The following is a 70,118-nucleotide window of genomic DNA, read 5'->3' as shown; positions in this document are numbered from 1 at the left end:
TCCACATACTGAATCAGAAAATTGTCTTGTATGCACTTAAGAAATTCCTCTCCATCTAAACCTTTAACACTATGGCAGTCCCAGTTGATGTTTGGAAAGTTAAAATCCCCTACCATAACCACCCTATTATTCTTACAGATAGCTGAGATCTCCTTACAAGTTTGTTTCTCAATTTTCCTCTGACTATTGGGAAATTGAGAAATATTTCCACAAATTATGTCCCATCTCCTAGAAATTTCAATTTGTCTGTTAGACATGTCAGATTAGTAGGAAAAGTAATGATTGACTTAATTTAGTTATAATCACTAAATTAAAATATAATCTACTGTGTAATTCTGCTTAACAGTAGCCAACACAGAGCTTGGTACCTTTTGATTTGACACTGCTTAGCTTCACTTGATAACATAGGATTTTGAACAGAGTGAAGACAATACACTAATGTTTTAGAGTTACAGATGCAAGGCTGAGGGCCCAGTTTATTCTATTTGTAGCTTGCATCCAGACTTCTAAGGTTGAATAAGGCTGGGCCTGTTGGCTCATTAAGAAATCATAACCTTCCGTGCTGCTGTTATTTTAATTTGTTTAGAAGTAAAACAATTGACTAAATGTAACCTTAGTACTGGAGTTAATATTGTAAAGTTTGCAATTGCATAATCATTTAGACTTTCATCACTCAAGAATATTGAAGAATATTTCACTCTTTTTATATGCTGGTTTACAATTTGTTGAAATATTTTGTACTTGTAATGGTACTTCGTGATCTTCTGTATTAGATATAAATGATTTTGAATATTTAAACAATTCTTTTTACACTAATTTTTTTAAAAACAAGAATAATTAAAAATTATTTAATTAAAAACACTATGCATAAAAAAAATGTAATTTGTCAGATGGCTGTAAGTAGAACAAATGGTCAGTGATAACTATACGTCTGATTTAACAGGAACTTCCCTGTTAAGTGAGAATTATGTTATGAGGTTAAGAATATCAATCACTGGACCCTGACAGCATATACAGGCTGTAGTTCCCTTTTCCCTAAAAAAAGTGGAAATAATATTTTAATAGGTAGACCATAGTGAAGAGGTGGGATCACTAACAAGTTAAGGAATCAGTCAGGAGATAGTAGGAGATAACATCAGTCAATCCACATTGTATTTAAGAGATTATTAGTGATTAATAACACAAGTTTTAATCAATTAGTCATAAGCTTGCATTAATGCTGACCAAGGAAAGAGAAACACTGCACTATGTTTGGTTACCTTATTGGTTAAAGTCTCAAATGAACATATCAACATTGGGATTTGAGTTTAAATTGTAAGCTAAAACTTACACATAGCACCTAACTTCATGAATCTCCCTTGGTTTGGATTTATTGGCACTGTTTCTAATGTTCTTGAATTGATTATTATGCTTACTTTCTCATTGCCCTCAATTATGTTCTTCTTGTGACCGCTGAGTCAGAGTCTGAAGCAGGTTGTTATCACAATTAATATTCTGTTCTAATCTGAGGTAACTTTGGCACTGCAACAATAAAGTAACTTCTGCATCAATAATATTGCCCATCTTGGCCAAGGCTCTCTGGTGTTGGTTCTCTTGGTCATGCATTTATCATGTCCAGAGTTGATAGTTTAAATGTTACATTCTCCCTTTCTGGCTTTCTATGTTTGACAAACATTAACTTTTTCAAATCTCTGTTACCTGTATTGTGTTCTGTACTGATCTGCTTGATTAATCCATTTGACTTCAATAGTGTCCATTGAAACTCTAGCACCTCTAAAATCAAAATGTGATGTTTGCGTTTAAACCCCTATTTAATGGGGAAGCACAGTGGCTCACAGTGCCAGGGTCCCAGGATTGATTCCAGCCTCGGGCGACTGTCTGTGTGAGGTTTACACATTCTCCTCGTGTCTGTGTGAGTTTCCTATGGGTGCTCTGGTTTCCTCCCACAGTTGGTATGGACTGGTTGGTCCAAAGGGCCTGTTTCCATACTTAGGGAATCTAATCAATTCAACAAGAGAACATTCTACTTGTGTAAAGAATAACAAGCTGCATTTATACATTGTCTTCAATTTAGAAAACTGTCCCAAGAGAAACTGGGCACTGGGGAGGGGGTGGTGGTGGTGCTAAGACAATGATTAGCACTGCTGCCTCACAGCGCTAGAACCTGAGTTCCGTTCCAGCTTTAGGTGAGTGTCTGTATGGAGTTTGTACATTTTCCCTGTGTCTGTGTGGGTTTCACCTGGGTGTTCCAGTTACCAAAGATGTGCAGCTTAGGTCCACTGGATATTGTAAATTGCTCTGTAGTGTCCAAGATTGTGCAGGCTGGATTAGATTACCTACAGTGTGGAAACAGTCCCTTCTGCCCAACCAGTCCACACTGACCCTCTGAAGAGTAACCCAGCTAGACCTATTTCCCTCTAACTAATGCACCTAACACTATGGGCAATTCACTTGAACTGCACATCTTTGGACTATAGGAAGAAACCGGAGCACCCAGAGGAAACCCACGCAGACACGGGGAGAATGTGCAATTTTTCCAAGGGTAAATGCGAGGTTACAGGGATAGGGTGATACTGGGGGATGGGATGCTGTTTGGAGGGTTGTTGCAGACTCGATGGCCAAATGGTGTATATCTGCACTGTAGAGTTTCTATGATTCTATGATTTGCTTGAAAAGTTAGGCTTTGAGAAGGTTTTCAGCTTTAGAGAAGGAAGACAAGCAGAAGAGAGTTTCAGAGAATGGAACCAAAATGTTTGAAAGCTCTGGCAATTAGAGTGGAATAAAAGGAAGGAGATAGCATCAAAGCTCTGTTAGAGAGCTGATGAGTGCAGGAGGATATGGAGAATTGGAAGAATTAGAAGCAATGATTTGGAAGGCTAAGATTATATTGATGCTCACTCTACCCATTCTGAACCTTCAATATTCATTCTAAATGTATTAATGTTAACTTGCATTACTGGCAAAGTGGGTACTGCAGATGCTGGAGATTAGAGTCAACAGTGTGGTGCTGGAAAAGTACAGCAGGTCAGGCAGCGTCCAAGGAGCAGGAGAATCGACATTTTGGGCAAAAGCCCTTCAACAGGAATAGATACTGTCAGCTGAGCTCACTGTTTGCTTAGCTTAACCATTATCCTACTATGTGCTTCTTTCTTATCACTGTCCACACAAGTCAGCATTGGTAAACCACTGGCAGCAACACATCACCATGATAATTTTTGGGCCAACTTAACACCACTTCAGGGCTTCAACACTGGATCATAACAACTTACAGATGTCTGCCATTTCATTCTGTGCACAAGGACACACATCTTGTGTTACTGTCCTAGATTCATCTTATGACTTTTAGTTTCATATGTTAAGACTCACTCATTTTGCATATAGTTGAAAGCTGTCCTTCTCTGTGGTTTTCTTTGCTTTTTAGCACACGGACTCCTCAATGCTCAGTTACAGATGGCCAGCTCAGAGTTTGTAGTGATTTTTTTTATAGAGGAAGAGGGAGTCACAGTTGGAGCAGTGAACAATCAAGTGGGTAGATTATTTTTTTAAAAAACTCATTCAGGGCATGTTGGTGTCACTAGTCAGCATTTATTTCTCATCCCTAATTGCCCTTGGAATTGGTTGTGAGCTCCCTTCTTGAATTACTGCAGTTCATTTAATGTATGTAGACCACAATGCTTTTAGGGAAGGAGTTCCAAGACTTTGACTCAGTGACAGTGAAGGAATATCAACATATGACCAATAAATGAAAGCATACCAAACACCTTCTTCACTATCCAATCTACCTGCGACTCCACTTTCAAGGAGCTATGAACCTGCACTCCAAGGTTTCTTTGTTCAGCAATACTCCCTGGGACCTTACCATTAAGTGTATAAATCCTGCTAAGATTTGCTTTCCCAAAATGCAGCACCTCACCTTTATCTAAATTAAACTCCATCTGCCACTCCTCGGCCCATTGGCCCATCTGATCAAGATCCTGTTGTAATCTGAGGTAACCTTCTTCGCCGTCCACTACACCTCCAATTTTGGTGTCATCTGCAAACTTACTAACTATACCTCCTAGGTTTACATCCAAATCATTTATATAAATAACAAAAAGTAGTTGACCCAGCACTGATCCTTGAGGCACTCCACTGGTCACAGGCCTCCAGTCTGAAAACCAACTCTCCACCACCACCCTCCATCTTCTACCTTCAAGAGTTGCGAGTGTGTTGCTGGGAAAGCACAGCAGGTCAGGCAGCATCTGAGGAGCAGGATAATCGACGTTTCAGCCTTAAGCCCTTCATCAGGCATGGCAACTATTGTTGAAGTTCACTTGAGAATGTAACTTTAATAAAGTTCTTGCATTTACATATTAAAGAACTGAAACCAATATGCCCACTCTAAAAGATGAAAGACTTAACAAATGATCCAGGTCTTTTTCAATACATGATTTCAGTTGCATCACACTGTAGACCCTTGCTATAAATTCTGTGTCCTACAATCTCATACTCCACAACCACCTGATGAAGGAGCAGCACTCCGAAATCTAGTGCTTCCAAATAAATGTGTTTGACTAAAACCTGGTGTTGTGTGATTTTTAACTTTGTACACCCCAGTCCAACACCGGCACCTCCAAATCATCCAATTTAGAACTTTAACTTTTAGATCTGGTTTATCCTTTTCCATCACTATTTTAAAACTAATAGAATTATGGTCACTGGCCACAAAGTGCTCCCCCAATGACACCTCAGTCACCTGCCCTGTCTTATTTCCCAAGCGTAGGTCAAGTTTTGCACCTTCTCTAGTAGGTACATCCACACACTGAATCAGAAAATTTTCTTGTACACACTTAACAAATTCTTCTCCATCTATACCTTTAACACTATGGCAGTCCCAGTCAATGTTTGGAAAGTTAAAATCCCCTACCGTAACCACCCTACTATTCTTACAGATAACTGAAATCTCCTTACAAATTTGTTTCTCAATTTCCTGCTATTCGGGGGTCGATAATACAATCCCAATAAGGTGATCATCCCTTTCTTATTTCTCAGTTCCACCCAAATAACTTCCCCGGATGTATTTCCAGGAATATCCTCCCTAAGTACAGCTGTAACACTATCCCTTATCAAAAACGCCAACTCCCCCTCCTCTCTTGCCTCTCTTTCTATCCTTCCTGTAGCATTTGTATCCTGGAACACTAATCTGCCAGTTCTGTCCATCCCTGAGCCACAGTTCTGAAATTACTATCCCAGTCCCATGTTCCTAACCATGCCCTGGGTTCATCTGTCTTCCCTGTTAGGTCTTTTGCATTGAAATAAATGCAGTTTAATTTATCAGTCCCACCTTGTTCTCTGCGTTGTCCCTGTCTGCCCTGACTGTTTGGCTCGCTTCTTTTCTCAACTGTAGTAGTCTCATATTGATCTCTTTCCTCATTATCTTCTTGTGTCCCACCGCCTAGCACACCCCTCCCCCACCATTCTAGTTTAAATCCTCCCGAGCAGCTCTAGCAAATCTCCCTGTCAATACATTAGTCCTCTTGCCATCCTTCCTGTACATCCTTCTATCCCAGAAGAGATTCTAATGATCCAAACTGTTCCTTGTACCTTTTCAGCCCAAGCCTGGATATTGACTGCTTTGAAATGAGAAGTCATGAATGGGGCTGAGCATTGTACAATTATCAGCAAACATCCTCACTACTGTCCTTCTGATTAAGGAAAGGTCATTTATAAAGCAGCTGAAGATGGGTGGGCCCAGGACACTACCCTGAAGAGCTCCTGTTGTCATCTCCAGCAACCTCAACCATTTTCCTATGTGCCCATTGTGACTTCAACAAGTGGAGAGATTTCCTCTAATCCCCATGGGCTTCAGTTTGGCTAGGAAACATTGACTCATTCAAATGCAGCCTTGATGTCAAGGGTAGTCATTCTCACCTCATCTCTGGAGTTCAGATGTTTTGCCTATGTTTGAACCATGTCTGTAATAAGGTGTGGAGCTGAGAGCTCCAAGTGAATCCACACAGCATGCCAGTGAGCAGGCTATCGCTAAGAAAGTGCTGCTTGATAGTACTGATGACTCCTTCCATCACTTTACTGATGATCAAGGGGAGGTACTTGGCTGAGTTTGATTTATTCCAGTATTAAAGCTGTGTTGGCTGTAATCAGAGGTATAAATGGAAACATGCAATGGCAGTGTAGTGGAGTTAATGGCAGAGAATGGTCCGATCAACTGTACTGAATAGTGCAGAGGTTTGAGGAGGGCCACAGTCACAGTATGCCATTTTGGCCAGGTAGGTTTGGTGCTGAATAGGGAATAGCAACTAGGCTCCAGAGATTCCATTTTTCAATTTTGGAAAAATGGTTGAAGAGTTGGGAAGCAGTGACATGTTTGAGGAACATAGAAATGAAGAGGAGATTAGAAAGGAATGAATATTTCATATCTTTGCTGGCTTTATGTATTCAAGATGAGATAAATGGTAATGGATGTAAGATTACAGCATAAAAGTATACCTTAATGAGCACTATCACTGAGAATGGATGAATATCAGACAGAGAAAAGAAACATCACATCAACACAGAAGACTCTGGTCCTTTGAGGTTCCGATTAAGACACATTATCAGAGAGCAATATTGGTCTAAACTTTCCAAAAGGCATTTTAATGCCAGCTTTAATCCATTTAAAGTAAAAAGATTGACAATGGTGAAAGAAAAATACCAATTAGAAAATCTGGATGATTGGATTTGGAATTAACCCATATTAACTAGACCCAGGAGTACTGACAGACATATGTGCTGGAAACAAACTTTCAGCAGTCATTTAAAAGCCACTTAACTTTCCACCATCCACTATAACCTGCAAATCTTCTTTCCTTTGTCTTTGAAGACCAATCAAAAATTATGCTGCTGATGTATTTCACAGCTGTTTGATTAAATTATTCATGTTAATATTGCCTTTTCTTAAACTATTTTTATATAACTGTCAACTCTTAAAAGCTTGTTGCTGAAAACTTTACAATTTTTCTTCTCCGAATATTTCTAATTTACTCCATACATCAGGCTGGATTTGCATCTCTCTGTCCGTGTCAGAAAGGAGGCAAGGGAATTAAAAATGGTGGTTTAAACATGAATGGTGGTTTAAACCTGGTGATTCCCACTACCACTCCTATTGTATGGAATTTTTAAGGTTCCAGGAGGGCATTATGGGTAGCAAGTCTGGTTGTAGCAATCCTACCTTTGCCTACTCCATTGCAGGGCTTCCTAGATTTCTATGGATTCAGGCCTTTTGTTTTATCAGAAATCATAATCATTGGCACAACCCTGTCTGGTGTCAGGAATGTTTTGATAGGTAAGTTCCACATTCAAATGTCATTATTAGATAAAGCCTGACAAGTGAAGTATGTTTCTAATGCCATCATTGATCATGGGGGTCTATCCTTAAATGGTCAGTGATCATTACATTAAGTAGTATTGGGCAAGTAAGTGCTCGTTTGCACTCAATCACATTGGGATTCAGATAACAGTGACTAATTCAGACTCTGTGCCTCGATTTTGACATTGATTGAAAGTCCAGATATCTATTGAGATTTTGAAATGATTGCACAGGTACCTGACCTCTTTGTTTGAAATAGTTAGACACATGCTTGACTTCTTCTTAACTTGAAAGGCCATCTATGAACATTTTTATAATGAAATTATGGCTACCTGGTCATTTAACTTGAAAGACACCATTGTAGTGAGCTCTGGAGGATCAGTTCTGGAATGGATTCTCATTATGAATGCTTGACTGTGCTCCAAGTATGACTGATAACCTTATCTCAGATTACACAACAGTGAATGGGATTGTGAGCTTTATCTGATAGATTTAGGAATAATTTGAAAAGGTTTTTGAATAGCTGTTTATTTATCCTAACAGCTTTATGAACAATGAAATTACCGTGATTTGTTTTCAAGGGGGAGTTTTAATGGATGTGAATCACATGTTCAGGAGCTTGCAAGAGGGATTTTGTTTTTCTCAAGAGGAGTTTGAATGAATAATTGTTTATTTATTCATTTCATGCACATTTCAAATGTTTTCTATTAAGATATGGCTCATACATTCTGACCATAGTGACTTGGGTTAGTCTGTTGGAAGAGGACATGGGAGATATAAAGGGGCTTGGGAGACATTAGCAAGTATGATGTGTACATGGGAATAAAATGAAAGGGGGAATAAGGTGGAGGAAGGAACTGTGGTGAGGACTTGGGTGGCAAGTCCTCTATGTAGAGTAGAGTTGATGTTCCAATGTACGGAGGTGGATCTTCTAGCCTGCCCACCTTGGCATTCTCTATTCTCCAGTTGAGTCTGCTTCCAGAGGTGTTGGACCTAATTCCTACCTGTACTGGCCCTCATAAATGAATTTAATTATGGGCAGGCACTGATGAGCAGAAGGAAGAACTGCAATGTTGGGAAATGGCTGAAGTTGTGATTCCTGTCTTGAGAATGAATATCCAGGCCATTAAATTAAAATTTGCATTAGTTGTAACTGGAGTGGTAAGCAACAGGGTAGCATGCAAGTTGTTGGAAAGACAACTGAGTGACTTTTAAGGGAATGTAATCCTCTATCCTGATCTTACTCTCTGCATTTCTAATCAATACTCTATATCAAAGTAGCAAAAGAGAAACGTACCATTAAATCTGTGACAATGGGTTTGGAGTTCAAACTGAATGAAAATCAGTTACAGTTTGCTATTATACCATTAACCATGATGCATTAAACTGCTTATAATTAACATTTATATCATTCAGTTTCAGGTACTAAAGCCAAGAAACACTGATGTTTTACAATCACCAGCAGGCTAAAAACAATAAATTAAGTAGAATAATGTTGCTTTGTATTAATTAGTTGTAATGGAGTTTGGAATTATAACTCCAAGATTAGTGTCCTTCATGATGGAAAGGATGTGTTCTTTGCCAACTATTCTTGTTCATCTTCCTTCTGCAACATTGTACTTGCACAATTCCAACAATCCTTTTCCTTGGTTCACAAAGACACTGTTTGACCCACATCCTTCTGTTCACAGACACCTTCTGAATTTTCTATTTTTATTGGCTAAGTGCCAGCTAAACGTTTTGGAGGGTTTTTCACTGGAAGGTCTAGTGGAATTTCTCACTAGCTTACCTAACTCACCTTACTAACTACCTATTCCATCCCTATCGTGTCCTCCTTGTCCAATTCTAGATCCATCTTACCATCTGCTGTTTCCAGAAGAACTCTGCACTCATCAGATAACCACTTATAGACTGACATCCCTTGTGCCTGTGTCATATTGAGAAGACCATTGTGCATCTAGGCAAGTGTTGGAAATCTAGTGCTGCCCTTCAGTGACACCAGTACAGGACACAAGGCCATGTTGCTCACAGCACATAGCTGGCATGGCCCACATTGCTTCATACATACAACTCCATTCTCTCACCCTAATCTCTGTGTAACTACCAGGTCACAAAGTTTATCTGTCTCTAGTTATGTCTCACCTGAGTCACTACTACTCTGTCCCCAGTATCTCTAGTAGACCCTGAGCTTGTTGTTGTCCAGTAGGGGAACATCACATATAGGCAAACAATCGGACTATTCCAAACAAAAGCTTTTATTGATAGCCAGCATAAGGAATACAAACAAAATTAGTGGATGCAGCAATTCACTCCCACAATGTGAACAAAATGCTGGCATCATGACTAACAATAACTATTTTACATTCCATGATGATTTTCTGCAAATCTACTGAAACAGGATGTCAGTTGGATACTATCCAATTTGTAGTGCCTTATGCAGCTGAGCTCTGTCTTCATGATAGCTTCCTCCTCACCACCTTCCTCCTCTGAAGACTGTTTCCAATCTCCAAGTTCCTCAACATATATCACATCCCTTGGTTGCCTGCTCCTATGTGTGGAGAACAGCATGCCAGGATGGTGCAGCATTCTCTGTCCAGACTACACTGGACAAAGTTAAAAATCACACAACACCAGGTTATAGTCCAACAGGTATATTTGGAAGTATTAGCTTTCGGAGTGCTACTCCTCCGTCAGACTAGTTACCTGATGAAGGAGCAGTGCTCCGAAAGCTTGTACTTCCAATTAAACCTGTTGGAATATAATTTGGTGTTGTATGATTTTTAACTTTGCCCACCAGTCCAACACTGGCACTTCCACATCAGAGTCGCCATGCTTCTCACACCCTGCATTTGAATTACATCAAAAGAGGAGCATCTGCTGCACTCTGTGTCAGATTCAAATCTGTTATTCAATTATTCACTGCATTCACGACAGTCCATTGTTGCAAATTCATGAAGTGACATTCCCCCTTCTCCCACAAAACCCTTAGAGGTTTCACCATGATGTGACACTTTTGGCCATCATTCCCTTTGTTTGAAGTTATTGCTGCTAATGTTTGCATCACTGAGATGGCAATGTTAAATTTGTAAGCACCAATGACGGTGCGATTCATGTTTGACCAGCATATGAAGCCTTAGCACACTCCCTCTGAATTCATTGCAAATGAGCAAAGATATTCATGCAATAAAATGTAGTTAGAGTTTACAAACACATGCCTCATGTAGTTGTCTCTTCAATGTCAGTAGATGTGATGCTGTGCTTTCACCCATCAAACTGACACTGATTCTGGGTATTGTCCAAGCCATTTTGCGCTTGCAAATAGCATCATGAATGACAACTGATGGGAGGGAATGCAATTCACAGTGGACACTCTCAGCACTGGGCTCTACCCGCTTGCCAGGTACATCCCCAAACCTCTACGTTCCCTTTACCTTGCACTACTTCAACAGCTCATTTCCACCTGTTTTCCTGACCTCTCCCCAGTTCTGCTACATTTCTCACCATAGCCCACATTGTGCTGGCTTCTATAAGAGGCTGCCCACGATTCTTTCTTTTCATCTCCTTGTTGCGAAGCATTTCTCTTTCTCTTCCCCAGGTCTTGCAGACACTTCTGTTGTCTCTAGATGTATTACATAATTTCTCTTAAACAATTTTCCATAGGAATAGCGGGGATAAATTGTTTATTAAGGAAACTTGTTTTATGCCATATATACATTTACACAAGCAGAAAATTTAATTCAATAATTACAGATTGATGATGTTTCACAGTTTTGTCAAGATTCTTGGTCCCTGTATCTTGAGTGGTTATCTGGGATAAATTCTCCTCAGCTTGTGAACATGGGAAAAAAAAATCAGAGAAGGCAAACTATATACATAGATCATTGAAGATGGCAGCAAGATGAAAAGAGCAGTAAGTAAAGTATACCTCATTCTTTGCTTTATTAATAGGAGCACAGAGTAAAAAAGCGAGGAGGTGATGTCAAATTTGTATAAGTCACTAGTTAGACCTCAGCTGGAGTATTGTGTGCAGTCGAGGATGTCATGTTGTAGGAAAGATGTGAATACATTGGAGGGTGTTCAGAAATGATTTATAAGAATGGCTATAGGGATGAGAAACTTTGGTTATGAGGATAGATTGAAGAAGTTGGGACTATTCTCCTTTGAGGAAAGGTGGCTAAAAGGAGATTGGATGGGATTTTCAAAATCATCAGCAGGCTGGATCGAATACATAGGGGGAATCTGTTCCTGTTTGTAAAAGAAACAAGAATGTGAGAGCATAGATTTAACATGATTTGCAAAGGAAGAAAGATTTTTTTTCCACTCGCCAAATAGTTCAGTTCCAGAATGCAGTATCTGGAAGTATGCTGGAGAAAGTTGAGGCATTGGATGATTATTTAGATAAAAATAACTTTCAAGGATATGGGGGAGCAATCAGAAGATTGGTAGGTAGCGCTAAGTAACGGTGCACATTTGAACAGCTGGTACAGGCACAATGGGCCAAATGGCCTTCTTCTGTGCTGTAAGACTTCAGTGATTCTGTTGCAATTAAGATTTTGCCAGGCACAAGAACAAAAAGACAAGAAACTGATATGGTATTGTTTCGGTTAAGCAATACAAAATTGAGTGATCCATCATAGTATGTAAACTAATGATTGAAAGAAATAAATTTGGCCATAGCTGTTACTCATATTATTCACCTACTGCAGAGTAAAATTTAACAATTTGCATCTCACTGAGTATTTTCTCAGTGCACACATTGTAAGGAATGAGTGAAATCCATGCTAATACAGTTTCCCCAATACCATGAGCTCCTATCGTGTGCAGTAACGTTTTGTGGCACCTTATCGCCTTCTGGAAATCTAAACAAACTACGTCTAAAAGGTTCCCCTTTAACCACACTGCGTGTTCCCCTTTAACCACAGCAAGTCAAAGAACCTGACCAAATTTGTCAGACATGATTTCCCTTTCACTAAACCATGTTAATTCTATTTGATTGCATTAAGCTTTTTTCAATGTCCTGTTATTTCTTCCTTAATGGACTCTAACATTTTCTCAATGGCAGATTCTGGGCTAACTAGCTTATTGTTGCCTTCTTTTGATTTTCCTCCCTCCTTTGAACAAGAGTGTCATATTAGTAGTTTGCCAATTTGCTGGGAATTCTCCTGGAAATTATTTTCCAATGAATTCTCGAATATTTCAGCCAGTGTCTCCACTATCTCTGCAGCATTGCCTTTAAACCATTGGATACAGGCTATCAGGCAACTTTGTCTGCCTTCAGTCCAATTAGTTTGTCAAATATTGTGTAAAGACCATTTGCAAAGCAGTGGTGACAGAAAGGAGCTGCAAATGACAAATAAGGAAATACAGAAGTTGATTAAGATCTTGGTAAACAAAAAGCACAGATTACACACCAGAATGATGGTTTCTGAGTTTGGCACACTCCTCTGGTCAATGTGTTATCCATCTCACACTGTTGATTAGAGTGGTGCTGGAAAAGCACAGCAGGTCAGGTAGCATCCAAGGACCAGGAAAATCTATGTTTAGGGCCAGAGCCCTCCATCAGGAATGAAGGGGGTCTCCTGAGGTGATGAGGTTGTGGGGTGGGAGATCTCCTGAGGTGATGAGATTGTGGGCTAGAGCCCTTCATTCCTGATGAAGGGCTCTGGCCTGAAATGAGGATTTTCCTGCTCCTCAGATGCTGCCTGACCTGCAGGGCTTCTCCAGCACCACTCTAATCTAGACTCTGATCTCCAGCATCTGCAGTCCTCACTTTCGCCTCACACTGTTGATTATCCTCTAAAATCATGCATCAGTTTACATCTTGTTCTAGTATTTCATAAATGACTGTGCAATCAAACTCATTTTCTCCTCCCTCTCGTTTCTTTGTTCTGTTAAACCTAGAACTTGTCTTTCCAATGTTTAGTTGTAATGATTTGTCTGGTCCTTTATGGAGATATAGATCCTGATGCCTATCCGTATTCTGTGTTATTTCGGATTTTCCATGCTTTAAATAATTTCCTTTATTTGTAAGAATATCCAGTTTTTCTTTTCCAAAGATGGTGCTTAAATTTATGAGGTGGAAATGCCAGTGTTGGCCTGGAGTGGACAAATTCAGAAGTAACATGACACCAGGTTATAGTCAAGAGTGTGGTGCTGGAAAAGCACAGCAGGTCAGGCAGCATTTGGGGAGCAGGAGAATCAATGTTTCAGGCATAAGCCCTTCATCAGGTTATAGTCCAACAGATTTATTTGAAATCACAAGCTTTCAGAATGTAGCCCACTTCGGCATGTGAAGTGAGAGGGAAGCACACAGAACATAGAAATTATGGGCAGAGAGATCAAAGGTGGAGAGATCAAAAGATCATACAAATGACGTGAGTGGAATATCAAACATAAGTCTCTGCAGGTGACCAAGAGTGTTAGACGGTGTGAGTAAAATGTCAATAGTTAAATAACAATTGAAGGGATGATCTATAATCCGATTAACTGAGCAGAGAAATGATAAAAAACTAAAAATAAGGTAGCGATGGAAACAAACCAAATGACTGGAATGACATTATATTCCAGTCAAATAAAAAACGAAAGAACTTGTGGATGATTTAAATCAGGAGCAAGGGCAGGGGTAGGTGGGGTGGGGGTAGGTGGCATCTGTGAAGAAAAGTCAAAGTTAAAGTTTCGGTCTGGTGATCTTTCCTCTGTTCTTTTTCATAGATGCTGCCAAACTAGCAGCTTCTGTTGTGCTCTATGTTATTCCTTTGATCTCTCTGCTCATAAGTTCTGTGTTCTGTGTGCTTCTCTCTCACTTCATCTGACCAAGGGGCTACATTCCAAAAGTTTGTGATTTCAAATAAACCTGTAACTATAATCTGGTGTTGTGTGATTTCTGACTAAATTCATTAGGGCAGCCTTTTCTAAAATGACTGCTCTTTCAAACTTACTTTCGCAAAGTCAATTGTTGTAGCAATGGAACACTGGAACCTACTAAATGTTTAAAAGCTGTCTCTTACCCAAAACAATAGTTCCAAATAGGCTTTACACCTCACCAGTTCTGTCCTAATGCAATTTTTTCATTTGTCTTTGCACAATAGAGTAATCAATTAATTTATTTTTACAACCCCTCTGAGGGAGAAATCCCTATTACAAAGGGAACACTAAAATGTCACTGATTTTGCAATAACCCATTTGGTGAATCATAAAGTCTTAAATGACTAAGACCTTAGGGGAACAGTTATGAATCCCTCGTGTTTTCTATGGACTAAGTGATTAGATTAATAGCTTTAAAAAGAGATTTGGACTGATTAACGATGATGGACTAAACAATAAGAGAAGTCTTTTATGCAAAAGTTTAAAGTAATCTACAGCATGTGTAAAAAATTGGAAGTGAATTCTGGAATGGATAAACAAAGGCCTCCATTTATAGCGAAAACAATTCTTCCTGGCCAAAGATTTTTCCCTTTAAATTGTGGACACCAAGAGTATTGGTCCCTTCAAGCAACTATCCCTTTAGTTAACTTTAAAAACAACCCCTGAAATCTTTGATGTTGCAACAGTTGCAGAAAATATCAGGCTTAAAAATTAATTATCTCTGAGTATAATGGGACCGTGATCAGATGGGCGGAGGAGCAGCACACTGAGTTTAATTTAGATAAATGTGAGGTGGTTGCATTTTGGAAAGGCAAACCAGGGCAGGACATAAGACAATTAATGGTAGGACCCTGGAGAATGTTTCAGAATAAAGAGACCAAGGGGTGCAAATGTACAGTTCCTTGAAAGTAGAATCACAGGTAGACTGGGTGGTGAAGAAGGTGTTTAGCATACTTGCATTCATTGGTCAGAATAATGAGTATAGAAGTTGGGATGTCATGCTGCAGCTGCACAGGACATTGGTGAGGCCAATTTTGGAAAACTGCATACAAGTCTGGTTGCCCTTTTACAGAAAGGATGTTGTTAAACTTGAGAGAGTGCATAAAAGATTTACAGGCATGTTGCCAGGATTGGAGGATTGAGCTACAGTGAGAGGCTGAAGAGGCTAGGGGCTGTTTTCCCTGGAACATCAGAGGCAGAGGGGTGACCTTCTAGATGTTTATAAAATCATGAGGGGCATGAATAGGGTGGATTGCCAAGGTCTATTTCTTGGAGTGGGGGAGTCCAAAACTAGAGGACATAGGTTTAAGATGAGAGGGGAAAGATTTATAAAGGATCTGAGCTATAACTTTTTCACACAGAAAGTGTTTTTTTTATTATTCATTTGTGAGATGTGGATGTTGTTGACTGGCCAGCATTTATTGTCCGCCCCTAGTTGCCCTTGAGAAGGTGGTGGTGAGCTGACTCTGAAACCACTGCCGAACACCTGCTCTTGTCCTCCAGATGGAAGTGGTCATGGGCTTGGAAGATGCTGACTGGGGTTCTTTGGTGAATTTTGGAGTGGGTCTTGTCGATAGTACACACTGCTGCTGCTGAGCGTCGGTGGTGGAGGGAGTGGGTGCTTGTGGATGCAGTGCCAATCAAGTGGGCTGCTTTGTCCTGAATGGTGTCAAGCTTCTTGAGTGTTGTTGGAGCTGCACTCATCCAGGAGAGAGAAAGTGAGAACTGCAGATGCTGGAGATCAGAGTCGAGAATGTGGTTCTGGAAAAGCATAGCCGGTCAGGCAGCACCCAAGGAGCAGCAAAATCAACTTTTCAGGCATAAGCCCTTCATCAGGAATGGTCGCCTGCACTCATCCAGGCAAGTGGGGAAAATATTCCACCACAATCCTGGACGTAATTGGAGAGGTCATGAGATCTCCAGGGAGCAGCAGGGCCTGTCAGGATACGGTTTAAATTTCTTTTAGTTCCAGTTTTTCTTCAGTTCCTGGATGCAGTCTGAGAGGTACATATTTGGGTGGTTGCTTTACCTGAAACGCTACTCAGGTAGTGTCTCCCACCCATCCTCCTCCTCTAACCAAAAAAAAAAGTTCTGTACGCTGGTTAGAAGGTACAAGTGTTTTCTTTCGTGTTTCATTTGTTTTTTTTCTGGCAGTTTATTTGGGAATTTAGGATAGTGGGAATGGAGGTTAGGGCAGTTGAATTTTCCTCCTGCAGTAGTTGGGAGGTAAGAGTCACCTCTAGTGTCCCTGCTGACTTCATTTGTGGTAAGTGCACCCAACTCCAGCTCCACAAGCACCACGTTAGGGATCTGGAGCTGGAGCTGGATGAACTTCGGATCATTCAGAGGTGGAGGGTGTTGTTGAGAGAAGTTACAGGGAGGTAGTTACTCCACACCCCTGTGAAGAAGGTAGATGCGTTACCATCACGAATAGGAAAGGTAACCGGGAGCATTTGCAGGGATCTCCTGTAGTGGTTCCCCTCAACAACAACCATACTGTTTTGGATACTGTTTGGGGGACAAATTACCAGGGGTAAGCAATGGGGCACAGGTCTGTGGCGCAGAGTCTGTCCTTGTTGCTCAGAAGGGAAGGGGGAAGAGAAGCAGAGTTTTAGTCATTGGGGACTCCATAGTTAGGGGACAGATAGGAGGTTTTGTGGGAACAAGAGAGACTCATGATTGGTGTGTTACCTCCCAGGTTCATGATGTCTCTGATCATGTTTTCTGGACCCTTGAGGTGAAGGGGGAGCAGCCCTAAGTCATGGTCCACATAGGCACCAATGACATAGGTAGGAAGAAAGGTAGGGATCTAAGGCAGAAATTCAGGGAGCTAGAGTGGAAGCTTAGAGCTAGAACAAACAGAGTTGTTATCTCTGGTTTGTTGCCCTTGCCTTGTGCTAGTGAAGTGAGGAACAGAGAGAGACCGGAGCTGATGATGTGACTGCAGGGATGGCGTAGGAGGAAGGGTTTTGGGTTCTTGGATAACTGGAGCTCTTTCTGGGGTGGGTGGGACCTTTACAAACAGGATGGTCTTCACTTGAACCAGAGGGGTACCAATATCCTGGGGGGAGGGAAATGTGTTAATGCTCTTCGGGGACATTTAAACTAATGCAGCAGGGGACGGAAACCTGAAGTGTAGTTCCAGTGTACAGGAGGTTGAGGGTAGTGAGGTCAGGGATAGGTTTACAAGGTTGCGAGAGGGCACTGGAAATCAGGATGTTGGTTTGAAATGTGTGTACTTCAATTCCAGGAGCATCCGGAATAAGGTGGGTGAACTTGCAGCATAGGTTGGTACCTGGGATTTAAATGGTGTGGCCATTTCAGACACATGGCTAGAGGAGGGGCAGGAATGGTGGTTGCAGATTCCGGGATTTAGATGTTTCAGCAAGAACAGAGAAGATGATAAGAGGCGGGGATGTGTCATTGTTAATCAAGGGTAGTATTACAGCAGCTGAGAAAATGTTTGAGGATTCATCCACTGAGGTAGTTTGGGCTGAGGTTAGAAACAGGAAAGGAGAGGTCACCTTGTGGGGAGTTTTCTGTAGGCCTCCGAATTGTTCCAGGGATGTAGAGGAAAGGATAGCAAAGATGATTCTCAATTGGAGCGAGAGTAACAGGGCAGTTGTTATGGGGGACTTTAACTTCCCCAATATTGACTGGAAATACTATAGCTCTTTAGATGGGTCAGTTTTTGTTCAATGTGTGCAGGAGGGTATTCTGACACAGTATGTAGACAGGCCAACAAGGGGTGAGGACATATTGTATTTTCTACTGGGGAATGAATCCGGCCAGGTGTTAGATTTGGAGGTAGGTGAACACTTTGGTGATAGTAACCGTAATTCAGTTATGTTTATAATAGCAATGGGCAGGGATAGATATATATTGTAGGGAAGGAGGTATAACTGGGTGAAAGGGAATTATGGTGCGATTAGGCAAGATTTAGGATGGAGGAGGAAACTGCAGGGGATGGACATTCTTGAAATGTGCAGCTTATTCAAGGAACAGCTACTGCGGGTCATTGATAAGTAAATACCTATCAGACAGGGAGGTAGTTGTGGAGAGAGGGAGCCATGGTTTACTGAAGAAGTTGAAGCTCTTGTCAAGAGGAAAAGGAAGGCGTATGTGAGGATGAGGCATGAAGGCTCAGTTAGGGGGTTTGAGAGCTGTACATTAGCCAGAAAAGATCTAAAGAGAGGGTTAAGAAGAGCCAGGAGGGGACAGAAGAAATTGTTGGAAGATAGGATCAAGGACAACTCTAAGGCCTTTTATAGGTATATTAGGAATAAAAGAATGACCAGAGTAAGATTAGGGACAATCAAAGATAGTAGTGGAGAGTTGTGTGTGGAATCTGAGGAGATAGATGAAGTACTTAATGAATACTTTTCATCAGTATTCACATTGGAAAAGGGCAATGTTAGTGAGAATATGGAGATACAGGCTACTAGATTAGATGGGATTGAGGAGAAAGTGAGGTCTGCAGATGCTGGAGATCAGAGCTGGAAATGTGTTGCTGGAAAAGCGCAGCAGGTCAGGCAGCATCCAGGGAACAGGAGAATCGACGTTTCGGGCATAAGCCCTTCTTTTGAGGTTGACAAAGATGAGGTTTTAGCAATTTTGGAAGATCTGAAAATAGATAACACCCCGGGGCTGGATGGGATTTATCCTTGGATTCTCTGGGAAGACGGGGAAGAGATTGCTGAGCCTTTGGCTTTGATTTTTATGTCATCATTGTCGACAGGAGTAGTGCCAGAAGACTGGAGGGTAGCAAATATCGTTCCCTTGTTTAAGAAGGGCAGTCGCGACAACCCTGGTAATTATAGGCCAGTGAGCCTTACTTCGGTTGTGGGTAAGGTGTTGGAAAAGGTTATAAGAGATGGTATTTATAATCATTTGGAAAGGAATAATTTGATTAGGGAGTCGACACAGTTTTGCCTCACTAACCTAATTGAGTTCTTTGAGAAGGTGACAAGACAGGTGGATGAAAATAAAGCGGTTGAGGTTGTGTATGTGGACTTCAGTAAGGCATTTGATAAGGTTCCACATGGTAGGCTATTGCACAAAATACGGAGTTTCGGGGTTGAAGGTGATTTAACGGTTTGGATCAGAAATTGGCTAGCTGAATGAAATCAGAGAGTTATGGTTGATGGGAAATATTCATCCTGGAGCTCAATTACCAATGGTGTGCCACAAGGATCTGTTTTGGAGCCAATGGTATTGGTCATTTTTATAAATGATCTGGAGGTGGGTGTAGAAGGATGTGTTAGTAAATTTGCAGATGATACCAAGATAGGCAGAATTGTGGATTGTGTCGAAGGATGTTGTGGTTTACAGAGGGACCTAGATATGATGCAGAGCTGGGCTGAGAAGTGGCAAATGAATTTAATGTAGAAAAGTGTGAGGTAGTTCACTTCAGAAGAAGTAACAGGAATGCAGAGTACTGGGCTAATGGTAACATTTTTGGCAGTGTCGATGAACAGAGAGATCTCGGTGTCAGGTGTATAAATCACGAAAGTTGCCACCTAGGTTGATAGGGTTGTTAAGAAGGCATACAGTGTGTTGGCGTTTGTTGGGCGGGGGACTGTGTTTCGGAGCCACGAGGTCAGGCTTCAGCTGGTAAGGCTGCATCTGGAGTATTGCGTACAGTCCTGGTCACTGCATTACAGGAAGGATGTGGAAACTTTGGAAAGGGTTCTGAGGAGATTTACTAGGATGTTGCCTGGTATGGAGGGAAGGTCTTATGAGGAAAGGCTGAGGGAGCTGAGGTTGTTTTCTTTGGAGAGAAGAAAGTTGAGAAGTGACTTAATCGAGACGTATAAGATAATCAGAGGGTTAGATAGGGTGGATAGTGAGTGCCTTTTTCCTCAGATGGTGAAGGCTAACACAAGGGGACATAGCTTTAAATTGAGTAGTGATAGATTTAGGACAGATATCAGGGGTAGTTTCTTTACTCAGAGAGTGGTAGGGGCGTGGAATGGCCTGACTGCAAAAGTAGTAGACTTACTGATGTCAATGGCATTTAAATGGGCATTGGACATATATGGATAATAATGGAATGGTGTAGGTTAGAGGGCATGATTGATTTCGCAGATTGGCACAACATCCAGGGCAGAAGGGCCTGTACTGCGCTGTAACGTTTTATGTTCTATGTAATCCTAACTTTTGCTTTGTAGATAGTGGACAGGATTTAGGAAGTCAGGAGGTGAATTTCTTTTTTGCAGCAGAGAGCAGCGGGAGCTGGGCGGAAGTGAAGTTGGAGCGCAGAGGCTGTTGGGAAAGTGGGTGAGTGTTACTTAAGTAGGTGTGTTCTGGGCCCTAGGTCCTACACAGTAGGGCCTCCTCTAACCTAAATTAAAAGTCCACAGACTTGCAACAAAACAGGGGGGTCGAGGGAAGTTTCTGTTGAGAAAAGAGCGAGTCTTTGGCTCAGGAGTCTTTGACAAAGACGTTGAGAGAAGTGATTACGCCATAGTTGAAGAGGGTGAAGACATGATTGCCAAGCTGATTCAGTGTACTGCATGCATGATGTGGGAGGTCAGGGACTCTGGTGTAGCTGGCTCGTATAACTGTGGAAAGTGCGTACACATTCAGCTTCTGGCAGAGCATATTGCAGCACTGAAGAAAGAACTAGATGACCTCAGGCTCATTCCGAGAGAACGAGATCTTTCTGGACAGGATCTTCAGCGAGGTTATTATACCGAACATACCAGAAGAGAGTAGAAGGGAGAAGACGATGAGGAAGGCAGAGATGAGACAAGTGCAAGAGACACTGGGGGAAGTACCTGTCAGGGACAGGTTGAACCTCTTGGAAACCGTAGAGACAGACGTCACTGCCAGTCTGAGAGGCGGTCAGGTCTGCCAATCAGATATTGGCGTGGAGGCAGAGCCGAGGAGTCAGACATCACACAGAGCTGTGGTGATAGGGGACTCCATAGTGAGAGGGACTGAAAGGGGTTTATGCGGCAACAGGTGGGATTTGAGGATGGTGTGTTGCCTTCCTAGTGCCAGGATTAAGGACATCGCAGACAGAGTGCAGGAAATCCTCAAGAGCGAAGGTGAAGAGCCAGACGTGGTGGTGCATGTCGGCACAAATGACGTCGGGAAGAAGAGGAGGGATGTCTACAGTGGGACTTCGGAGAACTCAGAAGAAGACTGAAAAGCAGGACATCCATGATGATTATCTCCGGTTTGCTTCCAGTTCCTCAGGCTAGAGAGGACAGGAACAGGGAGATAATGGACTTGAACATGTGGTTGGGGAAGTGGTGCAGGAAGCAAGGATTTAAATTCTTGGATCACTGGGGTATGTTTAGCGGTAAGGATAAATTATACAAGAGGGATGGGTTGCACCTTAATAGGTAGGGGACCAGTACTCTGGCAGGCAGGTTTGCCACTGCAACACATTGCGTTTAAACTAAATAGCGGGGAGGGGAGGGGACAAACTGGAAGTTTAAGAAGGAAGTTAAAGGGAAAGTTAGAATAAGAGAAGTCAAGAAAGACAACGGAATCAATGGAGCAGAAAACTCAAAAAATCATGCCGCAAGGTCAAGTGAAATAGGGATTGATAGGAAGTGTGAGGGGGGTAACAAATTAAAAACATTATATATGAATGCACGAAGCATTAGAAATAAGGTAGATGAGCTTGAGGCTCATTTGGAAATTGTCAGTTATGGTGTTGTGGGGATAACTGAGACGTGGCTTCAAGTGGACAGGGCCTGGGATATGAATATTCAAGGCTACACGTGCTATCGTAAGGACAGACTGACTGGCAGAGGGGGTGGGGTGGCCATGTCGGTAAGGAATGATATTCAATCCCTTGCGCGGGGGGACATAGAATCGGGGATGTAGAGTCAGCATGGATGCAGCTGAGAAATTCTAAAGATAGAAAGACCCTAATGGAAGTTATCTGCAGGCCCCCAAACAGTAGCGTGGATGTAGTGTGTAAGTTGAATAAGGAGCTGAAATTGGCCTGTCGCAAAGATATTACTACAGTTGTTATGGGGGATTTCAACATGCAGGTAAACTGGGAGAATCAGGATGGTACTGGACCCCAAGAAAGGGAGTTTGTGGAGTGCCTCCGAGATGGATTCTTAGATCAGCTTGTGCTGGAGCCTACCAGGGAGAAAGCAATTCTGGATCTGGTGTTGTGCAACGAACCAGATTTAATCAGGGACCTCGAAGTAAAGGAGCCATTAGAAGGTAGTGACCACAATACAATAAGCTTTAATCTGCAGTTTGAAAGGGAGAGGGTAGAATCGGAAGTGACAATATTTCAGTTGAATAAGGGGAACTATGGAGCTATGAGGGAGGAGCTGGCCAAAGTTCAATGGTGCAATAGCCTAGCAGGGATGGCAGTGGAACAACAATGGCAGATATTTTTGGGTATAATGCAGAAGATGCAGGATCAGTTCATTCCAAAATGTAAGAAAGATCCTAAGGGGTGGCCGTGGCTGACAAGGGAAGTTAAGGACCATATAAAGACAGAAGGGCAAAAGTATAACATAGCAAAGATGAGTGGGAAATCGGAGGACTGCGAAGCTTTTAAAGAACAACAAAGGATAACTAAAAAGGAAGTACACAAAGAAAAAATAAGGTGCGAAGGTAAACTGGCCAAAAACATAAAGGAGGATAGTAAAGGGTTTTTTAGGTTTGTGAAATGGAGAAAAGGTTAAGACTAAAATTGGGCCCTTGAAGACAGAAACGGGTGAATTTATTACAGGGAACAAAGAAATGGCAGAAGAGTTGAATTGGTACTTTAGATCTGTCTTCACTGGGGAAAACGAGCAATCTCCCAGACGTAATAGTGGCTGAAGGACCTGAACTGAAGGAAATTTATATTAGGCAGGAAATGGTGTTGGAGAGACTGTTAGGTCTGAAGGCTAATAAGTCCCCGGGATCTGATGGTCTACATCCCAGGTACTGAAGGAGGTGGCTCTAGAAATTGTGGATGCGTTGGTGATCATTTTCCAATGTTCTATAGATTCAGGATCAGTTCCTCCGGATTGGAGGGTGGCTAATGTTGTCCCACTTTTTAAGAAAGAAGGGAGAGAGAAAACAGAGAATTATAGACCAGTTAATCTGACCTCAGTGGTGGGAAAAATGCTGGAATCAATTATAACGGACGAAATTACGACACATCTGGATCGCAGTAACAGGATAGGTCAGAGTCAGCATGGATTTATGAAGGGGAAATCATGCTTGACTAATCTTCTGGAATTTTTTGAGGATGTAACTCTGAAGATGGGCAAGGGAGATCCAGTGGATGTAGTATATCTGGACTTTCAGAAAGCCTTTGATAAAGTCCCACATAAGAGGTTAGTGAGCAAAATTAGGGCACATGGTATTAGGGGCAAAATACTGACATGGATTCAAAATTGGTTGGCTGACAGGAAACAAAGAATAGTGATAAATGGCTCGCTTTCGGAATGGCAGGCAGTGACCAGTGGGGTACTGTAGGGATCAGTGCTGGGACTGCAGAATTTTACAAAGTACATTAATGATTTGGATGAAGGTATTAAAAGTAATATTAGCAAATTTGCTGATGACACAAAACTGGGTGGCAGGGTGAAATGTGAGGAGGATGTTAGGAGAATACAGGGTGCCCTGGACAGACTAGGTGAGTGGACGAATGCATGGCAGATGCAGTTTAATGTGGATAAATGTGTGGTTATCCATTTTGGTAGCAAGAACAGGAAGGCAGATTACTACCTAAATGGAGTCAAGTTAAGTAAAGGGGAAGTACAACGAGATCTAGGTGTTCTTGTACATCAGTCAATGAAAGCAAGCATGGAGGTACAGCAGGCAGTGAAGCAAGCTAATAGCATGCTGGCCTTCATAACAAGAGTAATTGACTATAGAAGCAAAGAGGTCAATTCCCGGAATGGCGGGACTATCTTACGCTGAAAGATTGGAGCGACTGGGCTTGTATATGCTTGAGTTTAGAAGACTGAGAGGGGATCTGATTGAGGATTGAGACGTATAAGATTATTAAAGGATTGGACACTCTGGAGGCAGGAAGCATGCTTCCGTTGATGGGTGAGTCCTGAACCAGAGGACACAGTTTAAAAATAAGGGGTAGGCCACTTAGAACAGAGTTGAGGAGAAACTTCTTCACCCAGTGAGTGGTGGGTGTATGGAATGCTCTGCCCCAGAAGGCTGTGGAGGCCAAGTCTCTGGATACTTTCAAGAAAGAGTTGGATAGAGCTCTTAAGGATAGTGGAATCAAGGGTTATGGGGGTAAGGCAGGAACAGGATACTGATTGAGGATGATCAGCCACGATCATAATGAATGGTGGTGCTGGCTGAAGGACAGAATGGCCTACTCCTGCACCTATTGTCAATTGTCTTGCGGCAGCATTTCTAGCCTCTGACTTGCTCTTGTAGCCACTGTGTTTACGTGTTGAGTCTAGTTGAGTTTCTTAGGAGAAAGTGAGGACTGCAGATGCTGAAGATCAGAGCTGAAAATGTGTTGCTGGAAAAGCGCAGCAGGTCAGGCAGCATGGATGCAGCCAAGTTGAGTTTCTTGTCCATGATAACTCCCAGGATGTTGATAGTGGAGGATTCAGTGATGGTAATACCATTGAATTTCAAGGGTTGGTGGTTAGAGTGTCTCTTATTGGTGATAATTATAGCTTGGCATTTGTGTGGTGCAAATGTTACTTGCCATTTGTCAGCCCAAGCCTGGATATTAGCCAGATCTTGTTGCAATTGAACATGGATTGCTTCAGTATCTGAGGAGTTGTGAATGGTGCTGAACATTACGCAATCATCAACGAACAGGCCCACTTCTGACCTTATGATGGAGGCAAGGTCATTGATGAAGCAGCTAAAGATGGTTGGGCTGAGGACACTACCCTGAGGAACCCCTAAAGAGATGTTCTGGAGCTGTGATGACTGAACCATGACCATCTTCCTTTGTGTCAGCTATAACTGGAGAGTTTGCCCCATGATATCCATTCATTCTAGTTTTGTTAGGGCTCCTTGGTTGAATGCAGCTCAAGGGCTGTCACTCTCCTCAGAACCCAAACTGGGCATCACTGAGCAAGTTATTGCTCATTGATAGCACTATTGATGACACTGTTCATTACTTTACAGATGACTGAGAATAGACTGATGGGGTGGTAATTGGCTGGGTTGGATTTGTCCTGCTTTTTGTGTACAAGACATATCTGAGCTATTTTCTACATTGTTGGGTAGATGCCAGGGTTGTAAGTGCACTGGAACAGCTTAGCTATGGGTGTGGAAGGTTCTGGACCACAAGTCTTCACTACTATTGCCGGAGTGTTGTCAGGGCCCGTAGCCTTTGCAGTAACCAGTGTCTCCAACCATTTCTTGATATCACATGGAGTGAATCAAATTGGCTGAAGACTGGTACTTGTAATGAGGCTGAGGTGGAACATGCACTTGGCACTTTTGGCTGAAGATTGGTTTGAAAACTTATCTTATCCTTTTCATTGGTGTGTTTGGCTCTTCCATCATTGAGGAGGAGATATTTGTGGAGTCACTTCCTCCAGTGAGTTGTTTAATCGTCCACTACCATTCATGACTGGATGTGGCAGGACCGCAGAGCTTAGATTGATCTGTTTGTTGTGGGATCGCTTACCTCTGTCTATCACTTGCTGCGTATGCTGTTTGGCAGCAAATATTTCTGTTTGGTAGCTTCACCAGATTGACACCTCATATTCAGGTATACCTGGTGCTGCTCCTGGCATACCCTCTTGCACCGTCCATTGAACCAGGGTTGATGGTAATGGTTGGGTGGGGAAATGTTGAGCCATGGGATTAAATATTGTGCTGAGTACAATTCTCCTGCTGTTGACAGTCCACAGTGCCTCATGAATGCCCAGGCTTCAGTTACTGGATTTGTTTGATGTCTGTCCCATTTTGCATTGTGATAGTGCCACACAACACAATGGAGATTATTCTCAATGTGAAGGTGGGATTTCATCTCCACAAGGACTTTGCGGTGGTCGCTCTTATCAATATTGTCATATACAGATGCAACTGCAGCTGGCAGATTAGTAAGGTTGAAGTCAAGTATGTTTTTCCCTCTTGTTGTTTCCCTCACCATCTGCTGCAGACCCAGTCTAACAGCTATGTCCTTTAGGTACTGACCAGCTTGGTCAATAGTACTGCTGCTGAGCCACCCTTGGTAATGGACATTGAAATCTCCCACCCAGGCTACATTTTATGCCCTTGCCATCTTTTGTGCTTCTTCTAAGTATTGTTCAACATGGAGGAGTACTGATTCATCAGTTAAGTGAGGAAGGTATGTGGTAATGAGCAGAAGATCTCCTTGCCCATGTTGAATCTGAAGCTATGAGACTTCATGGGGTCCGGAGTCAATGTTGAGGACTGCCAGAGCAACTCCCTCCTGAATGTATACCATTCTGCTGCCACTTCTGCTGCGTCTGTCCTGCTGGTGGATCAGGGCATATTCAGGAATAGTGATGGTGGTCTCTGGGACTATGTTCGGCTGTTGCTTGACTAGTCTGTGAGACAGCTCTCCCAATTTGGCACTAGCTCCCAGATGTTAGTGAGGAGTACTTTGCAGGGTTGACAGGGCTGTTTCTGCCATTATCTTTTCTAGTGCCTAGGTCAATGTCAGGTGATCTAGGCCATTTCAGAGGGCAATTGAGAGTCATCCACATTGCTGTGGGCCTGGAGTCACATGTAGGCCAGACCAGGTAAGGATGGCAATTTCCTTCCCTGAAGGACATTAGTGAACCAGATGGATTTTTCCGACAATCGACAATGATTTCATGGTCATCAGTAGTTTTCTTAATTCCAGATTTTGGAACATGTATGAATCAAGCTGCCAGAGGAAGTGGTGGAGAAGGGTACAGTTACAACATTTAAAAGGCACCCGGGTAGGTATATGAATAGGAAAGGCTTTGAGGGAAATGGGACAAATGCTGGCAAATGGGACTAGGTCAGACTGGGATGTCAGGTTGGTGTGGATGAGTTGGACTGAACGGTCTGTTTCCGTGCTGTATGACTCTATGACTCTATGGTCAAGGTTGCTCAGGGTATATTTACCCATTTCACTTTACACTGTAGCCAAATGGAATTGTGGCTTTTAAAAAGGAACTGGATAAGCACCCGAATGGGAAACAATTGCAGGGTTACATGGAAGAATCAGGATGAACAAAATAAATTCTGCACGGGGCCAGCATGGGATCAACAGCACAATAATGTCTTTCTCTACTACAGCTATCCCATAATTCAGAAAGCATGATTGGCACATGTAAGTGCAGAATATTAGAAAGAGTTAATTGTACATCACATTCGGTGGTTAGTTGGTGAAAGAAACCATGTGGAATTTATCAAAGTCCAGGTTTGCTATTGGTCTCCATAAAGGACAGATTTCTCAGATGGAGAAATGTGCCGCAGATCTATATAAAACACAGCCAGCCATGTCCTAGACTGAACACCAGCAGAACAATATTGTTTGTTTACACCACTGCAAGCTGTGAAGGGATCCCTGCAGGGTCATGACAAGGAACACCATTAGCTGATTGCAAGCATATTCCACTGGGACTCTCCACAGGAAATCACAACACTGTAAACCTGACTGCATGCTGGGAGCACAAACTGCTTATCAGCTTATCTGCTCTCAAGGCTGATCAAAACAAACTGTAATTTATTTTGAAACTTCCAACATATCATTTGAGAGTCTAACACGTTTCTGTCATGGTGTCCAATTATCTGTGGCTCCGCGTTCAGCGTGAAGGTTGAATAAGGACAGGCCAAACAACAACACATAATAGACTCAAGCTCACAAAGGTTGAGCCCAAAGTGTATTTACTGGCAATCTACAAGCAGCCGATCCTCAGATTACCGTACCATCAATGACACTTCTTTCAGATGCCTTCTTTGTGCTGCTGTTTCTAGTGTCTGGTCTACAACCACTCCCATCATTCACTGCTGCTTTTTGGTATCCATTGTTTCAGAGCTATAAAAAGATGTAAAAAAAAGACAGTAAGGAAGGGAAAGGAAAAAGATGAAAAACTATGGCAATTAGGAGGAAGAGGGCTCAGAGGGGAGTCAGAAGTGGGAATCTTTTCTGATGATAGCAGTGTTCAGGAACATTTGCAACTCCTCAGTTCCTGAACCAGTTGATGTCTACATCCAGCAAGACCTGGGTAACATCCACAATTGCATTGATAAGTGACAAGTAGTACACATGTCACAAAGTGCCAGGCAGTGACCATCTGCAACAAAGTGAATCTAATCAGCTCCCCTTAAAGTTCAATGGCATTACCACTGACCAGTAACATAATTGGGCCTGCCATACCTACCAGAGGAAGCCAAAAGTTAGGAGTTCTATGGTGAGTAATGCATTCCATAATACCCAAGGCCATTCACCAATCTACAAAGTTAATGGTTAATAATTAAAAATCACAATGTACTTGCAGAGTTACATCGTACTTTGCTCAAAAACTGCATGAATTCATGTAAGATTCTGTCATCTCACTTTTTAGATTAAAATCAGTCTAAACATTATGGCACACACAGAGAACACAGGGGGATAACACCTTCAACATATTGTCTGGCTGACACCAAGTGTTACAGTTAACCTGAGAATGTAACTTTTCAAAAAATGTTTTGTGATTTACACATGAAAGAAGTGAAACTATCATGGTATTCAAACAGATGAAAGACTCAACAAACAATCAAGGTATTTTTCACTGTATAATTTCAGTTACATCACACTGTAAACTTTTGCTATAAATTCTGCGCCTTACAATTGTGTCCTCCACAACCACCACCTCCACAACTAGATGGTCACTGCCTGGCACTTTGTGACATGTGTACTACTTGTCACTTATCAATGCAATTGTGGATGTTACCCAGGTCTTGCTGGATGTAGACATCAACTGGTTCAGGAACTGAGGAGTTGCAAATGTTCCTGAACACTGCTATTCATCAGAAAAGATTCCCACTTCTGACACCCCTCTGAGCCCTCTTCCTCCTAATTGCCATAGTTTTTCATCTTTTTCCTTTCCCTTCCTTACTGTCTTTTTTTACATCTTTTTACAGCTCTGAAACAATAGATACCAAAAAGCAGCAGTGAATGATGGGAGTGTTTGTAGACCAGACACTAGAAACAGCAACACAAATTAAGGCATCCGAAAGCTAGTGCTTCCAATTAAACCTGTTGGACTATAACCTGGTGTTGTGTGATTTTTAACTTTGTACACCCCAGTCCAAACACCGGCATCTCCAAATCATGGTTAATAATTAGATTTAGTTTAGTAATGATCGAGTAATTAAAGCACTTTAATCAATTAACCTTAAATTAACCTCTACTTAAACTTAATCAATGTAGGATACCAGTATCACATAACCAACTCTTTGTGGTTGCCAAGTGAGGCTCAAAGTTACACTTTGCTGTTTATTACAGAGCGGTGTTATGAAATCTACCAAGGTTGAAAAAGCAAGTTCCAAAACACTAAACTCTGGTAACATTAAACATTTTTATCAAATGTCTCCCTTCATTGTTTTGTAAGGTGAAAAAATAACAAGACAAAAGTGCACTCACTGAATGGCAGGATACTAGGAAGCTCAAGAGGAACAGAGGGATCTTGGGGTATTTGTCCACAGATTCCTGAAAGGAGCAGGACAGTTAACAGCGCAGTTAAGCGGGTATATAGGATACTTCCCTTAATCAGTTCAGGCATGGATTATAAGCACAGGGATGTTATGTTGGAGCTGTACGGTACATTGATTAGTACACAGCTGGAGTACTATGTGTAGTTCTGGTTGCCATACAGGAAAGACGCAATTGCACTGGAGGGATTGCAGAGAAGCTTCACCAGGATTTCAGTGATGAAGACAGCCTGCCCAAGCTTGGGTTGCTTTCTGTGGAGCAACGAAGGTTGAGAAGAGACCTGATAGATGTATGTAAGGGGGCATGGATGGGTGGATAAAAAGCAGCTGTTTGCCTAAATTGAAGGGTAAATAACAAAGGAACATACTTAAAGGTGAAAGGCAGGAGGTTTGGAGGGGATTTGAGGAAAAGTAATTTCACCCAAAGGATGGTGCGGGTCTGGAATGTACTATCTGGGTGGGTAGTTAGGTGGGTAAGCTCCCGACCTTTAAAAGGTATTTGCATGAGCACATGAAATGTCATAACATTCAAGGCTATGGGAACATGTGCTGGAAAGTGTAGAGTAGATTTATGCAATTTGGCAGTACAGACGCGATTGGCCAAAGGCCCTCTTCTGTACTGTATGATGTATACTGTAAGATTCTAGCAATCTTAAGTGTAGTTTGTGAGGTCTATTGTGTGTAGAATAACAGTAGTGAATTATCAGCCTCAACCTGTGGATAAAATTAATTTAGTTTTTAATTTGTAATATCTTGACGTAAAGCAAGATTACCTTTTAGAAGTTGTGATTAGATTAGATTCTCTACAGTGTGGAAACAGGTCCTTCAGCCCAACAAGTCCACACAGACCCTCCAAAGAATAACCCACCCCCCTCTGACTAATGCACCTAACACTATGAGCAATTTTGCATGACTAGTTCACCTGACCTGCACATCTTTGGACTGTGGGTGGAAACAAGAGCACCCAGAGGGTGCACACGCAGACACAGGGAAAATGTGCAAACTCCACACAGACAGTCACCCAAGGCTGGAACTGAACCTGGATCCCTAGCCGCAGAGCTAACCACCAAGCCACTGTGTGAATATAGAAATGTATTATTTCATATACACTTGATATTTTTAAGTATGACCTACTCTGTAATTTCTATATTAGTTTAAGGTTGTATACAACTAAAGTAAATTTGTTTCAAGTACCAACAACTATTATTGAAAAAGCATTAATAAGCACCTACCTTAATGACAGTTCTAGCCACACTACTGATAGTCGACTTGGAGCAAGCTATCAATTAAAAAGATATAATCTTATTATACGATATTTGTTATTGATTGTATTTTTCAATAATTTTATATGTTTGTAAAGTTAAAAAATTTGCTAATAAATATATTTACAAAAAAAAGATATGACCGCACATACCCCATTAACCCAAACAAAAAGCAAATTAAATATCATAATATCCATAATATCAGCAGAAAGTTATAAAATTTCATAACAGAACAAACTATAATGAGCGGTCAGTTCCCACAAGTAACTGAAAGCTTAGGGAAACAGTTACACGGGAAATGATATCAATTAATGACCATCTATAAGTAGCAAATTGTAAATTAACCACATATCACATTAGTTAATTTTAAAGTAACCTGACTACACTTATACCAATAAGAATGCAATATTGTCACTGCTTATACAGGTATTGTGGCTTTTGTGGTACAGAGGTAGTGTCCATACCTTTGGGCCACCCACTGCAGAAATGTGTCACAACATCTCTATGATACACAACCTGAAGCAGATGGGACTTGAATGCAGCCTCTGCAGTGCAGAGGTAGGGACGATACCACTATGTAACAAGAGCCCACACAATATCTCTGAGCAGGTGGATTAAAATACCCTGCACATGGTTTTAACTTGTAAAGCATTGTTAGGCATGACCTTTCAGTGGCCAAAGTGCTCATCAAGTTGAAACTGAAGACAAAAGCCTGCTCTCCAGCCAAAGCAGAACACCGCAGAAGAGACGTAGGGAGAAAGAAACCCAAGTGTTGCCTGCTCCCTAGGCTGAGTCAAGAAGCAAGACCCACTATGAGCCAGTAAAGTCACAGCCTGATGTTGTATTATCCTTGCCACTTAATAAACATTTCCTGAGTTACATCTCCAGATTGTCTCCACATGTGTGAAAAGTTAAAATGTCAAATGAACAAATGAATCTGTTTGTGCAGACTCATGGAATTTGAGTTTAAATTATACCAGGCACAAGTCAGGAGGTTGATAGGATTCTCTCCACTAGCCTAGATGAGTGCTGTTCCAAAATCATACTTAAACTCTTATACCATTCAGGACAAAGCAGCCTACTGAATCCGCACTTCCACTACCACCACCGGCAGATAGTGGCAGTCAGTGTTTAATGCATACAAGGTTCACCACAGCACTTTATGATGGTTTCTTTGACAGCACCTTTAAAACTGCAACCTCTACCATTTAAAATACCAAACGCAACAAATTCATGGGAATGTCTTCACCAGCAATTTCCCTCCAAGTCCCCTTCTCCCATCCTGATGTGGAACTATATCATTATTCTTTCACTATTATTGGATCAAAACCCAAGTATTCTCACCCTAACAGTACTGTGGTTGCCTATGGATTACAGCATTTGAAGATGGTTCACCACCACCTACCCAAGGCCAACTAGGAATGGCCAATAAATGTTGTCCCTGCCAGAACTTTTACATCCAAGAATGTAATTTAAAAGAAATTGAACTGATTCACTGCTCCAAATAGGTGTACAGCCCTGGCCTAGGCTATGGATTGTAAATGAACGATGGCAAAATTACACTGTAATGTTCCTCCCTGAAGTTAGAAAATGATAATCATTGCATCTGCTGCATTATCCTGATCCTACTTATTAATCCTATAGTGAATCACTGCTGACCATCCATCATTTTTCTGATCTATCTCCTCTCTCTCTGATGGCTTCAGCTAGATAATTGAATTCATGCAGGTTAAGACATGCTTTCACAAGTTTACTCTGACAAAAGAATCAAAAATCTTAAAATCAAGTAGACCTATGAATGAAAAGCATATTTAAACAATGGCAGTTATTAATTGCATCTAATAGCTTGTTGTACAAAGCCAAAGGACTATATTCTTTTTAAAAATTGCTATATTTTCAGGAGTAAAAATAGTAGTTGTAAGAATGGGTCTAAACTGAGAAGCTGATATATTCCATGGGAACAAATGGTTCCTTGACTGATGAAGTGGGTATGACACATCTCCATGTTCTCATATTGAAATTTCAAGCTAAATTTATATTCTGGTTGTTTGCTTGTTTACCTTTCTGGAAGTATACTCTCAAGGCGTATTGATACTGAAGCTCCATTCAGAACATAATCCAGTATCCTGGAGAGGTGAGATTGTAGGTACTGTGGTGAAGTAGCAAAATTGAATGGTTAATTACTTTTCTTTTATCCCATCTTTCTTACATTCTAAACGTTCTCTCCTCGTTTGCCTTTCTGTGTGTTGCTGTACTTGGTTCTTTTTGTATTCTGCCTTCATTTTTGATTTCTTCTTCACTATCACTACTGGCTTTTTGCAGTTACTATGTCTATCTGTTTTACTTTGAAACCTCAGTCTCTCTACACCGAGGCTCTTTCTATTATGTGTCTTTATTTTCCTTGCTATTGCAAATTTTCTCTCCAAATTTGTTGTTCTGTTCGCTTCTCTTTGTATCTTTACATGTCACTCATTTTCATTCTTTGCTTCTCACAGTATTCGTGAATTAATTTACATATACTTGTTATTGCATATTTCCCTATCCTTTATCTAGACAGTTCTTATTTTACATTCAGGAAAAGCATGGGTTAAATATTGGCTAAAGTTCCTTTCACATGATCTCATTAAACATTATTATGACAATTTAGTCACTTGCATTATTCAGAATGTAAAGAGATCACATGGTGCATTGTAAATTACATTTCAAATCATCATGAATGGGGGATTGCATTACAGACAAAGGAAACCAACAGAGATAAAAGAAAGTAATTAGCATAACACAAGGCAAGAATAGAAAGCCATGACTATTCACTACTATAAAAGGATTTACTCCAGTTAAAGAATTCATAATTTAATGAGACTGGCAAGAGATCACGAAAAACAAAAAAAAAATTGGGATTTCAGAGATAACAGAAACAATAAAAAAATTCACAAGTAGCACATAGATGTAAAACATTAAAAAAATTAAATTCTATTTCCAGAAGAACAAATAATAAAAAAATTGTCAATAAGTATAGTGCGAACAATTGAGCTCCGTGGTGGCGGAGCTGAGTTTGGACTGGTGATGTTTTAGGATGGTGCTGGAGAATGGTGACATTATGCAACACTTTTCACTGTATTTTGTAACAAAACACACATGACAATAAATACATAAATTAAAATAAGTAATTTACTGTAGAAAAGATTTATTAATATGTTGTAGTTAATACATCCCATTGCCACATTTAACAAAGAGATAGGACTGGGAAATATCTGGGACAAGATTAAACTAAAATAATGTATTAATTTTATTTATTAGAGTGACAGTGACCTATGTCAATAACACAAAATGGGACAAGCAATCCAATGCAAAACTGGCGACTAATTCCTTATTAAGCACATTGTAGTACTGCTGAAATATTGCACTATTTTTGCTTCCTAAAGCCTTATTAATTCAGCAAAGTTTTGGATATTTTATATAAAAAACACAGTTAAGTTTTTATCAAAAGCATATTTTGGTGACATGCCATATTCATTGGTACAGAGTTTATGCTGGGAAATGAAATATGTCCAATTTTAAATTGAATACGAGGGCTAGCTCTGCCACATCACTCTAGTTTAGATGCAAGATAAGGTTTCCTTGACACTGCTCCCTGAAGTGCTCGCAAGGCATGAATTGTATGGGTTAAGTTGCAAGATAAAACTCCATATGAACTGAGAGTACTTGCTAGAATGATGGTGAAGAAGTTTTATTCATTGTTGAATTCATGCCACACTTGATCTGGGAATGTTGAGAAATCTATAGTTGCCACCAAAAGCCTCTTGAAAACTCATTAATAAATCTCAACAGTAGTCCTGGGTCAAGTGTAATAGAACCGAATAGGTTACTGCATGTTCAGTGAGAAGGTGAGGGTGTAGTTCTCTTTTTCTGTTCGTCTCCAGGATACAAGGAGTTGAAAACCTATATTAGAGAGCTGAGTTTGAAATAAAATCTCAGAGTGACATCACAGGAGCACTGGAAACATATTCACCTCTAGTCTTTAGTTCATAGTAAATAGTGCAAGTAAGCCTAAGTTATGGCAGGGCAGCTTGGCCTTGTGGAGTGCTTATTGTATGGCATTTAGGAAATTGCAGACACTTCATGTGATCGAGATGAAGACATGTGCAGTATTTGTCACTGGCTGCAGAAACCTGAGCTCCAGAGTTTGGAACTCAAGCAGCAGCTGGAGTCACTATGCTGTATTTGTAAACCTGAAAACGATGTGGACAGCAAATTGAGAGAGGCGGTCACACCGCAGGTCAGGGGCATGGAAGCAGTTAGGGAATGGGTGCAAGCCGGGAGAACCAGGCAGGTACCGTTGGAGTTCCCTGAGGTCCCATTGAAGTATCACTTTACCTTTCTGGATACCGGTGAGGGCAATGATTCCTCAGAGGCATGTAGATGGACAAGATGCACAGGAGGGAAGGAAGAAGATTGGAATAGCAGCAGTGACAGGGGAGTCATTCCTTAAGAAAACAGACAGACATTTTTGTGGTAGTACAAGTGAATCCAAGATGGAATGCTGCTTCGCTGGTGTCAAACTAAGGATGCCACAGATTGGCTGCAGGATATTCTTCTCAGAGAAAGTGATCAGCCAGAGGAAAGAGGATATAGTACTGCAGTCAGAATTTGGGGAGCTAAAATTAGCAAGCACAACCTCAAAGGTAGGAATCTCTAGGTTACTCCCAGCACCTCATGTAAGTGGGTTCAGAAAATAAAGCAGATGATGTGTGTCTGGAAAGGTAGTGCAGGAGGGAGGGCTTCAAATTCCTGATATTTTGAGACTGGTTCTGGGGGAGATGGCACCTGGACAAGATGGATAAATTGCATCTAAAACTATACATTTCTTCCTGATTTCAACTCCACCTATTAACGTACATTTCTCCACTTAGTGCTAGCTGTCTCTCACAGTATTTTAAGCACAATGGTATCATAAAGTTTGGGAGTGTGGGAACCAGGCAGAACATTAGAGACTGACATCATTGTGCTTAAAATACTGCGAGTGACAGCTAGCACTAAGTGGAGAAATGTAAGTTAATAGGTGGAGTTGAAGTCGGGAAGAAATGCATACATTCTAAGTCAAGGTTACACTGCATGTATGTGATGCATGGAGTATAGTACAAAGATTGGTGAGTTCAGGGCACAAATTGCCAAGTGGAATTGTAATATTGTGACAATTGTAATATTCTTCTAGCTGACGAAAGAGCACCACCAGCTGTTAAATATTCCTGGTTACAAGATATTCAGGAAAGTAAGAAAGAAAGGAGGAGGAGGGGTGGTGGTCTTTATTAAGGAGAGCATATAATTACCAAAATATAGATGAATAGAGTTAAAGGCAGCGAGGGACCAGTATTCTTAAACTTTGTTCAGGAAAATTTTCTATGTATGTGCCCAGTACAACAAAAACAGGTGCATTGCCAGATTCAGTTCTTGATCATAAACCAGCCAAAATAGATCAAGTTCTAGTGCAAGCACATTTTGGGGACAGTGGTCATTGCATCATTAGGTTTTGGATACAGTGGCAAATACAGTGGATAATACAGAGTAAGATTAATTACCCGGGGTAGAGTTTATTTCAGTGGGGCAAGAATGGAGCTGAACTAGCTTGACTGGAAATAAAGGTTAAAAAGGAAAACAGTCCTGAACAATGGATTACTACTATTAAAGAGGAAATGGTTCTGATATAGTTAAGGTATATTCACTCAAAATGGAAAAGTAGAGCAAAGAAACCCAGAGATGGAAATTAAGACAAAGAGGAAAAGATGGACTTAGGATAAATGTCAAAATACAATTGGGAGCAAGATGATAGAAATTAGTTAGACGGGAGTTGTAAAAGTAAATAGGAGAAGCAAAGCAGGATATAAAAGGCTGGCAGCTAAGATAAAGAAGGATCTCAATGTCTTCTATAGGGTCACAATAATAAAAAGGTGATAAAAGGAACCAATTATGGGTCAAAAAAGGGATTTACATATAGGGACTAAGGGCATTAAGTGAACATTTTGCATCTGTTTTTACCAAGGAAGCAAGGAAATCCTTCTTTGTCATACAGGCCATAGTGACAGAAGACGAAATTCAGTCACTAGATAGGTTCAAATTAATAGGGAGGAGATATTGAAGAAGCTATTGATATTTTGAACTGACAAGGAAACATTGTAAGGGAAACATATGAACTCTGTATTGGATAGGTTTAACACAAAGTAGGCGTTTTCAACACATCCCCCACTACTGCTGCCTACATAACTAGTATAATCCCAACTGGTTATTTCTCCAAGACATCAAATACGTGAACGGAAGGAAGGCACCGAGATCAAAAACGTCTTACCATGATTCTAATCCATTGCACCTAACCATGACGGCGAAGCTGTTTGCCCGCCTGTTTTGACTAACATTCAATGGGTGGATCTTGTTTGCATGATTTTGTGTCCTATTCGAAAACTGACTGCTGGGTGGTCCAGAGAAACCCACCGCCGGCACTGTGCACCGCCGGCCTCGTGGTCATAATTGCTTCCTTGGATCCCATCGTCAGCCTGTTTTGACCCATCACAGGAACAGGAATCATGTTTGCGCGTAGATTCGTAACCTCAGTGAACCGTACTACCTAATCCAGATGTCTGACAGTGCTTCATATATAACTGTCAGCAAGCAGCCTAGTAAATTACAGAGCAGGATCTATTCGAGGAGTTCAGGTGTTTTACACTTAGGAACCACCATTAAAGACCTTTGCTACCTGAAAGGGAAGGCTGCTGTGAGATGACTGGAAAATGGAGAATGTAACGATAATATTCAGAGATAGCTAGTGGGTTGCATCCAGAGTTAGGATTAGTCTTGATTCAAGCTTTTTTAAAAAAAACTCTGTTGAGTTCGAAGAATTGCATCACAGATGAATAAATGATGTCCTTTCATAAGTCTAAAAAAATGGTAAGTTTCTTCTGAACTGGAATGAGTGAAACCTTAATTGATATGAGGTTTCACAGAATATTCGGGATTGGTTCCAGTGGTTTAGTATCACCCAAGTATTTCTAATTGGACGTCACCCCAATGTCCAGTCATAAAGAAGTTATTTCATATCAGGCAGTCCAGGTTTTAAAGGGTCAGGGAGATCTGAAATATACTTCTTTTAAAAAATAGAAACTGGAGTGGATTAGGCAAGAATTGTTCTGAGGCTGACCCTGCGGGGTTAACGCCGTTTGATGAGGTTTGAGGATTGAGCGATGAAGTGACAGCACTTTGTGAGGAAGGACCAGAGGAGGAAGACAGTGCCGCAGCATCTAACCAGCGAGGAGCAGCTCCGAGTGGCCAAGGTCAGGCTGCGGCTCAGGAAACGCCTGAGCCAGGAGACCGCGCTGTAGCACACCGCCAGGATGGAGCAGCCCCGCAGACAGCAGCCACAGCCGCTGCGGACCTTGTGCCAACAGCGCGCCAGGGGCTCCAGGCACAAGCTGACCAGGTTCAGGCTCAGTTTGCTGGCGCCTTCTCCGCACGAAGCCACCGAGTGCCAGAAATCCGAGGAGGAGGGACGGCGGTACCTCCCGGTCACGGAATGCCCGCAGGACCGTAGGAATTGGCAGCAGCGCCCCAGCAAGTTGTACAGGCTGGCCAGGGGGTTCCGATCGCCCGTCAGAGTCTGCCAGTCGCTTAGGAAGGTTTTGAAACAGCGTTTGAGGCAGCGGTAAAACAGGATGTTGGGGGGGACTCGGTCTCCCACATAGGACCTCCAGCTCCTCCGCATGGAATCACACTCACTCAGCAGCCATTCATTGTCACATGTGAAGTTACAGCGAAAAAGCAGCAAGTAGCAGGCCCGTGACAGGTAACCCCAGCCCCATTTGAAGGGTTTCAGCAAACAACTCCAGCCACTTTTGAGGTAATCCCAGGACCAGTTCACCCAGTCCTGCTCTTGCTCCTCAATGGGGCTTTCGCCTGTTGTTTTTTGTTGGGGCGCTGGGCATATGCACTCTTCACCAGTGGCGAGTAATGTTCCTTGTGGTTCCTCCATGGTGCTGGGCTGCAGTTCCCCTCACTTTTGTTTGGAATCACTTTGCTTGTTGGACAGAGTAATGTGCCCACTTTGTCTTCGCAAAATCACTCCATTGTTGGGCAATGGCAAACTGATTCTTATTTCCCGCCTGTGGCCGGTTCATAAACATTTCACAGCCCCTTCTTAAGCACCGGGTTCGTTTCAAGATGTGAGAGCCCAAGACAAGTCACTCCAATAGTGAAACAGTGCAGAGCACAATAGACAGACGTGCATTTCCAGCAGCAACTTGCTCTCTGACTCATATGAACAAGTGAAAATTACAAAGAATTCTGCTAGGGCCGAAGACTAGCCAACAACGTTATAGAACATTCTATTGTCATGACAACATTTGTTGCATCGGTGTTTCTGTTAGAATACCGAACTATGGCTTCTTACACCAATAATACAATGCCGAATGTGAATGCAGAATTGCTGGACTAAAGCTTACAAAAAAAACCATAGAGAGGCTAAAAGATAGGAATTAGCACGGAAACAGGTGATGCATTGCTTAATTGTCCAAAAAGAACTGGATAAATAACTAGTTGGGAATAAGCCAGAAAATTGTGGAATATACACAGAAAATAAGAGAAGACATGTTAAGGTATGCTGGAGAAATGGTGCACAGGGGGTGGTTTCAGTTTCCTGAGACATTCGGATCAGTTCTGAGGGAAACGGGGCCTGTATAAGATGTTTGGGTTTCGCTTTAACGTGGCTGGATCCAGTGACCACAGGAAAGTTTAGTAACTGTTATGAGGAAATAGTTACTGGCAAGGACAGAGGTACTGGATGAAGCATTGGAAAGGAAATGTGAGGTGCACAGAGAATTGGAAAGGAAAACAATATTGGAAGAAATGGTTTAGAAACAAAACTCTTTACGCAGTGGAGAAACAGAAATAAGAAACAGAAGCCAGTGGCTAGAGATATTCAGAAACAGCTGATTCCCTTTTGTCCAAAATCCAATCTTTTCAGTCCTAGCCAGTGCAAGGAGCTCTCGACTTCAGAACAAAGTCAGTTGTTCAAAATACCTGTGCCCAGATCATTAGCTTTGAGCATTATCAGAAGCAGGATTGGTGCAATGAAAACGATTCAGAAATATGTGGCCACCTGGAACAAAAATCAGCAGCTTTTGTTGCTGCCAGACTACCCAGGACTACAATTCAGAAGGTAGCATTCCAACCATTGTAGACTGAAGCCAAAGGCAAAACTGCAGCATTGAAGACAAATGATGGAAGAGAAAGCCCAAGGAATCAAACAGAATGCTGACCATCATGACACAGAGGTTTTTGAATCCACCAGCGCAATCTATAGATTAAAGTCAATCAGACAATATTCCCTTCACTCACAAATTTGTTTCTGTTTTCTTAAGAATGTCAGCACTGGGAAAAAATATTTCAAACACTCCTAAACAGTGAAATCCACTGTGGCAGCTGATTCTCTCTAGGCTATCCCCAGCATCCTTTGCTACAATCCCTTGATCGACCATCATTGATGGAACAGCTGCAACATGCAATCAAACAGATGAGAAACAATAAAGCTCGCGGGCCTGATGATGTGCAGCTGAGGTCTCCAAAGCTTTTGCTCACAACACGACTCCATCACTTCACTTACAGAGTTGGGAGAAATAATTCATTTGTTTCCTTCTCTGCTGACTTCAGGAAGGCAGCAGTTACAACTCAAGATGAATCATGCTGTAGAAACTATTAAGGTACTTCCCTGTTGTCTCTATAGCAGAGAAAATCCTGGGAAGCAATCTTCTGAATTGCTAACATCCTGTGGATGAGGAAATCCTGCCAAAGCACCAGGATTATGGCATTGAGTGTTTGACAACAAAGACTTATACAGGTCAACAGGCATCATAATGTACAAAGCAGCTACCGTCACCATACTTCTGTACAGCAGTGAGAACATATCTGTGTACCAGCCATAGATAAAAGTGCTAGAGAAATTTGATCGATAACACTTCTGCCACATTCTCCTAATTCAATAGGAGGAATGTCAAACAAAATGTAGTGTCCTTTTTCAAGCTGCTTTCGAAACAATAGGAAAAAAAACCCTTCAAAATTAACTTCACTGGATTGGAAACTGTGTCCCAATAGTTGCAAAGCATTTGTCGGTCAGGCCATGTTTTCATAAACCACCAGCAGTGCTCAGGGGCACAAAAACTCACTACAGGGACACACTGAAGCTTATGTTAAAGCAACATCGACATAAATTACTGGTTACCAGTCAATCAAATGGTGATAACATTGTCAATATGGATCTAAGCTACATGATGAGACAGAAACCAAGCAGCTTTTTTAGTGGATAGAGTTTATTAACTAATGCCCACCAACAAATCATCTGTATCACTTATTAAAAAAAAAGTTCCAAGCACTGCTGAAATTCTGAAGGGAGAATATAGAGAGTTAGGCAAGAATTTAAAAAGGAGGTCCTTGAGAGTAGTAATATCTGAATTACTCCTGGTGCTATGAGCTAGTGAGGGTAGGAATAGGAGGACAGAGCAAATGAATGCATGGCTGAGGAGCTGGTGTATGGGAGAAGGATTCTCATTTTTGGATCATTGGAATCTCTTCTGGGGTAGAAGTGACCTGTACAAGAAGGACCGACTGCAGCTGAATTGGAAGGGGAGTTGAGAAAAGAAGTGAGTCGAACAGTCAGGGCAGGCAGGGACAAAGCAGAGAACAAGGTAGGACTGATAAATTAAACTGCATTTGCTTCAATGCAAGAGGCCTAATAGGAAAGGCAGATGAACCCAGGGCATAGATAGGAACATGGGATTGGGATAACATAGCAATTACAGAATCATGGCTCAGGGGTGGACAGGACGGGCAGCTTAATGTTCCAGGATACAAATGCTACAGGAAGGACAGAAAGGGAGGCAAGAGAGGAGGGGGAGTGGGATTTTTGATAAGGGATAGTGTTACAGCTGTATTGAGGGTGGATATTCCCAGAAATACATCCAGGGAAGTTATTTGGGTGGAACTGAGAAATAATAAAGGGATGGTCACCTTTTGGGATTGTATTATAGACCCCCTTAATAGTCAGGGGGAAATTGAGGAACAAATTTGTCAGGAGATTTCAGTTATCTGTAAGAATTATAGGGTGGCTATGGTAGGGAATTTTAACTTTCCAAACATAGATTGGTACTGCATAGTGTTAAAGGTTTAGATGGAGAGGAATTTGTTAAGCGTGTACAAGAAAATTTTCTGAGTCAGAATGTGGATGTATCTACTAGAGAAGCTGCAAAACTTGATCTACTCTTGGGAAATAAGGCAGGGCAGGTGACTGAGGTGTCAGTGGGGGAGCACTTTGGGGCCAGCAACAATAATTCTATTCGTTTTAAAATAGTGATGGAAAGGGATAGACCAGATCTAAAAGTTGAAGTTCTAAATTGGAGAAAGGCCAATTTTGACTGTATTAGACAAGAACTTTCAAAAGCTGATTGGGGGCAGATGTTTGCAGGTAAAGGGACGGCTGGAAAATGGGAGGCCTTTAGAAATGAAATAACAAGAGTCCAGAGAAAGTATATTCCTGTTAGGGTGAAAGGAAAGACTGGCTGGTGTAGAGAATGCTGGATGACTGTAGAAATTGAGGATTTGTCAGGTATAGACAGGCTACATCGAGTGAAAAAAGGGGATATGAAATAGCTTTGGCAAATTGGGTTAAGGAGAATCCAAAGGGTTTTTACAAATACATTAAGGACAAAAGGGTAACTAGGGAGAGAATAGGGACCCTCAAATATCAGCAAGGCGGCCTTGGTACGGAGCCGCAGGAGATGGGGGGAGATACTAAACGAGTAAGTATTTTGCATCAGCATTTACCATGGAGAAGGACATGGAAGATATAGAATGTAGGGAAATAGATGGTGGCATCTTGAAAAAATGTCCGTATTACACAAGAGGAAGTGCTGGATGTCTTGAAATGCATAAAAGTGGATAAATCCCCAGGACCTGATCAAGTCTATCCTAGAACTCTGTGGGAAGCTAGAGAAGTGATTGCTGGGTCTCTTACTGAAATATTTGTATCATCGATAGTCACCGGTGAGGTGCCCGAAGACTGGAGATTGGCTAACGTGGTGCCACTATTTAAGAAGGGTGGTAAGGCCAAGCCAGGGAACTATAGACCTGTGAACCTGATGGTGGTGGTGGGCAAGTTGTTGGAGGGAATCCTGAGGGACAGAATGTACATGTATTTGGAAAATACATGTATTCTCAAATCTCGCTGTATTTGGAAAGGCAAGGTCTGATTACAGATAGTCAACATGGTTTTGAACATGGGAAATTGTCTGATGAACTGACTGAGTTTTTTGAAGAAGCAACAAAGAGGATTGATGAGGGCAGAGTGGTACACGTGATCTATGTGGACTTCTGTAAGGCATTCGATAAGGTTCCCCATGGGAGACTGGTTAGCAAGGTTAGATATCATGGAATACAGGGAGAACTAGCAATCTGGATACAAAACTGGCTCGAAGGTAGAAGAGAAAGGTGGTGGTGGAGGGTTGTTTTTCAGACTGGAGGCCTGCAACCAGTGGAGTGCCACAAGGATTGGTGCTGGGTCAACTACTTTTCGTCATTTATATAAATGATTTGGATGTGAGCATAAGAGTAAGTTTGCAGATGACACCAAAGTGTAAGAGTAAGTTAGTAAGTTTGCAGATGACACCAAAATTAGAGGTGTAGTGGACAGTGAAGAAGGTTACCTCAGATTACAATGGGATCTTAATCAGATGGACCAATGGGCTGAGGAGTGACAGATGAAGTTTAATTTAGATCGATGAGAGGTGCTGCATTTTGGGAAAGCAAATCTTAGCAGGACTTATAAACCTAATGGTAAGGTCCTAGGGAGTGTTGCTGAACAAAGGGACCTTGGAGTGCAGGTTCATAACTCCTTAAAAGTGGAGTCGCAGGTAGATAGGATAGTGAAGAAACCATTTGGTATGCTTTCCTTTATTGGTCAGAGTACTGAGTACAGGAGTTGGGAGATCATGTTGCGGCTGTACAGGACATTGGTTAGGCTGCTTTTGGGGAATATTATATGCAATTCTGGCCTCCTTCCTGTCAGAAGAATGTTTTGAATCTTGAAAGGGTTCAGAAAATATTTACAAGGATGTTGCCAGGGTTGGAGGATTTGAGCTATAGGGAGAGGTTGAATAGGCTGGGGCTGTTTTCACTCGAACACTGGAGACTGAGGGATGACCTTATAGAGGTTTATAAAATCATGAAGGGCATGAATAGGATAAATAGACAAAGTCTTTGGGGTAGGGAAGTCCAGAACTAGAGGGCATAGGTTTAGGGTGAGAGGGGAAAGTTATAAAAGAGACCTAAGGGGCAACTTTTTTCACACAATGGGTGGTGCATGAATGGAATGAGCTGCGAGAGGTAGTGGTGGAGGCTAGTACAATTGGAACAGTTAAAAGGCATTTGGATGGGTATATGAATAAGAAGGGTTTGGAGGGATATGGGCCGGATGCTGGCAGGTGGGACTAGATTAGGTTGGGATATCTGGTTGGCATGGACGAGTTGGACCAAACGGTCTGTTTCCGTGCTGTACATCTCTAAGATTTTATGACAGTGCCCACCAGGAACAGTGCAACAACAACATAATTGACAGAGGGTGAAAAGAAAGGGAGGGAACTAAATACAATTGGAGTTGGAAGAAACTACTCAGTCTTAGATATTTTCTAATCAACCTGTTCAGAAATGTTATGACACAGTACTGGAGTAGGTGGGCCTGGTTCTGAGGGAGGGACACTACCTCTGCACCACAAGATCCTCAGTAGTACACAGTCTTATCTTTTAATTATATCTGACAGTGTTATTACACACAAGTGAACAGCTTTTCACCAACAACAAATCACCCGTGGTAGTTTTCATCTGTTTTTCACCAGCAATAAATCAACCATGTTTCCAATTAGTCAATTTATGTGAAAAGCCAGTAAAGGGCAATGCAATAATACCAAAGGAGGGAGAGAAGATTGGAATTACATCACAATGGAGTTGAAAGGGGAGGTAAAGAACTCTACCTGCTGTGGTACCCTCCTTTCTCTAAAAGCATCAAGATTATTGGTGACATGTGGGGTTCCTTTCAAAGGATACCTGGGCTTGAATCTAGTCATGGAAGAAGTGCAGACAGCCAGCAACTCTAACACTGATCACTGCCCCCATCCTGGATCTGTTAATGGCCAATGTGGCCAGCCCAGGTGCAGAGACATGGGGACGTCCTCTTATTTGCCCATGCCCTCCTCACTGGATACCAAAGATCAGGAGCATGAGGCTAAAGTGCAACCAAAAGTACAACAAAAGAATTTTCGAGTGATTAAAAAGGGGTGCAATTGCCCACAACCAATATTATAGTTTTATCCACATACCAGTCCCTCCCTTTGTTCCTCCCTGATATCTACCCAGTTAATTAATTAATTAATCATTTAGCCCCAATCCCTGCTTAACTACCTGATACCCATTTTTAAAATAAAACATTTGAACACAAACACAATGCTTGAACAAAACTGATGAAAATTAAACAAAATAGTATTTTTTCTTATTCTATATATTAACTTAACAATTAATAATAAAATTATTTTTTCTGAAATTCCGTATGACATAGCCAACCTTCTATATTCTCTGTTTCTTCTTTAAATAAAGTAAATTAACCCAAATAAAATTGATATTTATCGTATTATTGTAACTCGTCATACCATCAGATGCTCCACTTCAAGGATCTCCAATAATTGGAAAAACTGCAACATAGAATTAAAATACAGTATTATTTGGAAATATAGATAATAAGGTAGAGAAAAATAATGTTTTGATTTTAGTTCTGTGATGGAGACACTTTTTAAAAGAGGTCATTCTTGATCAATGAGTTGCAACATCACTTCTAAGAAAGCACACAACATACTAAATGACTAGATAATCTACCGTGGCAGTTAATCAAACTTTTATGAAATACTGAAAGACAAACCATAATTAAGTTTCAGTTGAGAAGACCAGTTTCATACTAGCAAGAGGGCTATTTAGTTTTTAGCATTCCTGGCTTTCAGAGCTGGAAAGAAGTCTTAAAATGATTTTGGAATGCTATGTAGTTAGGACCACTCTTCAAGTTCAGCCAGAATAAGTCAATGAAGTAACCACTACCTGTGTATCTCATGAAGAGTCAGTAACAAAGAGAATCACAACTTGTAAATATTTAGAAAGTTCCTCAAGACAGATATCTGTAATCCTATGAGTTAAGTAAGAATCAAAGAAACTAAGCAGTGATTCTTCACTCTGGTTGAATTTTTGTAAAGGATATTGCTGGGGCAAGAGTTTTTTTTCATTTTGCTAAATTCTTCTATATAGATTTTTAAAAAAATTGTAATAACCTATTGTTTTCTTGTTAAAAGAAGATTGACAGCCTTGTGTGAATAGTTGCAGTAAGGGACAACCATGGTAACCAAATTATAAAGACTAAGCTTTTGATCCATCAACAATGTTGCATGGGCATCTGACTTGTCCAGCATTAACATCAGCTGGGATCATAACAAAAGCATCTATTTTTGTGATACAATCAATGAACTTTATTTTTGTATTCTCTTTCGTTTATAACTTTTATACTGGCAAAGTATTCAGGAGTCATAGAGATGTATAACATGGAAGCAGACCCTTTGGTCCAACTCGTCCAACTTTCACACATAGAATACAAAGAACTCTGCTACATCCAAATAGCCAGTTAGAGGATTGGCATGTGAAGCATTACTAAAAAGGGCTAGTATTCTATCTTTTGCATCAAGGCTGGGAATTTGAGTGTGATTCTTCCTGAATTTAATTTCTTTTTATTTCATTTGCTCCCAAGACTTCCTCAACAGTAGCATGTTTCATCATTGTACTCACATCCAAAGTCTTGTTACTAGATTCAGAACTAGTCTGAGTATGCAAATAAGTCATGGAGTCATTGAGGTCTACAGCAGAGAAAGAGGCCTTTCAGCCCATTGAGTCTGTGCTGGTCAAAGACAAGAACCTAACTGTTCTAATCCCATTTTCCCAGTGTCCGGTGAAACTTCCTACTTGGTCTGTCTCTTTCTTTGATGCAAAATCATCTTTCTGGGAGGATCTGACCCAATTTATTGGGATGGCAAAGAATCTTTTTCAAGTAAGGCTGTCGATCTAAATGCACTTCTGCCTTATTCTGCTTAGTGTCTAACACAATGTATTTAAAGACTCCAGAAGCTTAACTCAGAAACTTAAATTTCCCTTTCATTTTATCTATTGTACATTGCTCAAATTCTGTTGAACCTTTTGACAGAAAACCATTGATATGCATCATAAAGATTCTTGGCAGTTTCTGTTTGTAATACCAATAGAACATAACTGTATCTACTTGAACCAGAGGCAACCTACTTTCATCAAGATGGACCTGAGGATTACAATAGCTTTGCTGCATCAATCAAACATTAAACACATTTGCCTAATTTCCATAACTTCTCTTCTATATCACTTGTGATTTTTGAATCAGCAGTCTTTCAAATATACTTGCTGTTGAAACTTCTCACCCCACAGAAATTATATTTTTACCATATCTCATATATATTGCTGATCTCTTCCAGTTTTATGTCCCTTATTCCTACATCCTTTAGTAGGATTGTTGGGTAAACTGCCAATGTATTTTTAAGATCATTAGCCTATTTTATTCCTTTAAGCTCCTGTCATCTTATGCCAAGAGCACTTGCTTCCTATTTTAATTTCAGAAGCTAGGTCTGGATAAAAGAATATGGCAACATCCAGATTGTGTAAACTGTAAATTCACTGACTTCCCAAAAGCAATTGTATTTCATGTTCAGTTTCATTTGAGCCCCTTTTATAGATGGTCTGTTCAGCAATTAGGATGTTATACTTGTTACTGCATCTGTGTTGATAATGTGGATCATCCAACTATGTTACAGAAAATCATCCTGCTTTTTAGTGATCTTAGCCATCTTTAAACCTAAAGCAAGTAGAACTCTCAAATCCCTTAATGCTCCTTCGCACCATATTATTTAAAGAATCGAGGTAATATTTTAATAACTCCACTCCACAAACTATGACATGCATGTATACAGCACAATTCGATGAGTCTGTGACTTAAATGTTAATCACTGGCTAAAATGCCTTGGAACTAGTACAGTTCCCTTTGCCTGGTCAGCATCACTATCTTCTCTTTCCAAATCTCCTGTCCTGCCTAATTTCAAAAACCTGAAAATTCATTCCATAATAGTATCTTGAGCTCCCTTCAAAACACTATTGACCATTGTGGCCCAGTGGTTAGCACTGCTGCCTCACAGCAATAGGGATCTAGGTTCAATTCTAGCCTTGGGTGACTGTCTGTGTGGAGTTTGCACATTCTCCTGTGTCTGTACAGTTTTCCTTTGGATGCTCCTGTTTGGTTCCTCCCACAATCTGAAAGATGTGCAGATTAGGTGAATTGGCCATGCTAAATTACCCATAATGTTAGGTGCATTAGTCAGGGGTAAATATAGGGTAGGGGAATGGGTCTGCTGGGTTACTCTTCAGTGGGTTGTTGGGCCAAATCGCCTGTTTCCATACTGTCGGGAATTTAATCTAAAATATACCAGACAATCCTAGGGTTCATTCTTCTGTCAGAATTACTCAATTTCTGTCATCCTTTATAGTTGCTTAAGACATTCCTATCTTCATCCTTTTATTTATGATTTCCCTTTTGAATTGACACTTCTGACTTGCATCTTAGTGGTTTTACATTGCTGCAACTATTGAATCCTCCATTCTTTGTGTTAATGTTGAATGTCCCATTTGAACATGAGTTCTGCTGAGAATGAATGTTTTCACAGGAATGTTGTTAAGGCTTCTGAAATCTTCCTTAAGACTTATTTCTTTCTGAAATCCTAACTCCAGTTAATACTAGGAAATGTTCATTTTCAACAATTTAGCACACTCCAACACTTTAAAGGCAAGCACCGTATTAAGAATTTCCATGCCGAACATTTTGCAATGTTGCACGTAGTCTTTTAAATTGCATTCTGCAATCTTCTATGGAATATCTATCCAGCTCTCTAAATTGATCAAACTCTGACCATTGATTGATGATTGTCTTAAAACACTTACTCCTGAAATTTGGTTAAAAATCACACAACACCAGGTTATAGTCCAACAGGTTTAATTGGAAGCACACTAGCTTTTGGAGCGATGCTCCTTCATTGTCGCTCCGAAAGCTAGTGTGCTTCCAATTAAACCTGTTGGACTATAACCTGGTATTGTGTGATTTTTAACTTTGTACACCCCAGTCCAACACTGGCATCTCCGAATCCTGAAATGTGGCTCTGCTCAGTGGAAAACACAACTGCTGGGTAGAATCCCATTCTGCAACACTGCTCTGCCTCTTTCGGCATTACTATTGCTGAACATTCCAGCTAAATTCACTGTAAAAAATATTAAATGTTGCATTGTTGGATTGAACAATGGAAAGTAACAATAAGGACTCTTCAATGTCCTATTCCTGTGTGTGCTGTTAATGGTAGGAGATATTGATAGTAGATACAGAAAAATCATATGAATTCCTTATAGTGTTATTCAATTTATACAGCAAGATTAGTTTTCAAGCCGTATGTTGAAAATGGATACATTAGTTGTAACAACACACAAGATAGCCTCAGCCCTTATTGAAAAATAATTAGAAATATCAAAGAAATGTAGATTAAATCTAACTTCTCACCACAGGTACTAATTTAGTTGCAAATTGGAGTATCAGTGTGCTCTGCCTAATATTCTATAAAAAATTCCAGAAAAGATATATCAAAACCCTTTCAGTGATAGGTGAGAAGGAAATTGCAAGCATCCCCAGGATCCATCAGTGGCCAAATTTGTTAATTTTTAATTAAAGTCTTAGCTTTGATATCTTATAAAATTACTTCAGATCCGAACTGTTGTGTCTAACAAAGGTGTCCCCGTTCTTTTTTTGATTTTATATGAATGTACCTGTAACAGCTCACCAGGTATTCCTGTGAGATTTGTCTCTTGTGGGCATGTGGTGTATGTAATTTTACAAATTGAAGTGGCAAGGGTAGTTTGTGCCTAATCATTCGCTATGCACTGGTGGCTTGCAAATATCCTCATTGAGAACACACACGTGTGGAGTGAACAAATACGGTGGTCATGATTGATGACTTGTGGCAGAACTGAACTGCAAACCAAAATTACACCATTTAATATTATATAATTGTAGATGCAAAGAGCTAAGATCTGAATGGCAGAGAAACCTTCTTTCCTGATTAAGTGCATCAACTGCATGAGATTACTCAGCACTTTTCGCCACGACTCATTGAGTGATAGATTCAGATTTGGATGAACCTTTACTAATCCTTGAGGTGTCCATCACAGGCAAAAGCATTTGCTATTCTGTCCATGGTGAACTGCATTGCAACTGGTCATTTTTCCAGAACATTATATGTGCCAGGAAGGATTGGTCCTACCCAGGTAGGTGTGTCATGCTGATTGCAAGATCATCACAGCATTGTGATTGTATTTCTTATGCACTAATATGCCCAACATGTACTCAATTCCTATTGAAATGAGTACCTTCTCCTTCTTCACTTTACCTCCTAGGGAGATAATGTCAGTGTCCTCTATAATATTTCCTGAGACAATGAAAGGAAAGGCTCAATGGGTGCATAAGACAGCAAGCCACTATGTTATGGAGTTCCAGGTTATCCTTATTTGTATTAATGGCTGATGGTGTAGTACTGATATGTGTTTGTTCTGAATATAAGACACAAGAAACTAGGGACAAGGAATCACAATTTTGTCCAAAATGCCAACTGCTTCCACAGCTGATAAGTTATCTCCTCAATGATGAACTCTTACTTGAGTAAAGCCACCCCTTTCTTGGTCTCTTATTTATTCAGTATCTTTGTCAATCTATCAACTTGACCTGAATTAATTCATTTTCGTATAGCTTGTCCTATACATTCACTATTCCTTTGAAAGGATGTTCTTCCAATTTCTATGGTTCTGGCCACCTCTTTGTACAGTCCTTCTCGGTTTGTCAAGTTTTGAAATGCTTAAAATTGGGTGGTCCATCTGAAGCCATAAAGGAAATATAGACACGTCACAGAGGCTGCTGCAATCAGAACAGTGTTTTGGAAAGTCTATGATGTAGTTCACCGAAGCAGACATCACTGTTATTTTACAGTCTTCACCAAAAGGAGAGTGAAAGCTGTAATTATTATAAACATAAAATGTATCATTGCTTCCATTCATATCTTCATTTATTGCTTTATGAATCTGTTTAAGAAAGATAAAACCTAAGCAGTAGGCTGGGGGAGGTTTATTTTGAGTAGTCTATAAGCCTCTGCTATGCTGAAGTGCATCAGATACATCAAAACTAATGGGGCCTTGATGGACGGAAATTGCAAAATCATGGGCAGTTTAAGTTGTCATATGGAATGGACAAATCAAATTAGAAAAGATAGCCTTGAGGATGAGCTTCAAAGTGTATTTTAAGGCCAGTTTCTTAGGCGATGTTCTGGAACCAATCAGACAGCAGTTTTATTAGACTTGGTAATGTGCAGTGAAACAAGTTTATTTAATGGTAAAGGATCTTCGAAGCATAATTTGGCAGATTTTCACAATCAGTTTGTGGATGAGACACTGGGTCTGAAACTAGTCTCTTAAATTAAGTAAAGATAATTTCATGTGTATGAAAACTAAATTGGCTGCAATGGACTTCAAAAACAGGTGAACAGGTAACATGGTACAGGCAGTGACAGACACTTATGGAGATGTTTCATAACTTTCAACAGTTACATACTATTAGGAAAGAAAGACTCTATGATAAGTGACTAAGGACAGTTCATCAAAAGAAAATGTATACAATGTTGTAAAAGTTAGTGGTTGTCCAGAAAATTGGGAAAACCTTGGAAATTTCAAAGAATATCTAAAAAAAATGTGGTAGATATTAAAATATGGGACTAAATTAGTAAGAAATACAAAATATAGTAAGCGCTTGTGTGTATATATAGAAAAGAGACTAATTAAAGGATACATTGTTCCCTCAGAGAATGAGACTGGAATTAATACTGTAATGGCAAGCAAAAAGAAGTGGAGGCTTTCATAAACATTTTGTATTTTTCTTGGCTGTGTAAGACACAAAAAGCATCCTGCAGAGCAATTAAAAAATTAAGGTGGAAAAGTAGGGACCAAAAACCAATCAGTTTCACGGGAGAAATGGCTAGAGAAATAAAGAATGTTACTGAGGGCTGGTGAGTCCACTGGTCTTGCATGCAAATACAGCAAGGAATTAGGAAGACAAATAAAGTAATCATGTTTATTGTAATAGGGATGGAGTATAAAAGGAAGTCTTACTGTCAATGTAAGAGCATTGGCAAGATTACACCTAGCATATTGTGTGTAGCAACATTCAGACATAAATGAACATGAATGAACAGACAGATCATGGTCAACATAAACCATAAATTACACAATAAATAGCAGCTTACAACAAAGATAGATCTCATCGATTTACTGGATAGTTCACTCAACATATATAGCAACAATGTTAGCCACAAGGTCCTTCAACGCTCTGAACTTGCCCCATTAGAATTCCAGCTCCTTTCTTTCAAGAGTTTAGTCTGATCCCCAGTCAACAGCAGCACCCAATCAACCTGAACTCCACAAATATGGTCTTCCTCAAAATGGAAAGTGTTTGTAGAGCCTCCTAACCTATTCTCAAGATGGTCTTAATGATATAGTTTCTCCAATGTTATCTTGAAGTTATCAGAATATTATCAGAAACAGCTACAGGAACTGTGCATTGCCTTGTACATTCCCCTCTCCTTGAATCCAGGTTCTATCTTCTTCAGTTGTATGGCATCACTGGGATCCAACTCAAATTCTTGCTTTTTTTGCCTTAAACCAATGTTAAGATTAGAGTGGTGCTGGAAAAGTACAGCAGGTCAGGCAGCATCCAAGGAGCAGGAAAATTAATATTTCAGGCAAACGATCCTGATGAAGGGCTTTTGCCCAAAACGTCGATTTTCCTGCTCCTTGGCTGCTGCCTGACCTGTTGTGCTTTTCCAGCACCACTCTAATCTTGACTCTAATCTCCAGCATCTGCAGTTCCCACTTCCACCTTAAACCAATGTTAGTTAACCCAGAAACCTGAAATTTATATTTTAGTTTCATTCTCTCCCAACTGTTGGTTACATGGTTGATATTTAGTTCTCTGTTCCTGTGTTCTGGAAGGTGATTTTTAGGTTGAAGACTATGTGGTTGTAATTGGACCACTTTAGGGCTTTAGTTGGTGGTAGATTGAGAAGGTTATTGATGGATTAATATTAATTGCACAGAACTTAATTACTGAGAAGGCAAGAAGGGGAAAGTATTTCTCTAGGGCCAACTCACTCAATTATTTACCTTACCCTCTGCCCATTGACTTCAAATATAACTCTTGTTAATAGTTAAATATTTAATGCTTATTAAATTTCCTAAAGAAGTAACAACAAAAAAACAGTTGCTATGATGTGCCAGGGATGCTTGAGTTTGCCTCTGAACTACAGGTCAAAATGGACAATGCCCAGATTAGAAAACCACAGAAAGAGGAGAAAAGGTTATAGAGAAATTAACAGAAGATAAAGGGAAGCAACGATTCAAGAAAGTGGAGCAGGATACAAAATATATTTTAAAAGAAAACAGAGAAAAGTATGTAATACAGTCCATTATAAACTGAATGTTGAGGTTGGAAAAGTGTAATAGTGTGTACAGTCAGAAATGATTGGCAGTGTTTTAGCTAAAAAGGAAAATTTAACAGGAGTACTTTAACAAACCAATATATTATGATAGTATTACTTTACAGTGGTTACATAAATGAAATGTAAAAAAGTAAAACTTTTCATAGTCAAAAATCATCTTAAAATTGCATGCATCTGAGAGGTGCTCTGGTGTCATGTACAATAAAAAGTTACCTAAAGATTTATCTCTTTCATCAACCTTGAGACTGCTGTAATAAGTGCACATTTGTGGTCTATTGAATCCCATTATAATTAATTTCCACTGTACTACAAAATTTTAGTTAAGAGCCATTGCAAATGAATTTTCATTTATGTAGCATCTTCCTTGATCACAAGGCATCACAAAGTATTTCACAGCTAAATAAATACTTTGTGAACAACACTGTTGTAATCTAGGGAAGCTTGACAGTTTGTTTGCACATTGCAAGGTCCCGCAAACAGGATAAATTGCTCTTGTTTCTTAGGGTCTTTTTGAACAGAAATAGGAGGCCAAAATATTTTTCAGGAGGCAGAAGTCCCAGCACTTGAGCTGATAATGAGAGGCAATCCCAGTTCAGTTGGCACTGGAACTCTAGAATATTTTGGTTGGCTATTGCCACTTAATATTTCAAAATTTGCTGTGGATCAGGAATCACATGTAGGCCAGAATAGATGAAGTTGACATACATCCTCTCCTAAAGGACATTCATGAATTGGCTGGTGCCAAAGTTGTCATTGTTTTAAGGAATGACATGGCTCCCGAAGAGCTGTTGACCAATCAGAAGTCCAGAAATCTCTGAGGGAGCCATTTTGGGATCATGTGCAATTACCTGCTTCCTAGTGCCAAGAAAGCAGTCTAGAGCAGCGGAATCTCAGCCTGTAGACACTATGAAAATCTATGCTGGAAAATCTAATCAATTTTCCCACAATGGCACACATGGATCAGCCCAAATCCTGCCTCATACTGTTTTCACAAGAATTTCATACATCAAGTTAACATTTAGAAACTTGTGGTTTCGTTAAAGGCAGTCAGCAAAAATGTTTTCAAGGCAATATGTGTTTGACAATTTTTAAAAATGTGTTTTGAATGAGTCACAGATTGAATAGACAAAGGGAGTGCATCTGAATTTTCATGACGTGTTTCATAACGTGTCTCACAGGAGCCTTTTTGCAAATTAAAAGTATGAGAAATGTAGAAGTATGTATGGATGAATAGTTTTGAACAGAAACAAAAAAGAGAAGGATTGGAAGAATACATATTGAGAGAGTGGTGCTGGAAAAACACAGCAGGTCAGGCAGCATCTGAGGAGCAGGAGAATCAACGTTTTGGGCCGGAGCCCTTCATCCGGCCCGTAACGTCGATTTTCCTGCTTCATGGATGCTGTCTGACCTGCTGTGCTTTTCCAGCAACACATTCTCGACTCTGATCTGCAGCATCTGCAGTCCTCACTGTCTCGTTGTGCCAGCTGGGAATTAGAGGAAATTAGAGAAAAGAATTAGAATTAGAGGAATGGGTGAGGCAAACAGTAATGAGGACTATGATTGACATGGGTAAAGAATTTATAATAATCATGTTTAGACCACAGGTAGAGTACTGTGTGCAATTGTAGAAACATATGGAGAATATATTAGCACATTAACAAAGTTTTAATCGATATTCACTAGATTAATGCTAGGGATGGTCCTTATAACTATAAGAAGAAACGTGGAATATTGAGATTATTTCAACTGTAGCAGAGAAGGCTTAAAGTGATTTAATTAAAGTTTCTAATATGATTATGTATATTGGGAAAATATAGTTTTCTTTGGGAAGTCTCTAATTTCACTTGCTTTTTCACTTTGGACAATAATGGAAAGTTAGGGCCATGGAAAGTTAATAATTGCTGATAGGGATCCACTATCTGCCCAGAAAGCCTTAGTAGTGGGAAAGTGAGCCACATTTTCTGAGGGAGGGGAATGGTGTTTGTGATTTCATAGCAGAAATGGAGCTGGCATGTAGCAGGATGTACCCCAATATTGGAGGTGCCTCTCAATCAGAGTGACTTTTCTGCCTTATTACCTTATTAACTCTTCCCAGGAGTGTATTCCTTTCTCTCAGATTCCCTTCTTGTCTGGTCTGCTCTGCTCCTATGGGTTTACTCAGCGTATTATTACATATAGATTGCTATTTGGACACTCTAATAATTTAGGGGACTTGTGGGATAAGATCTGCTACCCATAGCAGGCCCACACAGAACAGAGGAAAGCAAACTTAGCCAAACTATATCAGAAACACCCAGAATGCCTCAGCAGTGATGAACAGGCTGACAAGTGAAACCAGACAGCACTCGCAGTCAAAGGAATACACTACCCAAAACATACTAACAATACCTGGTCCACAGAGCTGACCCAAAGCCCCAAGGGCAGTCTCATAACACAGCAATACCAAAACCACACAAATGACAGGTCAGATGGAGAGACACCAAAGGACCTTGCTCCCAGAACAGGAACAAAGGAAGCACCTGATTGCTTCAAAAGAGACATTCTCACCTATCTGCAAAGAGAGCTGGAATCTCCTGATCCGATTAATACTGTCAGGATGTTACATTGTATCGACAATCAGGACTTTCTTCCAATAACTGTTTTTCAATTGTTATCATTGTAACTGGATTACCTAATTCCCAAATATATTGTATCTTTCCCCATTTTAATTAACCTTATTGTACAAGATTCCTATAAAACCTGGCTTCATCCTCAGCTCGAGGAAGAGAATTCTCAGCTACCTAGACAGACTGTCTGTGCTGTTTCAGCTTAGTCAACTTCCCTTCCGCGATATCGCCGTACTAATAAACTGTTTGTTAACTTCACTTTGAACTGTGCTTTGTGATCTCCAAGTTATAAGCTAATTTCTCTGACAGGATCTTATCTGGAATATTGAGTTCTACGCTATTTCTATACTGTTTAAAGCAGGGGAAGCTATAAAGGGAAGAAAGATGGACAGTATGCCAGCTGACCTTAAAGAAAAGGAATATGTTTTCTGGGAAGTACTCATTGTATGGCAGAGAAGAATGGCATATCACATGGTATTTGTGCATGAGTCAGTGTTTGCCTCAAATAGCTGCCAATTACAATGCTTCTTGTCACACATCAGCAATCACTAACTCCTCTGTTGTATGAAATACTTTGCTGCTCTTTGTTAGGGATAATTATGAGCAGGTGGTGACTATTTTGGCCACTGTAATGGAGCATGATTAATAATCAATTTAGATTTAGATAAAGAGAAAAATAGTAAATGGTGAAAATCTGATGTGGAAACAGAACTGTTGAAAAGATGATTCATCTCTGCTTCCTTATCACAGCTTCACAGATGCCAATCTTCAAGTGCCAGGCAATAATCATCTCCAACAAGAGAGAATCTAAACACCTCTTCATAACATTTAGAGGTTTATAAAATCATGAGGGGCATGGATACGGATAAACAGAAAATGTCTCTCCCTGGGGTGGGGGAGTCTAGAACTAGAGAGCACAGGTTTAGGGTGAGAGGGGAAAGAGATAAAAGGGACCTCGGGGGAACTTTTTCACACAGAGGATAGTGCATGTATGGAAGGAGCTGCCAGAGGAAGTGGTTGAGGCTGGTACAATTACAACATTTAAAAGCCATCCAGATGGGTATATGAACAGAAAGGATTTAGAGGGATATGAGCCAAGTGCTGGCAAATGGGACAAGATTAGGTTAGGATATCTGGGCGGCATGGATGAGTTGGACCGAAGGGTCTGTTTCCGTGCTGTATATCTCTATGACTCTATGACTCTATTCAACATGATTACCATCACTAAATTCCACATCATTGACATCCTGCGGTTACCAGCATCTAGAAATGTAAATGGACCAGTCAATATGCTATGTCTGTGACGGAAATACTCTAATACTATTGATGAAACCAACAAAGATGGTTAGGCCTGAGAAACTCCTGCAGTGATGTCCTGGGACTGAATTAATTGATCTCCAACAACTACAACATTGTCTGTTGTGTTAGATATGACTCCAACCAAAGAAGAGTTTTCTCCCTGATTACTATTAACTTCAGTTTTGCTAGAGCTCTTTGATGGTTCAGACTCTGTCAAATGCTACCTCAATGTCAATAGGAGTCCCTCTAATGTCAACCCTGAAATTCAGCTTTTTTGTCTGTTTTGAATGATGGCAGTAATAAGTTCAGGGGCTGGGTGGCTGTGGAAAAACTCAAATTGAGCATCTGCTAGCAGGTAATTGCTGAACAACTGCTACTTCATAGCATTGTCAGTAACTCCTTCCATCATCTTGCTGATGATTGCATTCACTGACAGAATGGTAATTGTGCTTCCTGCTTTTTTGTGGACAAAAAAACAGCTAGTTAATTTTCCTCATTGCCAGGTAGATGCCAGGGTTATAAATGTACTGATTCAGCTTGACTAGGACTAAACAAAAAAGAACAAAGAACTGGGGGTGTTGGAAATCAGAAACTAAAACAGAAATTGCTTGAAAACTCAGCAGATTTGGCAGCATCTGTGGAGAGAAAGCAGAGTTAACATCTTGGGTCCAGTGACTCTTCCTCTGAAGAAGGGTCACTGAACCCGAAATGTTAACTCTGCTTTCTCTCCACAGATACTATCAGACCTGCTGTGGTTATCTAGCAATTTCTGTTTTTGTTGGTTAGGGGCTAGTTCTGGAGCACAGGTCTTTAGTACTATTGTTGAAATGTTTTGAGGGACCCATCGTCTTTGTTGTATCTACTGCTTTCAATTTTTTCTTGTATTGTTGAATGACTTGAATTGGCTGTAAACTAGCACATGCAACATTGAAGACCTCAGGAAGAGGTAGAGATAGACCATCCACCAGACACTTCTGGCTGGAGATTGTTACAAATGCTTCAGCCTTATCTTTTGCATTGTTGTGCTAGACTGTCTATAACAGGAATAATTTTGGAACCTCATCATCCTGTTGGTAGTTTGATTATTCAATGCCATTAATAACTCGATGTGGCAGAATTTCAAGCTTCGATCTGATTTGCTGGTTGTGGGATTTCTTAGCTCTATCGCATGCTGCTTCTGCCATTTGATGTGCAATTAGTTCAGAGTTGTAGCTTCACCAGTTTAACTTATGTTTTTTTTGGCAATGCCTGCTACTGCTCCAGCATGCCCTCCTGGATGAATACTGTTCCATCTTGGTCAAAATTCTGAAACCCTTACAGCACTGTGGGTGTTTGTAGACCACAGGAACTGCACTGGTACATCACCACCTTATAACAGGGTAATTAGAGATGGGAAATAATCACTGCCCTTGATTGTGATGCCCATATCCAATGAAAGAATTTTTTAAAAAGCATTGCTGTTAGTATCTGATCAGGTGGCATCATTTATCAAAGTTTTAGTTATTTGGCATTTTGAACAAATTGCAGTATTTTAACTGTTGAGTTTATTGTTACTTCAGATTTACATTGGCCATTGGGAGGTCTTCTGGCACAATGAGCATATACTTATCTTTGTGTCAGAGCTTGGGATTCAAGGTCCATTCTAAAATTTAATGGTCAAATGTCTCAAAACATTTGAGCATCAACTTGTAAATTAATGCAACATATACTAATGGCAGGCAGTAACAATGGGAGAGATTCCTGGTCAATGTAGTGGAAAGAATTTGAGGAGTTGGCTGATGGACCAGTGTCAATCGTAGATATCACCAGAACAAAATTTGATCCTTGTTCCTGCTGGGTTATTCTTGCCTTCTTGACTTAGTGGTGATGTTGGTTGGAATTCTCTTCAGCAGAGAACTCAAGAAAGGAAACAGGGCAAACATTGATATTTACATCTGGTTCTGACACATTGGGTGCATGTGGGTACATAAAATCAGATATCATTTTGGGATAATCACTACCTATATACAGTAACTGTGATCACAATTGTAAAGTGTCTTCAATAGATGAATGTGAAACTACTGTACATTTCTGTCCGTCACAAGACAATGTGTGCTCATGTCGTCTGTAGACAGAACAAAGCTGCAGTCTTCTAGATGAGAAGTATTCTGGACAGCTTCCCACCATCATCTGTATACAGTATTAGTCTTCTAATAAAGAACCCATTTTATTCTTTTACCAATCCATTTGTGTGATTGGCATATTTGTGCTAAACAGAAGAAAGCAACAATCATGAATTCCATCAACTGTACTATTGCAGACACACTTATTATTCTAAGAATGCTTGACAAGATTAGATTCCTTGCGGGTAAGATGGCTTTCCGTTGTGCTTTTACACATAATTGTGCAGGGCAGAGGGAAGTGAAAATTATAATCCAGCATAAAACACTAGCCTTGTTTGATAACTATGGAAATATAGAAATTAAAGTACAGGAGTAAACAATTTGAAGCCTTCATTGCTCAGAAACTGTCATTTCAATGATTAATGATAGCAATAAAAGTTTTAATTTGCCAACTGGCTGTCGTCCCTGCAGAACTATTGCATGCCTACTCAACACCATCCTTGTGGAGTGATTTAAGATGCACTTTCATATTGTGGTTCCCCTACTTCATGGCTCAGTACCTGATTTTAATGTTGAACAGATATTGTTTAAAGCAGTGAAGAGATTTTTGCTAACAATTTAGTACCTTGTGCATTATAGGGTTAGGTGATGTTTGAAGTTATTTCCATGTCAATACATGTTATCCTTAAAGTTTGACAATCTTCAAGTTAAGCGAATGGCTATGTGCTGGTTGTGCATTACATCAAGGAGAAAATGAGGCCTGCAGATGCTGGAGATCAGAGTCGAAGAGTGTGGTGCTGGGAAAATCAGCCAGTCCGACAGCATCCTAGGACTAGGAGAGTTGACATTTTGGGCATAGGCTTTTCATCAGGAATTACATCTCCCTGACTTACTGCCATTTATCAGGCATGTGGCCTTGCTGAAATTAAACAAGGAAGAAGGGTAAGTTCATAAATTATACATGATAATAGGATCACAGTGGAGGCTAAAACAACTTCATCTTTCAAAATTGCAATATTGAGATTTGTCCTTGGTTAAGCAGTCGAACAATACAGATGCAGAAAAGGATTTGAGACAATGATGGAAATATTGATCTTGATTGTCAATGTAGATTTGGGAGATGACCTTATTTCTGTGGAGGATGTTGCCATGGGGAAGCATAAAGATAAGGATGCTGAATGCCTCAGTTTAGGTACTTAGAGGATTTTAGTGGCAGTGCTTTAGGGCCAGGGAGAGAATTCAATGCTGAAAATACTGGATTTACAATTTTTAAAAAGTGATTCACTGGATGTGGGCCACCCTGGCTAGCACATCCTTTATTGTCCGTCCCTCATTACCTGGAAAGATAGTGATGAGGCATCTCTTGGACTGCTGTGAACCTTGAATGTTGGCACACCCACAATACGGTTAAGAAGAGAACTGCAGCACTTTGACTTAATGGCAGTGAAGGACTGATAATATATTTCCAAGTCAGGCTGGTGAGGAGGGGAACTTGCAAATGGGGGCATTTCTGTGCATCTGTTGCCCTCATCCTTCTAGATGGTAGAGGCTATGAGGTCGGGAAGGTGCTATTCAAGGAGTTTTGATGATTTATTACAAAATATTTTGAATATGGTTTACACTGTGTAGATGTGTCAACGGTGAAGCAGGTGACTGTTCAAGGGCATGAGTTAGATGTCAGTCAAGTGGGCTGCTTTGTTCTAGACAGTGTCAAGCTTTGTGAGTGTTGTTGGAAATTTATCTGTCCTGGCAATTGGGGAGCATTCCATCACATGCTATTTTTTTTACTCATTGAATATTGGTGCCGTTGGCAGGCTGGCTGGCCAGCATTTATTTCCCATCCCTACTTATCCTTCAGAAACTGGCGGTGAGCTGTCTGCTTAATTCTGCAGTCCATAGTTCAGTTGTAGGCTGAACCACAACGCCGTTAGGGAGGGGATTCCAGGATTTTGACCCAGTGATAGTGAAGGAATTTGGACATATTTCCAAGTCAGGATGGTGAGTATGATGGGGAACTTGCAGGTGGTGGTGTTCCCATGTATCTGCTGCACTTGCTCTTCTTGATGGAAGTGGTCATGGGTTTGGAAGATGCGGTCTAAGGATCTTTGGTGAATTTCTGCTGTTTAAGTAGTGCACACTGCTGTTACTGAGCATCGGTGGTGGAGGGAATGGATGCTTGTGAATGTGGTGCCAATTAAGTGGGCTGCTTTGTCCTGTATGATGTCAAGTTTCTTGAGTATTGTTGAAGACGCAATCACCTAGGCAAGCGGGGAGTATTCTATCACATTTCTGATTTGCACCTTATACATGGTTGACAGGCTTTGATGAGTCAGGAGGTGAGTTACTGGCTACAGTGTTCCTAGTCTCTGACCTGTTCTCGTAGCTACAGTACTTATGTGACGAGTCCAGTTGAGTTTCTGATCAATGGTAATCCCTAGGATATTGTTAGTGGGAGATTCAGTGATGGTAACATGATTAAATATCTCTTATTGGAGATGGTTAACTTCTGGCATTTGTGTGGCAGAAATGTCATTTGACACTTGTCAGGCAAAGTCTGGATATTGTCCCGATCTTGTTTTATTTGAACATGGACTGCTTCAATATCTGAGGAGTCGCAAATGGTGCTGAACATTGTGCAATCACCAGTGAACATCCCCACTTCTGACCTTACGATGGAGTAAAGGTCACTGATGAAGCAGCTAAAGATGGTTTGGCCTAGGACACCTACAGAGATGTCCTGGAGCTGAGATGACTGACTTCCAACAACCACAACCATCTTCCTATGTGCCAGGTATGACTCCAATCACTGGAGAGTTTGCCCCCAATACCCGTTGATTCCAGTTTTGCTAGTCCTTGATGCCACACTCAGTCAAATGTGGCATTGATGTCAAGGGCTGTCACTTTGACCTCACCTCTGGAATTCAGCTGTTTTTCCCATGTTTGATTCAAGGCTGTAATTAAGTCAGGAGCTGAGTAACCTGGCAGAACCCAAATTGGACATTACAGAGCAGATTGGTGCTAAGCAGTGAAAGAGGGAAAAATGTATTTGACCTCATCCTCACCAATCTACCTGCTACAGCTACATCTGTCCATGACAGTATTGGTACGAGTGACCACCACCACATTGAGAATACCCTCCAGAGTGGTGTGTAGCATTATCACTGTGCTAAATGTGAGAGACTTCAAACAAATCTAGCAACTCAAGACACAGCATCCATGAGATGCTATGATCCACCAACAGCAGCAGAGTTGTACTCCAGCACTATTTGTAACCTCATAGTCAGGCATGTACCTCATTCAACCATTACCAGCAAGCCAGGGATCATCCCTGGTTCAATGGAGAGTGCGGGAGGGACGCCAGGAGCAGAATCAGGCATACTTAAGAATGAAGTGTCATCCTGGTGAAGCTACCAAACATGACTACTAGCATGCCAAACAGCATAAGCAGGAAGTGCTGGACAGAGCTAAGCAATTTCACAATCAACAGATCAGATTTAAACTCTGCAGTCCTGCCACATCCAGCCACCATCATTGGAAGAGGATGCTCCAGATATATTCCCATGGAAGAGCCCAGGACATCAGTATATTCCATTCCACTTATGATTTATATCTTGTAGATGGTGGATAGGATTGGGAAAATAGGAGGCAAATTACTTACCACAAAATTGCTAGCCTCTGACCTGCTTTAAGAGTCACAGTATGGTTGATCCAGTTCAGTCTGTGTTATAGTAACCCCATAATATAGATAGTGGGGGATTCAGTGCTTGTAGTAACATTGAACTAAGGGTAAATACAAAGGGTAAATTCTCTCTTGTTAGAGATGGTGATTGCCTGGCACTTGTGTGGCATGAATGTTTCTTGCCACTTATCAGTCTGAGTCTGGATGTTATTCTGGTCTTGCTGCAGAATGACACAGAATGTCGGCATTGAGGTTAGTAACCAAATAACTGCGTCATGGCTTTTTTGCAGGAGAATCAAAGAGTCCTGATTGATGTTTGGATGTGGCAAAAAGCACACACTCCCATTTTGTAATAAAGGCAAAAAACTTCAGATGCTTGAAATCTGAAACAAGCACAAAGAATGCTGGAGATGCTCAGCAGATCTGGCAGCATCTGTGGGGAAAAAAAAGCAGAGTTAATGTTTCCTGAGTCCGATATGTATCTTCTTTAGAATTGAGATTTCTGAACAAGACTCAAACTGAACTCGAAGCATTAATTTTTGTTTCTCTCTCCACTGCCACACAATAGCTGCAGAAGTGATGGGGTTAGTTGATATCAGGAACATGTGCCATGATAACCCCAAAAGAAAAAAATTGCATAGCAACCAGTCACTTCACATTTTTGTTGAATGGTGTTAGAATCAAAATGAAACACAAGGCTTATTTTTAGAACACAACTGTCACCAAAGAGCAAAGCTATAAAGGTAAGCTCTCAACATTTATTCATGACTTTAGATTCTTAAAAATTGGACAGTCCTTGTAAATGTTTGTTAGCATGCTCAATTAGATGATAAACTTGTGAGTTGTGTAAAAGATGGAAGGAAATGTAACTGAAGACATGCTTATAAAAGGACAAGATATATACTGCACAGATTCAATATGCAACCAATGCTCCAGGAATAACAGAATTGGATGTATGCATCTTGTTGTACATTGTGTTGAACTGATGTGCTAAATTCCACAGAAATATTATAAGCTACATCTGTGGAAGGTAGCCTTGATTTTCCTGAAGCTTTCTGATATGTGGCTTGTTTTCAGGCAGTTTTGGATGAAACCATAATTGTTCCTTTAAATGAAAACCTGGAAATAAGCATTGACTTACTGATGACTGCAAATGAGCTATAAGTCAAAAGATTCATTTCTGATTTATGTAAGTTGTGATATTGTATTATGGAATATACAGAAGCATATGTGTAAAATCTGTAACTATCAAGACTTTTACAAAGTCTTGCAATCAATAAAATAGCCCAGCAGCATTATATTACTATTTTTAGCTGAAGCAAACAAAACATTCATCATTTAGCTTATACATCCATGTTCCTTGGATTGAATAATATGGTTTTATTGTAATTGTGCTTTGAATTGATCTGGAGGGATGAAAGTCCGGGGCCATTGTAAACTTCACAGCCATTGTCGGTTCTATTTGTAGTACTTTGCACATGGAAATTGCCTCATATTTATAGTCTATGCAATGCACTGTTCTCCTGAATGATGGAGACTTCAGTGTATGGCTTGTAGTTGTAGACATGGAGTGCCCTCAGTGTAATCTGACCCAAGTAACCTGACACAGTCCTATACTTCTTCCAGAAATCATAAGGATGGAAGGTCTTCATGGAGGAACGCACTATGGCACTGTCAATAAGGTTTGGATTGAATTGACAGTTATAGAACAATTATCATACAGATACAGGTCTACTTCAGGGAGCCCAGAAACACAAAAGCCAAGAAGAAAATGTTAACAAATGGGGTGGAGTTTCTCCATTCAATCTTTGTGCAGGGCTATCTACTGTAAACAGATCAGATTCAATCAATCATGGCAGCTGCAATTTTGTGCAATTATATGCAATCTTAAATGAATAATATGGAGAGGTAGTATAAACCTAGGTGTATTTTGAAGCAGTTATATGTTCACAAGTCTTTGAAGGAAACATGGCAGCTTGATAAATTGGTTAAGGAAGTGTATGGAAACTTCACTTTGGAAATCCTGTAAATGTCACTGGATAGGCCTCAACACTTTAGGATCAAAGACTCTTGGAGAGGGTATAGAGAAGGTTTACTAGGAAGATAACGAGGATGAGGAACTTTATTCATGTTGGGAGATTGAAGAAGCTGAGATTGCTCTCCCTCGTCCAGAGAAGCTTACATGGTGATCTCGAGCAAGAAGGAAGAAATTGTTTCCTTCAGCAAATGTGAATAACCAGGGGTCAGAAATATGTAATCATTTCATATAAATCTGCTAAAAGTTGACTTTAAAATATTGTCAAAGCTATGGGCCTGACGTTTGGAAACCATCCTTCCATCTATCATATCCTTGGATCAAACTGGATTTATTTGCAACAGGCACTCTTTTTAAAATCTCAGGCTGGTATTTAACATTGTCAAACATTCTTCCCCATCCACTCACCCTGAGGCTTTGGTATCTTTAGATGCTGTAAAAGCCCTTGAGAGAGTGGAAAGGAATTATATTTTTTATATTTTGGAGAAATTTGGCTTTGGGGAAAATATTGTTTCCTGAATCAAACTATGCTATGCATCACTGCAGGTCTCTGTTCGGACTAGTAATATGATTTCTGACTATTTCTACCTTTATTGTTCCACTAGACAAGGTGGGTCCACTGCGGTTTGCCATTATAATTGAACCTCTGTCTATTTCTCTGTGGACTGATCCTGATTTTTCCGACATTACTAGAATTGGTGTGAAGTTGAAGATTGCCGTCTATGCAGATGATCTTTTGCTATTTGTCTCGAACTTATCTCTCTCCATTCCCACCGGACTTTTAATTTTAGAACCTTTCAGTATGATTTCTGGGTATAAATTGAACCTTAGCAAAAGTGAGATATTTGCTATCAATAAGTCTGCCAGGGAATACCCACTAGATAATTTACCATTTAAAATTGCCAACTCTGGTTTTGTTTATCTTGGTGTACACATGCACATACACTAGGTAATTTGTACAGGAAAAACCATTACTGGTACAAATTAAACGAGATTTCAAACGATGGTCTCTCCTTAATTTGAGTGTTGCTACTAGAATTAATCCAATAAAATTAATATTTTTCCATGATTCTCTTATTTATTTCAATGCATACCAATTTTTCTCCCTCTTTCCTTTTTCTGTAAAGTAGATAGTCTCATTCTTGAATTTACTTGGAATAAAAAAATCCTCCTAGGTTACGAAAACAGTTGTTACAGAGGCCTAACACACTAGGTGGAATGGCGCTGTCAGATATTTTGTTTTAATATTGGGCAGCAATCTTTAGAAATTTGAACTATTAGCTCCAATATGAGAACCTTGATGCTCTCTCAAATTGGTTGACTAATGAGGCAAATTCCACCTATCTGGTAACATTGAAGGCTTTACTGCATACACCTCTCCTTTCTTCAATCTCTATTTACACAAATAATGTAATTATTTTATCCAGTCTTAAAATTTGGTTTCAATTTAGATGCCACTTTGGCTTTCAGTCATTGTCTACTGAGGCTTTTGCCGGCTAATCATATTTTTCCCCATCTTTAGGAGATAGTGCCTTTTCTGGTTGGGCTACGTGAGGAATAAAAATTGTGAAAGATTTATATGTTGATGGTGTTTTTGCATCTTTTCAACAAATAGATGGTAACATCTTGAAAAATGTCCATATTACAGAGTGCTGGATGTCTTGAAATGCATAAAAGTGGATAAATCCCTAGAACCTGATCAGGTGTACCATAGGACTCTGTGGGATGCTAGGGAAGTGATTGCTGGGCCTCTTGCTGAGATATTTGTATCATCGATAGTCACAGGTGAGGTGCTGGAAGACTGGAGGTTGGCTAACGTGGTGCCACTAGTTGAGAAAGGTGGTAAGGACAAGCCAGGGAACTATAGACCAGTGAGCCTGACATCGGTGGTGAGCAAGTTGTTAGAGAGAATTCAGAGGGACAGGATGTACATGTATTTGGAAAGGCAAGGACTGATTAGAGAGTCAACATAGCTTTGTGCGTGGGCAATCATGTCTCAAAAACTTGGTGGAGTTTTTTGAAGAAGTGGGCGGCACGGTAGCACAGTGGTTAGCACTGCTGCTTCACAGCGCCAGAGACCCGAGTTCAATTCCTAAATCTAAAGAGGATTGATGAGGGCAGAGTGGTAGACACGATCTATATGGACTTCAGTAAGGTGTTCAAAAAGGTTCCTCATGGAAGACTGGTTAGCAAAGTTAGATCTCATGGACTGGAGCATCGGAGGCCGAGGGGTGACCTTATAGAGGTCTATAAAATCGTGAGGGGCATGGATAGGATAAATAGACAAAGTCTTTTCCCTAAGCTGGGAAAGTCCAGAACTAGCGGACGTAGGTTTAGGGTGAGAGGGGAAAGATATAAAAGAGACCTAAGTGGCAACTTTTTCATGCAGAAGGTGGTGTGTGTTTGGAATGAGCTGCCAGAGGAAGTGGTGGAGGCTAGTAAAATTGCAACATTTAAAATGCATCTGGATGGGTCTATGAATAGGAAGGGTTTGGAGGGATATGGGCCAGGTGCTGGCAGGTGGGACTAGATTAGGTTGGGATATCTGGTTGGCATGGACGGGTTGGACCCAAGGGTCTGTTTCTGTGCTGTACATCTCTATGACTCTAATTAGTTGATAAGTATTCACTTCCTAAAAGCCACTTCTTTAGATACCTCCACGTTCACAGGTTTGTCCATAGCTTATTTCAGGTTTTCCCTGCCCTTCCTAATGATTTTGATTTTGACAGCTTTCTTGAATCGCCTTCTTCATTAACGGGGGCTATTTCAGCTATTTATTCAAACATCCATAAAGTATGCTCAGATTCTCTTCATTGTATTAAAGCTATCTGGATGGCAGGTCTGGAAGGTCTGGGTGATGTGTGGGATGAGATTTTACAAAGGGTGCACACTTCTTCTATCTGAGCAAAACATTGTTTTATTCAATGCAAGATTCGACACCATGCCCACTACACCAAGGCTCAACTTGAGGAGGTGTCTCCGTCCTGTGATCGGTGTCAAGAAACCCCAGCAAATTGTATGCAGATGTTTTGGCTTTGCCCTTCTTTATTGGACTGTTATCTTTGACACCTTATCTAAGGTATCCAGTGAAAACCTTACTCCTAATGCTCTTACCATTTTATTTGGGGTGTCACCCTCTTTACCTAATCTTTCTTCCTCTAAAAAAGACATGATAGCATTCACTATCTTACTGGCCAGAAAATTGATATTGTTAAAATGGAAATCCCTAATTCCACCTACTCATTCATACTGGGTTAGAGATGTACCAGACTTTCTTAAATTAGAAAAGATTAGATTATCCTTGTCTGGCTCCTTCAACAAATTTACAAAACTTTGGAACCCTTTTCTTTCATATGCTGAGGGTGTTGCCTTTTTAACTGTTCCAGACTGAGGTATCTTCTGTTGTGGCGATTTGTTTTCTGGTTTTCTCTGTTTTCTTTTGTTAATGCAGTTATCTTACTGCTGGTTTAATTTACTATGTTGTGTGCTTTGTATATGTTTACACTTATTATGGTTGCTTGATATTTTCTTTTCATATTTTTGAGGGGGGGATATGTGCCGTGGGGAGGGTGTTTGGGGTTTTGTTTACTGTTGTTTACTGCTTGTGGTTGCAACCTGTTTTGCTGTCATTTTTTTGGAGAAAAATCAAGAATAAAAAAGAAATATGCAATAATTGGCAAAAGACATGAGGCTGTTAAGTATAAGGAAGACATTACCTGACAAGGTGGTGAAATCTGCTCCCATAGCAACTTTCAGAAGACAACTGGACTTGTGTTTGATGGACTAATTTGCAGGATTCTGTGAAGAATTCTAAGTTGTAGGACTAAATTGGAGAGCTTGTTCAAAGCAAAGGAAAACAGGTCAAATGGTCATTTCTGCAGTTGGATTCAATGATTTAACAAGGAGAAAAATAAAGTTAAAATAATACAAAAAAAGAGAGAAAAAGAAGAGGTTGAAGGTTTGCCAAGAGGTAACGGGAATAGCAAAAACAAAGAAGTTCAAAATTGAAATGTTTAGAATGCATTTTAAGTGTTTATTTTATGGATGGTATTACAGTGATGAAATAGCTATTGATATTTGAAAATCATTAATACTTTATTATTTTTGTCTGCTTCGGTGTCAAATTACCAGAGGTGGAAATGTTCAGTCTGCCTAGTCTAGTGAGATTCTTATTTTCTTTTACTTATTAACAGGCTTAGAGTAAAAGCAACAATACAGGTTGAAGTGAAAACTTTTACTGATTTTGTAACATTTCAATAACTACGGAAAGTTATTCAGCTTCTGTATTGTTTGCAAAGTGTTCCAACTTTTACATGGGTGAGTCACTTGAGGATCAAGGACATCAGATAAACAACAATAATAAGCAAGACCAAAAGAATGCACCAAAACTGCTGATTTTGCTTCATTTCATTTGTGATGATGATAAAAATCACGATTAAACAGCAGAAAATGGAAACATTTTGACAATGTGCTGAGGAGCTGATTACAGCCTGTGATGGATTATTCTGACAGTGTGTAATTATTGCACATATCCTAACTACAGTATTGCAT

The 70,118-nt window shown here is 40.5% G+C and overlaps 1 long non-coding RNA gene across 1 annotated transcript; it reads right to left on the bottom strand.

The window, feature by feature from the left end:
- Positions 1–11,016: 11,016 nt before the first annotated feature.
- LOC122559381 lies at positions 11,017–37,502 on the bottom strand. Its single transcript, XR_006314410.1, has 5 exons — positions 37,418–37,502; positions 33,138–33,226; positions 31,048–31,094; positions 28,011–28,157; positions 11,017–11,173 (listed from the first exon to the last, which is right to left on the bottom strand). It is a non-coding gene; the product is annotated as an uncharacterized LOC122559381 (long non-coding RNA).
- Positions 37,503–70,118: the final 32,616 nt, after the last annotated feature.

This window comes from Chiloscyllium plagiosum, chromosome 19, assembly GCF_004010195.1.
Source record: "Chiloscyllium plagiosum isolate BGI_BamShark_2017 chromosome 19, ASM401019v2, whole genome shotgun sequence".
Taxonomy (NCBI): Eukaryota; Metazoa; Chordata; class Chondrichthyes; order Orectolobiformes; family Hemiscylliidae; genus Chiloscyllium; species Chiloscyllium plagiosum.
This window is presented reverse-complemented; position numbering and strand designations above follow the sequence as displayed.